Source organism: Lagenorhynchus albirostris, chromosome 14, assembly GCF_949774975.1.
Source record: "Lagenorhynchus albirostris chromosome 14, mLagAlb1.1, whole genome shotgun sequence".
NCBI classification, from domain to species: Eukaryota; Metazoa; Chordata; class Mammalia; order Artiodactyla; family Delphinidae; genus Lagenorhynchus; species Lagenorhynchus albirostris.
In genome coordinates this window covers 42,358,513-42,430,601 of record NC_083108.1, presented here as the reverse complement: position 1 = coordinate 42,430,601, position 72,089 = coordinate 42,358,513, and the positions used below count along the sequence as shown (strand labels likewise).

At 36.9% G+C, this 72,089-nt stretch overlaps 1 protein-coding gene across 1 annotated transcript; it reads left to right on the top strand.

The window, feature by feature from the left end:
• The first annotated feature begins 29,144 nt into the window (after positions 1–29,144).
• Positions 29,145–68,951, top strand: DSG1 (desmoglein 1). The gene is made up of 15 exons (XM_060121451.1): positions 29,145–29,341; positions 38,771–38,806; positions 39,071–39,202; positions 40,358–40,513; positions 42,121–42,265; positions 47,733–47,899; positions 52,838–52,972; positions 53,280–53,465; positions 55,623–55,882; positions 57,305–57,444; positions 59,768–60,046; positions 61,265–61,398; positions 61,634–61,706; positions 63,523–63,728; positions 65,804–68,951. The coding sequence occupies exons 1-15, from the start codon at positions 29,294–29,296 to the stop codon at positions 66,842–66,844; spliced, it is 3,138 nt and encodes a 1,045-aa protein (XP_059977434.1). The 5' UTR covers positions 29,145–29,293; the 3' UTR covers positions 66,845–68,951.
• The last annotated feature ends 3,138 nt before the right edge of the window (positions 68,952–72,089 follow it).

The window sequence follows — 72,089 nt, the reverse complement described above, 5'->3', positions numbered from 1 at the left end:
CCAGTTTTGGACTTTATGAATGCAGCAGCAGTGTTTTGTTCTTATATACTGCCTCCGGTACAATTTAGTCCCATTAGCTCTTAATTGGCTTACAAGCAGTGCCTAAAACACATCACCTTGAGTCATAAGGATTCTAGCGACAGGATTCTTAACTCAACTGACTCCAACCTTTCCTTATCTCTTCCCTCAACTCCTTTCACCACTTCACCCCTCTCACAACTACCCCTCTATCATCTCCCAGAAAGTGTGCAAGACTGCCAGCCTCTCAGAACCACATCTCACGCCATGCAAGCGTTAGCTTACTTAAAAGTTTCTTTTCTCCCTTCTCTCAACCTGCCTCCTTTCAAGAACCGAACATGCTTAATCTCAGCAGAGCCTCTCCACCCTTCCTACAGCCCAACCCAGAGTCTGAGCACAAGTTGCTGCACGCTCTGGGCTTCCCGTCCTCCACCCAGTTGTACCTCTCCACCCACCGCCTCTGTCCCCCGCCCAGTCTACACCTGGATGCGATCCCTGCTCTCCCAAGCTACTTACACCATTATCTTCACCACTCCCCATCCCAAGAGCCAATCTTACTGCTCGTTGTTCACTAGATGGGAAAAAAACCTTAGACAGCACCCAAGTAACTTTTAGCAGTTGAGGAGGAATTCAGATGCTCTAGACAGCCACTTTCAATCCTTCAAGCATAACCCATCACAAACAATATTTTATATACTGATCCAGTACATACACACATATACTGAAGAATATATAAATTAATACAATACACCAGAGGAAATAACAGGGTATACCAAGTCTATCATCACACACAGAATTAACTTACATCAATTCAATCACACCTTTTAAAAAACTGGAAACTTACATGGCAGGTGTGTACTCTTTATTATATTCTGTACATTTCTGTGTTATAATGATGATAACTGACACTTATTCAGTACTTACTCTGTGCTTGGCATGTATATTAAATCATGAAATTCTTCTAACGCTATGAGGTAGACCCTGGTATTAGCCCTACTTTACCAATAAGGAAACTGAGACACAGAGAAGTGAACTAACTTTCCCAGGGTCACAGGGATTGGAAATGACCAGACTAGGATTTGAAACCAGTCTGCCATACTCTGGGACAAGTGCCCTGCCCTCCTACCTTAGACATGTGTAACTTTAAGTCACTACGTAGGGTTATGCTCACAAAACAAAGTATATTGTTGTTGATGGATAATTTAAAGGTTTTTATAGGTTAACATCAGTGTGATTCTGGTTCCATCCACTTACTTTACAATAATCTTACTCCCTGCAGGGTGAAATTCATAATGCAATAAATTGATGTTAATAATTAATATAATGTTTCTAGTTAAATATAAAGCACTTTTAATAAATTCCATTTCTAGATCTCGGGACTGATTGATATTATGAATAGAATGCAAAAGACTTGAAACAGTAATTTACTAGTGCATCTTTCTATTCTTTTAAACAAAAAGGGGAAAACACTTACGTTAATGCCACCATTGTCAATTGAAAAACAACTAAAAAACCCCACCTCTACAAAGCCGTAACTATGTGCTAGTGTCCAGGCAATCTTAAAATTATAAGCCTTGGAAAACTTGACAAAGACCAACTTCTTTCACTCAACAGAAAAAAACCAATAACAAAGTTTTATTGTTATTTTATCAATAACAATTTTATCAATTATTAGCTAAATTTTTCATTCTTTTTATAATTGTGAGGATAATATAACTCTTTTGGTTCCTTTAATTCTAGGAATGCCTGAGTAGTATCTTTATCCATCATCCTGATGGTCAGGATAGGTTGTAATAGTTTCAATCTTATATCTCAGTGGTATTTTTTTCTGTCTTAATAAAAATGGTTAAATTTATGAAATCTTACATTGAGAGTCTACGCCAGTGTAGAAAGAAAAGCACTAAAGGCGTCAAAGACATGAGCTGACCTCGGACAAGTCTGTTTTGCCATCTCAGGTCCTTGCGTGTCTTTTGTGAACTGAAGTGGTAGACCAGGCAATAATTATGGTTGTTTGCAAAAATTTGATTATTCCAAAAATATATTGAGTTCAAAAAAATATATATATATTGAGTTCATATTGTATGCTAAGCACTCGGGTATAAAAAAGTAATAATTTATAATCACATAAGACAGAAAAGTTTACCACACAAAAAATCATCAGAATTATGCATTATGATGAGAATTAACCTTGCAGCTTCACCTAATGCAATTCTAAGGTCCCCTTTCTCTTAAATTTACAAGAAAATGTAATTATAAAAATACTTATTTCCTAGAATCACAAACTGTTAGAACTAGAAGGAGTCTCATTTTGTTTAATGTAACATAACATTTCCACTTCGTGGAAAAGAACTCTGCCACCCAGAAATATGTCACCCTTGCTCAAGGTATGACTTACTTAAAAATGAGTGGTAGGAGGGCTTAAAAAATAACCACAATTTTCCTCAAATATTGCCAAGGAAAACTCATGTTTAATATCACAAAATTTTAAATAGGACTTTTAAAATTCAGTTTGTCTTCTGTATGTTTCCATGCCTTTGAAGTATTTGAAATACTTTGTCTTCAAAACTAAGTTCTATGTGAGTAATTTAAGTTGGTACCGAGAATAACGAGTATGTCTGTGAAGTTATACTAGTTGGTCACACCCAACAGAAAAAAAAGTTTAACATGTTCTTGCTGAGAACATATATTTATTAGACTTATTAATTTAGCAAAGTATTAATACAAAGCACCTGTGGCAGGTGGTAAGCTAAAAGACAGCAATGGACATGGGATAATGGTCAAATCCACAAGTGTGATTCAAGTTCAACATGTGCATCTACACGGGCTGAGTGTGAGATCACATTTACGGTTATGGTCAGAGCTGGGAGGTATCTCTGAAGGGCCAAAATGGAGTTAGGCAGTAAAAGAAAGTCCATTCAGGTTCTAGTAGTGTCTCTAATTTCAAAATCATTTTGAAATCAAAGTACTATTTAAATCAAATATTCACCCCAACTTAGAGAATTCTATGACCATACATCACCACTTTGTCCCAATACTACTTTCAGGTGGGGGTCTGGGAAACTCTAGTGTGTATCAACCTTACAATTTATCAACTGTCAAAGTACAGGAAGGTCATTACCTGGCTAGATCCTGCAAATACCGTCTTGATGTATTAATAGCCCCTAGTAAGCAACAGGCTCTTAATTCAGTATCTACAGTTAGGTTGAAAAGATGGATAAACTGTCACAATCTACTCATTTGTTCATTGCTATCAAGTATTGGCTGGTTGTAGACATAATCTAGACTACTGAAGCATCCACTTATCTTTCAGCAAGTTTTGATAATCTTTAATTTTAAGTGCCACAACATCCTGAAATTCAAAGACAATTAAATAAACTAAAAAAAACTCCCAAACAAAAAAAAACTTGTATACAACTATTCATAGAAGCATTATTCATAATAGTCAAAAAAGTTGAAGCAACCCACTGTTCATCAACTGATGAATAGATAAATACAATGTGGTATACCATATAATGGAATATTATTCAGCAATAAAAATGAATGAGGGATGTTAACTAAACTTACTGTGGTGATCACTTCTTGATATATACAAATATTGAATCATGTTGTACACCTGAAACTAACATAATATTATATGTCAATTATACCTCAATAAAAATAGATAAATAAAGGAATGAAGTATAAATAATAAAATAAAGCACAAAGACAGTTAAATAAACTATATATAAGATCCCTAAAAAGAAAGATGTCTTAAAAGATGGTGAATGATTCATTTCATAATGCGTGCAAAAGTAGTGAATGTTTCATTTAAAATACACTTTAAATTTAGGAGTTAAGGAGGTTTCCAAGTACTTTCATTAACTTTGAAAGTCTTTTGGTCTGCTACCTCTATTGCAGTAAAATACATATGGCAGATAATCACACTACCAGAATTTGTTTTATATTCAGTTTTTATTTTCAGTGCTTATATTCTATTACTAATTGTAAATATAAAACAATATTTTTTTTTTCTCTTGGCTGCATTGGGTCTTCGTTGCTATGCACAGGCTTTCTCTGGTTGTGGTGAGTGGGGCTACTCTTCCTTGCAGTGCGCGGCCTTCTCATTGCTGTGGCTTCTCTTGCTGCAGAGCATGGGCTCTAGGCACACGGGCTCAGTAGTTGTGGCTCGCAGGCTCAGTAGTTGTGGTGCGTGGGCTTAGTTGCTCCTCAGCATGTGGGATCTTCCTGGACCAGGGCTTGAACCCGTGTCCCCTGCATTGGCAGGAGGATTCTTAACCACTGCACCACCAGAGAAGTCTTAAAACAATATTACTAGTGATTATTTCAATAAATTTATTAATCTTTGAACTTTGGAAAATTTAAAACTATTTAACATTTTTGCATCAAACATGTGGTTTAAGAGGGTAATTCAAGTATCAGGTCAAAGAGCAACTTCGAGGAAATCTAAGCATCTTTCCAGTTTTGCAATAAAGAAAAAATTTTTGCTGCATCCATTTTTTCCTGCATTCATACTTGAAGACCATATTATTTATCAGGGTCAATAACATTTTATTTGAAACATTAACAACTTTATGTAAATTAATGAGAAAAGTAAACTCATTGCAAAAAAGTAATTTATCAGTATATCTTCCTAAATGGTTAATCGCCCCAATATTTGTCAGGGTTTTATGCAAAATTCTGTGCTAGATACAATATTGAGTACCTGGTTGTAGGCACTCAATAAATACTAGTGGAATAAATGAAAGAATAATATTAAATTCTCAAAGACTCTTGGAAAATTCCTTGCAGGTGAAAAAAAGAATATTAAGGAATTACTCATTATTTGTTTTAAAATAAACATGGCTTAGGCTCATGTTAACAGTTTAGTGGTCAGTGGTTCTTAGCAGTTTCTGTTTTTAAGGTATACAGCTCTCCTTTTAAATATTTGTATAGTTTGCATTTATATAAAAGCTTTTTACTGGATAGTAATACCATTAATTAAATCTGTCAAGAAAATACTCAATTACTATAGTTATAGTTAATTAATTTTATTTGTATTTTATTAATTTTACAAATAGGATAATTTTCATAAATATATGAACTATTTGATAAATATTTGAAAATTCAAACTAATTTTTGGAATTATCATTGTTTAAATAATAAATGGATAATATATAAATTTGGATCTATCTATTTAGTCTACAGACAATGATGGGAAACTGTAAGATATCAGAGGCTCCTTGCAATAATTTCAGCCTGCCAAGTTCCTGGCTTACAGATTGGGCTACACTGACCTAAGGAAAATAGATAATATAAATATATTAATAAAGCAATACTGTCATTTTCTCCACAAGGGCATAATGCTCTTTGAACTGTGACCTTCTTATGAATATGTTGGATCTCCAACACCTAGCATAGCATCTGATACATAATCAAAACACAATCCCAGTTTATTGCATGAATAAATTATTGAATTTCATTAATTGGTGTCTATAAATTCATTATCCATCACTTTCCCAAAATATTCCACTGACAGAAATTTTTTTTTGTTTTAATAGTTGATGGGTGTTTTGTTTTGTTTTGTTTTGTTTTTTGCGGTACGTGGGCCTCTCACTGTTGTGGCCTCTCCCGTTGTGGAGCACAGGCTCCGGACACGCAGGCTCAGCAGCCATGGCTCACAGGCCCAGCCGCTCCGCGGAATGTGGGATCTTCCTGGACCGGGGCACGAACCCGTGTCCCCTGCCTCGGCAGGCGGACTCTCAACCACTGCGCCACCAGGGAAGCCCGATGGGTGTTCATATACCAAGTATGAGTTAGGACCTGAGCATAGGTGGAAGAGGGGCATTTTGAGGAGCAGGTGGAATGCCTGCTGGCTCATGGACCACACCACGCTGGGGATGTGGTCCTATTTGTACCCCCTGCCTCACAAAAAAGAAGGCCTCTGAGAAATGCTCTCTTTAAAGAAGAACTAACTGCTGAAGTCAAACTGCTTTTTATGAAACATCCTGTCATGGAGGAACCCCGGCCCTAGCAGGCTTTAAAAGTAAGGTCATATTCAGTGCCCCAAAGCCCCTGCTTCTAGAATTAGGAAGAAAAGCCTGTGGAGATTTCACAATGTAATATCTAGCCCCATGAGACTTTTTCTAACTCTAAAAGTCTTGACAATAAACAAAAGACAATGAGAGAAGGAGAATCTTTAGTATAGTGTGAGGAGTTTACAGCAAAGACATACACACCAACACACACGTACACACACACACAGAGACTGAGATCATCCATCCTCCAGAAGGAAGATACAAAACAGATAAACAACAGTAATAAATTGTTAAACAAATATTTGAAGAGGAATATCCAGTATTTAAGAGAGTTGTTTTAGATTCTGGTTGTATAAATAAAATGGGCATGAAACTTTCCCATCCAGAGTCTCATCCTCAACTTGTGTTGAGGAGAAGCAACTTATCACAGGGCATCTTAAGATGCTTCACAGATTAGTAACTTAAACCAACTGTTGAACAAACACCAGAAGAGTAGTGCTTGGCCTTCAGAAAAATAATTCTGATGTGGGCTGATGTGAACAAGTGAGTGATGGCTGCAAAGACACCTGCCATGGTGTGTCCCGATGAGGCAATGGTTGAGGGAAGGCCACGCCTGTGGGGACCTTTGCAACCCACTCTATAGCAGAAAAAGGAAGTTCACCCTTGTTTCCACTTCGAGTAAAACAAAGCACAGCCAGTTAAAGTAGAGCTAACCCAAAGACCAAAGACCAATTACTTGCCAAATTCTGTCTCTTTCAACTCTCCAGGCTTTGGCTCACTGACTTTAGCACAATCTACTCCCTGTAGGATGCTGCACTTCCCCCATCCCTCTCCATCTATAGACATCCTCCACATCCCATCAGGATTCATCTCAAATGCTGACTCCTTTATTAAGACCCTTCTCACTCTTTAAAGCAGATTAGTGTTTGCTCTTTACTCTTCTCCTAGAGAATCTTGTACAAACCTCTATTATAGAAGTTGTCATGTGACATTGTAATTCATTTTTACCTGCATATATTCTCCCATTAGACTGTGTTAGTTAACAGCACACAGGCCTCACTTATCTTCGTATCCTCAGATCCTTGCCCAGTGTGTGCTCCGTGAATACTTGTTGATGCTTCGGTGCCAGTGAGTATGACTCTCCCTGATCCCTGGCAGCCTCCACTGAGACTGCTCAGGTTATCACCAGCAACCCCTCCTGCTGGCGGCAAGGTTAGCACTACCTCTTTTCCCCCCGGTGTTCTCAAGGATTCTTGAAGCCGTGTCCTTATCACCTTCTTCAGAATTTTTAGATAGTTGAGGTTTGGGTGAAATGGGGCCGAGATTATTCAAGGAGAGGGAAGAACTACCTGGGTATCATTAACAAAATAAAGACCAGGAAGCAACGTTCTGGAATTTGGAAAACTATCCGTCGTCAGGCTCAGATGACTTCTTACAAGACCATTCATCACCTGGCTTCTGCTTATATTTCTGGTTTTATCCCTCACCAAGTCCCTTCACAGACTTTGTTTCACCTCTATGGAATTGCCTAATTCACCATGATTTCTCATGCCCTCATTTAATTCCCATAAACTCTTGCCTATTATACAGACATCATTATCTCCATTTTTCAAATGAGAAAACTGAGACTCTTGGAAAGTGATTGATTTGGCCAAAGTCACGCAGTGGAAGATCCAGGATTTGATCTCAACTTGTCTGACTCCAAAGTTTGTCTTCTTTGCCTCTATGTCAAGCAATTTCCCCTCATTAACAGAAACACTCAGATTGTTCTCCATTGCTGAAAATGTCAGAAACTGGCAATAACAACTTAAATCATAGAATACCCCCAGGATCATTGTGTCTGTACTCATTTGTGTAACAGTTGTGATATATGCACCAAGACAGTTTAGGAATAAAATCTTGTTAGCTAAGCTTCTATGTCAGAGGTTCTTGGACTTTAAGGTACATCCAGTCCACTTTGGACACTAACTAAAAATATAACTGTCTGGCTCCCACTCTCTAGAAATATGGATTTAGTAAATATAAAATAAGGCCTGAGAATCAACATTTTAAGAACATTTTGAGACACAGTTTTCTATATACTCTTTATTTAATTTGCAAGGAATCAAACTTAACACCTCTGAATGGAAGTAAATATGTTTGATGGTAAAAACTTTCATAAGATCTTGTAGTTACTCCTTGATGTGATTAGTCCAAGAAAAGAGTTGGTGATATAATACTGACACATGATTTCTGATAGAACTGGGCATTTCTCTTATTCTTAGTTCACAATCAATGCAGATTTTTCTGGGTGTTCTTCTCACTGACTCTAAGTCCACAGTTCTGTGACTCATACTAGTTTGACTGCTTGGATGTGCAGTTCAGGGGTTGGTCATCAGCATTTCATACTAACTAGTGGATTATATAATGGAATTTTGATGATGTTTGCAGTTGCTTGAGTTGAAAAACCCTCCCAAGAACCAGACACATGTTTTAAAAACCGGTTCCCATGTTTCTTCTTGTTAATTTTGTTATAATTGCCAAAAAATATGCACTGCTCACTGACTGCAACAGCAAATTTATTTTGGAACTCCCCAATGGCATGAAAATGAAAAAAAAAATCACTGCTTGAGATCAAGTGATGAGAAAATGGTTACAACAGATACTAATTTCTTTTCAAGATGTTGTGATGGAAGTAACTGTGGGATGAGTTTAGAAAAATGCTGTAAGAACTTAGGGTGGCAGAATTTCTTTAAAATAGGGCTTTAATTCAATTTAACTTAAAATGTTTATTGAGTATTTATGGGACCCCAGGCAACACTAAGGAAGCAGAGGGAAGAAGATATGCTCCCCAACTTTAAGGAGATTTTAATTTCTTAAGAAACATGTACATAGTATCTAGAATACAATTCATATCATCATAAACACCAGTTCTTACGCATGCCACACGCTAAGCCTTGTGAAATTGTTCCACTTCTAACATTTAAATTCTAGGAAAGTTTTAGGACCACAACTTATTATTCTTCCATGAATCTCATTCATTTGCTTCTAATACATATGTCTTTGATCTCATGAGACCTCCATACCCTTATACCCTGCATTTCTCCAAAATTAATCACTCATGTGATCTGTTCCTCATTCCCTTCTTCCCTTTCCAGAACATACTCCATAGTCTTTTTGGATTCTCTTGTCAATACCTGCCTTCACCTCTGGAATTCACCAATAATCATCTATTTTCAAATTTGCCGGCTGCTTCTTAGAATTTACCATTATCCTCGTAGATCTTTCAACAAAGTTTGAAACACACATTGTTTCTTCTTGGAAGTACCTTTTGCTTTCATTCATGTATTTATTAATTCAAAAATATTTGAGGGGCTTCTCTGGTGGCGCAGTGGTTGAGAGTCTGCCTGCCGATAAAGGGGACACGGGTTCGTGCCCCGGTCCGGGAGGATCCCACGTGCCGCGGAGCGGCTGGGCCCGTGAGCCATGGCCACTGAGCCTGCGCGTTCAGAGCCTGTGCTCTGCAACGGGAGAGGCCACAACAGTGAGAGGCCCGCGTAGCGCAAAAAAAAAAAAATTTGAGTACTTTTATGCGCTAGGTTCCAGGAATACAATTTTGACCAAAAAAAAAAGGTTCCTAGTGGTGAGGACAGAGAATAACAATCACACAAATACATGTAAACTTGCAACTATGAGACCTGTAAGGGAGAAGCTGAATAAGAGCCCTGCAAACTCCTTATGAATAGAATGTGGTAAAAGGTGAAACTGAAAAGTGGACAAGTGTCAGATAATCCAGGACCTTCTAGCCTAAACTAAAAAGTTGTGTTCCCTTTTATGCTAAAAGCCATTGAATGGTTTAAAAACATATTTATAGGCTTGGATTTTTGCTCTTGAAAATGTCTTTTCCAGCACTCATGTATCAGTAGTAAACAGATTGGAGGCTGGCCGGAATGGATGCAGATCTGTTAGGAAGTTGCAACAATAATAATCCAGGTGAGGGACCGTAATAACTTGCCTAAGAAAGACAGTGATGGTCAAGATGGAGAGAAGGGAATGAATTTGAGAGATGTAAAATCAAAAGAATTTGGTGACAGATTGGAAATGGAAGGTTAAAAAGAAACAGGTGTCGGGCTTCCCTGGTGGTGCAGTGGTTGAGAGTCCGCCTGCCGATGCAGGGGACACGGGTTCGTGCCCCGGTCCGGGAAGATCCCACATGCCGCGGAGCGGCTGGGCCCGTGGGCCATGGCCGCTGAGCCTGCGCGTCCGGAGCCTGTGCTCCACAGTGGGAGAGGCCACAACAGTGAGAGGTCCGCGTACCGCAAAAAAAAAAAAAAAAAAAAAAAAGAAAAAGAAAAAGGTGTCAATAACATCTCTTGGGCTTCAGTCTTGAACAACTAGATAGAGATAGATGGTGGTCTTATTGCCTGGGAAGTGGACACTGGTCAATGTGAGAAAGAGAACACGAGTTTTCAACATGATGTGTTTGAGCTGCATCTGAAATTTCCAAGAGGAGACGTTAAGTAGGCTTTTGGATGTATAGGTCTGGAGTTCAGAGTAGAACAGGCCTGGACTCTGTAGATCTACCTGTAGGTTTTTATTGCATGAGACCAATCTAGAGACTCCAGATAGGGAAAAGGAACGTAGGACCAAGACTCACAAAATAATGCATTGAATGGGCTGAATTCAGAGAATAGAAATTGTTGCATCAAGGTGAATGTATATTTAAATTTTTGTTAGCTATGGTCAAATCACCTTCCCAAAACATTTTACCAACTGGAACTTCCACTTTCAGTCAAGGAGATGATTTCCCATTTTCCTACTTCCTCCCCAGCAACAGGTATTATCTAATGTTTTTGTTATCAAATGTTTAATCTGATTGGTGACATATTTTTACTTGTTTTTGTTGTTGTTGCTATTATTTATATATCTAATAATGACTAAGATTAAGCAACTTCTGCCTATGAATCATTTTATGTCCTTTTAAGTGAAAGATCTACTTATGTCCTTTGCTGGTTTTTCTTTTGGGTTGTCAACTTTTTCTTACAGATTTGCAAGAGCTCACTACTTATTATGGGAGCTGAACTTTGTTACACATGTAAACAAATTTTTTCCAGCTTATCCCTCTTTTTTCTTTGCTTATTTGCTATATTCATGTTTTAATTTTTATGTTGCTAAAATTCATCAATCCTTAACTCTATGGGATTTAGATCAATATCCCCTACTTCAAGGTATTTAAATTTTTACTCAGTTCTTTTTTTCTATGACTGGCTTCCTTTACATTTAAATCTTTTCTCCATCTGGAATTTTTTCTGGTATAAGGAGTAGGTTAATTTTGTTCTAAGTGGCTGGCCACCTGCCTCAATACCATCTTTTGAATTATGTACATTTTCTTAGTGGTCTAAGACGCCATCTGTATTTCAGACCAGAGATCTTTCTTTAATTATACATTAAATCTATACCTGAAATTCTTAATCTATTTCATTGATCTTTTTATTCATTTTCCAGTTCCAAAATGTGTTAATTACTGTAGCATCATATTTAATACTTTGTAAGGCTTGACTTCTCTCATTACTATACTTTTCATATACTAGAATTTAAATTTCTATTCTTAATTATTTGTTACTTGATATGAATTGAAATTATTTTGTCAAATTCCACAAAAAAGAATTTTGGGGGGTCTTTCTGTCATATTGCTTTTCTGCACAAAAACAAGTATGTCTTTCTATTGGTTCATGTCCTCTCTATGTCCCTCAGGAAAACTTTAACGTTTTAATCATACAGATTCTACACATTTCTTCTCTGCTTCATTATGAGGTAGTGCATTTATAGTTGCTACTATAAACTAGTGTATTTCTAAATAATTGTTTAGATTATTGAATTTTGTTATTAATTAGGTAATCAGCCACCTTAATAAATTTTCATATTGTTTGCATTAACTTTTAATCGATTCTCTTGGAATTCCCATGTAGAAAAATGTATGTTTTATGAATAACCATAATTTTAACTCCCTTCCAATATTTATATTTGGCTATTACTTCCAGAAAATATTATATAATAGTGGGATCATTTTCCTGATTAAAAAAAATGTGTTTACCATTTAACACTAAGCATAATGGCAGATTTTTGTATGATACATCATTTTTATAAGGTTAATGATCATTCCATTTCTTTATATTTCATTCTTTCATTTAAAAACAGCTGATGAATTACATCAAGCTTTTTAAAGCACCTATGGAAGTTATTTTTTTGAGTTGTTACGATGGTTAAATATTGTAATAGATGCTTCTAACTTACAATCACCTTACTGTACTAGATAGAATTTCAATTGGTTGTGACTTATTCTTTTAATGTGCTCCCCAAATTCATATGTCAATATATTATTTCAAACTTCAGCAACTTTATCAGTGAATAATATTGTTCCATTTGGTTTTGTTGTTGGGTTGCTTTTTGTTTTTGCTGTCTTTGTCTAACTTATTTTCATAATCTGTCAGTGACTAAAGATATAAATTAAAATCTCTTAGTTCTATCTCTTTCCTTTGCATTTTTTCCTTTGAGCATGTTATGCTATTTTATTTGATGCAAAAATATTCATGATAAAGACATCTTCACCAATTTAATTATTGTCTCCTTTAAAAATGTCTTTATTTAAATTTTATCAATAATATATAATGCTACTCCTGCTTTCTGTCTTGTGTATATTGGTGCTAAAAATATTTAGAAAACTGGACAGTAAAAACATGATATTTTCTAGACTTTAAATGCCACAATTCAAATTTTTTTCATTGGTCTCATAAATGCCCTTTATTGCTATTCTTCATTGCCATTGGATATTCTATGATCCAATTAAGAATCGAATACTGTGTGCAGTTTTGATGTCCCTTTAGTCTCCTTTAATCTAGCACAATCTCCTACTATATTTTGTATATCATAACATTGACATTTTTGAAAAATTCAGGTCATTTTATTATAGAACATTCCAAAATTGAGATTTTTTTCTGATTGTTTTCTCATTTGAGGATTCAGGTTAAACACTCTGGGCAAGAATATTACATTGGTGACATTATATAATTTTGATTTCATCATGCAAGGAGGTGCATGTTTTCAGCTTGTCCCATTTGGGGCAATGCTTAGTTTTACCCATTGGTGAGATGATGTGATATATGGAGACCATGTAAATACCTGGTTTCCCAACAAAGCTTCACTCAATAATATTAATACCCATTGATGATCTTTACCTGAATCACTTATTACATTGCTGGGTGCAACATTAAAATTTTCTAATCTACTATTTTTTCTATATTTATTAGCTGACAGCCTTCTCTAAAGAAGAGCTTGCTTTTCATCACCACCATCCCTTCTGAGGAACACTGTGAACTCATGTATTCTTTTTTATTCAATGTGTCATAGCTCATTAATATCATTATTCTTTTTGATGCTTTTTGCATCAAGGACACTGAAACTGATTATACAGCAGAAGTCTTTGTTATTAGGAGATATATACTGTAGAAATGAAGTGTCATGATATATGCAACTTTAAAATTAATGAAAATATTCAAATACACAAATTATACAAAATATACCAAAAAAGTGTATTTGTACATATAGAGAGAGTTAATGTGGCAAAATATTAACAAATTTTAAGTCTGGATAAAGGTTTGAATCTTTTTAAGCAGAAAAGGAAAAAAAAAAACAGAACACAAACAAAATGTTAAAAACTGATCAGTTCTTACACTAAACCTCAGGTAGATTCCTGTTTCTTCCATTGCACCCAATTTCAAAAGGAGGGAAGTGTTCCCCTCCAGTCCCCAATACCTTATTCGTCCACCTCCATTAAGTCTATCATTCGGTACTGTCCATTTTACCTCCATCATATATCTCTTTTTCCCTTCCCACTGAAACCACACTATTTCAGGTTCATTACCTAAACCATTATGGTGGCCTCCAAGTTTATCGTTGTCTCTAGTGTCTCTTCTCTATCCATTAACTACAAAGCTTCCAAGACAAATTCCTTAAGCACAGCTTTGACTAGGTAAATATCTGTTCAAAAGCTTACAGTGGGGGGACGAGGGGAAGATGGCAGAAGAGTAAGACGCGGAGATCACCTTCCTCCCCACAGATACACCAGAAATACATCTACACGTGGAACAGCTCCTACAGAACACCTACTGAACTCTGGCAGAAGATTTCAGACCTCCCAAGAAGCAAGAAAGTCCCCACGTACCTGGGTAGGGCAAAAGAAAAAACAGAGACAAAAGGATAGGGACGGGACCTGCACCAGTAGGAGGGAGCTGTGAAGTAGGTAAGGTTTCCACACACTAGGAAGCCCCTTCGCTGGCGGAGACTGCGGGTGGCAGAGGGGGAAAGCTTCGGAGCCGCGGAGGAGAGCATAGCAACAGGGGTGCGGAGGGCAATGCGGAGAGATTCCCATACAGAGGATCAGGGCCGACCCGGCACTCACCAGTCCGAGAGGCTTGTCTGCTCACCCGCCGGGGCGGGCGGGGCTGGGAGCTGAGGCTTGGGCTTCGGTCGGAGCACAGGGAGAGGACTGGGGTTGGCGTGGTGAACACAGCCTGCAGGGGGTTAGTGCACCACGGCTAGCCGGGAGGGAGTCCGGGGAAAAGTCTGGACCTGCCGAAGAGGCAAGAGACTTTTTCTTCCCTCTTTGTTTCCTGGTGCGCGAGGAGAGGGGATTAAGAGTGCTGCTTAAAGGAACTCCAGAGACGGGCGCGAGCCGCGGCTAAAAGCGCGGACCCCAGAGACGGGCGGGAGACGCTAAGGCTGCTGCTGCTGACACCAAGAAGCCTGTGTGCGAGCACAGGTCACTATCCACACCACCCTTCCGGGGAGCCTGTGCAGCCCGCCACTGCCAGGGTCCCGGGATCCAGGGACAATTTCCCCGGGAGAACGCACGGCGCGCCTCAGGCTGGTGCAGCGTCACGCCGGCCTCCGCCGCTGCAGGCTCACCCCGCATCCGTATGCCTCCCTCCCCACGGCCTGAGTGAGCCAGAGCCCCCGAATCAGCGGGTCCTTTAACCCCATCCTGTCTGAGCGAAGAACAGACGCCCTCCGGCGACCTACATGCAGAGGCGGGGCCAAATCCAAAGCTGAGCCCCTGGGAGCTGTGAGAACAAAGAAGAGAAAGGGAAATCTCTCCCAGCAGCCTCAGAAGCAGCGGATTAAAGCTCCACAATCAACTTGATGGACCCTGCATCTGTGGGATACATGAATAGACAACGAATCATCCCAAATTGAGGAGGTGGACTTTGAGAGCAAGATTTATGATTTTTTCCCCTTTTCTTCTTTTTGTGAGTGTGTATGTGTATGCTTCTCTGTGAGATTTTGTCTGTATAGCTTTGCTTCCACCATCTGTCCTAGGGTTCTATCCGTCCGTTTTTTTGGTTTTTTTTTAAAATTTTTTTCGTAATAATTATTTTTATTTTAATAACTTTATTATATTTTATCTTACTTTATTTTACTTTATCTTCTTTCTTTCTTTCTTTTTTCCTTCCTTCCCTCCTTCCTTCCTTCATTCCTCCCTCCCTCCCTCCCTCCTTTCTTTCTTTTTTCTACTTCTACTAATTCTTTCTTTTTACTTTTTCTCCCTTTTATTCTGAGCTGTGTGGATGAAAGGCTCTTGGTGCTGCAGCCAGGAGTCAGTGCTGTGCCTCTGAGGTGGGAGAGCCAACTTCAGAACACTGGACCACAAGAGACCTCCCAGCTCCACATAATATCAAACAGCAAAAATCTCCCAGAGATCTCCGTCTCAACACCAGCACCCAGCTTCAGTCAACGACCAGGAAGCTACAGTGCTGGACACCCTATGCCAAACAACTAGCAAGACAGGAACACAACCCCACCCATTAGCAGAGAGGCTGCCTAAAATCATAATAAGTCCACAGACACCCCAAAACACACCACCAGACATGGACCTGCCCACCAGAAAGACAAGATCCAGCCTCATCCACCAGAACACAGGCACTAGTCCCCTCCACCAGGAAACCTACGCAACCCACTGAAGCAACATCAGTCACTGGGGACAGACACCAAAAACAATGGGAACTACAAACCTGCAGCCTGCAAAAAGGAGACCCCAAACACAGCAAGATAAGCAAAATGAGAAAACAGAAAAACACACAGCAGATGAAGGAGCAAGATAAAAACCCACCAGACCTAACAAATGAAGAGGAAATAGGCAGTCTACCTGAAAAAGAATTCAGAATAATGATAGTAAAGATGATCCAAAATCTTGGAAATAGAATAGAGAAAATGCAAGAAACATTTAACACGGAACTAGAAGAACTAAACATGAAACAAACAACGATGAACAACACAATAAATGAAATTAAAAATATACTAGAAGGGATCAATAGCAGAATAGCTGAGGCAGAAGAACGGATAAGTGACCTGGAAGATAAAATAATGGAAATAACTACTGCAGAGCAGAATAAAGAAAAAAGAATGAAAAGAACTGAGGACAGTCTCAGAGACCTCTGGGACAACATTAAATGCACCAACATTCGAATTATAGGAGTCCCAGAAGAAGAAGAGAAAAAGAAAGGGACTGAGAAAATATTTGAAGAGAGTATAGTTGAAAACTTCCCTAATATGGGAAAGGAAATAGTTAATCAAGTCCAGGAAGCACAGAGAGTCCCATACAGGATAAATCCAAAGAGAAACACGCCAAGACACATATTAATCAAACTGTCAAAAATTAAATACAAAGAAAACATATTAAAAGCAGCAAGGGAAAAACAATAAATAACACACAAGGGAATCCCCATAAGGTTAACAGCTGATGTTTCAGCAGAAACTCTGCAAACCAGAAGGGACTGGCAGGACATATTTAAAGTGATGAAGGAGAACAACCTGCAACCAAGATTACTCTATCCAGCAAGGATCTCATTCAGATTTGTTGGAGAAATTAAAACCTTTACAGACAAGCAAAAGCTGAGAGAGTTCAGAACCACCAAGCCAGCTTTACAACAAATGCTAAAGGATCTTCTCTAGGCAAGAAACGCAAGAGAAGGAAAAGACCTACAATAACAGACCCAAACACATAAGAAAATGGGAATAGGAACATACATATCGATAATTACCTTAAATGTAAATGGACTAAATGCTCCCACCAAAAGACACAGATTGGCTGAATGGATACAAAAACAAGAACCATATATATACTGTCTACAAGAGACCCACTTCAGACCTAGAGACACATACAGACTGAAAGTAAGGGGATGGAAAAAGATATTCCATGCAAATGGAAACCAAAAGAAAGCTGGAGTAGCAATTCTCATTTCAGAAAAAAATAGACTTTAAAATAAAGACTATTAGAAGAGACAAAGAAGGACACTACATAATGATCAAGGGATCGATCCAAGAAGAAGATATAACAATTGTAAATATTTATGCACCCAACATAGGAGCACCTCAATACATAAGGCAAATACTAACAGCCATAAAAGGGGAAATCTACCATAACACATTCATAGTAGGGGACTTTAACACCCCACTTTCACCAATGGACAGATCATCCAAAATGAAAATAAATAAGGAAACACAACCTTTAAATGATACATTAAACAAGATGGACTTAATTGATATTTATAGGACATTCCATCCAAAAACAACAGAATACACATTTTTCTCAAGTGCTCATGGAATATTCTCCAGGATAGATCATATCTTGGGTCACAAATCAAGCCTTGGTAAATTTAAGAAAATTGAAATCATATCAAGTATCTTTTCCGATCACAACGCTATGAGACTAGATATCAATTACAGGAAAAGGTCTCTAAAAAATACAAACACATGGAGGCTAAACAATACACTACTTAATAATGAAGTGATCACTGAAGAAATCAAAGAGGAAATCAAAAAATACCTAGAAACAAATGACAGTGGAGACACGATGACCCATAATCTATGGGATGCAGCAAAAGCAGTTCTAAGAGGGAAGTTTATGGCAATACAATCCTACCTTAAGAAACAGGAAACATCTCGAATAAACAACCTAACCTTGCACCTAAAGCAATTAGAGAAAGAAGAACAAAAAACCCCCAAACTTACCAGAAGGAAAGAAATCATAAAAATCAGATCAGAAATAAATGAAAAAGAAATGAAGGAAACGGTAGCAAAGAACAATAAAACTAAAAGCTGGTTCTTTGAGAAGATAAACAAAATTGATAAACCATCAGCCAGACTCATCAAGAAAAAAAGGGAGAAGACTCAAATCAATAGAATTAGAAATGAAAAAGGAGAAGTAACAACTGACACTGCAGAAATACAAAAGATCATGAGAGATTACTACAAGCAACTCTATGCCAATAAAATGGACAACCTGGAAGAAATGGACAAATTCTTAGAAATGCACAACCTGCCAAGACTGAATCAGGAAAAAATAGATAATATGAACAGTCCAATCACAAGCACTGAAATTGAAACTGTGATTAAAAATCTTCCAACAAACAAAAGCCCAGGACCAGATGGCTTCACAGGCGAATTCTATCAAACATTTAGAGAAGAGCTAACACCTATCCTTCTCAAACTCTTCCAAAGTATAGCAGAGGGAGGAACACTCCCAAACTCTTTCTACGAGGCCACCATCACCTTGATACCAAAACCAGACAAGGATGTGACAAAGAAAGAAAACTACAGGCCAATAACACTGATGAACATAGATGCAAAAATCCTCAACAAAATACTAGCTAACAGAATCCAACAGCACATTAAAAGGATCATACACCATGATCAAGTGGGGTTTATTCCAGGAATGCATGGATTCTTCAATATACGCAAATCAATCAATGTGATAAACCATATTAACAAATTGAAGGAGAAAAACCACATGATCATCTCAATAGATGCAGAGAAAGCTTTTGACAAAATTCAACACCCTTTTATGATAAAATCCCTGCAGAAAGTAGGCATAGAGGAAACTTTCCTCAACATAATAAAGGCCCTATAAGACAAACCCACAGCCAACATCATTCTCAATGGTGAAAAACTGAAACCATTTCCACTAAGATCAGGAACAAGACAAGGTTGTCCACTCTCACCACTATTATTCAACATAGTTTTGGAAGTTTTAGCCACAGCAATCAGAGAAGAAAAGGAAATAAAAGGAATCCAAATCAGAAAAGAAGAAGTAAAGCTGTCACTGTTTGCAGATGACATGATATTATACATAGAGAATCCTAAAGATGCTACCAGAAAACTACTAGAGCTAATCAATAAATTTGGTAAAGTAGCAGGAAACAAAATTAATGCACAGAAATCTCTTGCATTCCTATACACTAATGATGAAAAATCTGAAAGTGAAATCAAGAAAACACTCCCATTTACCATTGCAACATAAAGAATAAAATATCTAGGAATAAACCTACCTAAAGAGAAAAAAGACCTGTATGCAGAAAATTATAAGACACTGATGAAAGAAATTAAAGATGATACAAATAGATGGAGAGATATACCATGTTCTTGGATTGGAAGAATCAACATGGTGAAAATGACTCTACTACCCAAAGCAATCTATAGATTCAATGCAATCCCTATCAAACTACCACTGGCATTTTTCACAGAACTAGGACAAAAAATTTCACAATTTGTATGGAAACACAAAAGACCCCAAATAGCCAAAGCAGTCTTGAGAATGAAAAACGGAGCTGGAGGAATCAGGCTCCCTGACATCAGACTATACCACAAAGCTACAGTAATCAAGACAGTATGGTACTGGCACAAAAACAGAGAAATAGATCAATGGAACAAGATAGAAAGCCCACAGATAAACCCACGCACATATGGTCACCTTATCTTTGATAAAGGAGGCAGGAATGTACAGTGGAGAAAGACAGCCTCTTCAATAAGTGGTGCTGGGAAAACTGGACAGGTACATGTAAAAATATGAGATTAGATCACTCCCTAACACCATACACAAAAATAAACTCAAAATGGATTAAAGACCTAAATATAAGGCCAGAAACTATCAAATTCTTAGAGGAAAACATAGGCAGAACACTCTATGACATAAATCACAGCAAAATCCTTTTTGACCCACCTCCTGGAGAAACAGAAATAAAAACAGAAATAAACAATGGGACCTAATGAAACCTCAAAGCTTTTGCACAGCAAAGGAAACCGTAAACAAGACCAAAAGACAACCCTCAGAATGGGAGAAAATATTTGCAAATGAAGCAACTGACAAAGGATTAATCTCCAAAATTTATAAGCAGCTCATGCAGCTCAATAACAAAAAAACAAACAACTCAATCCAAAAATGGGCAGAAGACCTAAATAGACATTTCTCCAAAGAAGATATACAGACTGCCAACAAACACATGAAAGAATGCTCAACATCATTAGTCATTAGAGAAACGCAAATCAAAACTATAATGAGATATCATCTCACACCATTCAGAATGGCCATCATCAAAAAATCTAGAAATAAATGCTGGAGAGGGTGTGGAGAAAAGGGAACACTCTTGCACTGCTGGTGGGAATGTGAATTGGTACAGCCACTATGGAGAACAGTATGGAGGTTCCTTAAAAACTACAAATAGAACTACCATATGACCCAGCAATCCCACTACTGGGCATATACCCTGAGAAAACCATAATTCAAAAAGAGTCATGTACCAAAATGTTCATTGCAGCTCTATTTACAATAGCCTGGAGATGGAAACAACCTAAGTGTCCATCATTGGATGAATGGATAAAGAAGATGTGGCACATATATACAATGGAATATTACTCAGCCATAAAAAAGAAACAAAATTGAGCTATTTGTAATGAGGTGGATAGACGTAGTATCTGTCATACAGAGTGAAGTAAGTCAGAAAGAGAAAGACAAATATCGTATGCTAACACATATATATGTAATTTAAGAAAAAAATGTCATGAAGAACCTAGGGGTAAGACAGAAATAAAGACACAGACCTACTAGAGAATGGACTTGAGGATATGGGGAGGGGGAATGGTATGCTGTGACAAAGTGAGAGAGAGGCATGGACATATATACACTACCAAACATAAGGTAGATAGCTAGTGGGAAGCAGCCGCATAGCACAGGGAGATGAGCTGGGTGCTTTGTGACCGCCTGGAGGGGTGGGATAGGGAGTGTGGGAGGGAGGGAGACGCAAGAGGGAAGAGATATGGGAACATATGTATATGTATAACTGATTCACTTTGTTATAAAGCTGAAACTAACACACCGTTATAAAGCAATTATACTCTAATAAAGATGTAAAAAAAAAAAAAAAAGCCCACAGTTCTTTGTCTGTCATATAATACCATGCATATTCCTCAGCATGGCATTCAAAGTCCTCCACATTCTGCCAACTCATCAGCCCTGCTACCTTCAACAACGTAAAAAATATACTTAGGTCCAACTGACTCCTTTTTGCCCTGAAAAATACATATCCCTTTCTGCCTTCATTCCCATCTATATCTCCATTTGTTGAGAATGTAGTTATCCCAAAAATTTCAAAAGCTACCTCTTCCATGAAGTGTTCTCCAATTCCCTTAATGTGGAAATTATTTCCCTTTTGTAGGACTCAGAACACTCACTGTATGCATTTCCTATCACACATACATCAATGTGCCTTGTAATAGAGACAAAACTCGTCACCCCTTTGAGAGCCAGTCAAGATTATAGCCTTCTTAAAGACAGGACCCTCCTTTTTTCTTTTTCAGTATTTCAGCTTTGCTTTATTTATTTTTTATAATTGGGGTATAGTTGTTTTACAATGTTGTGTTAGTTTCTACTGTATAGTGAAGTGGAGTTCCCTGTGCTATATAGCAGGTTCTCATTAGTTGTCTATTTTATACATATTAGTGTATATATGTCAATCCCAATCTCCCAATGTATCCCAGTCCCCTTCCCTCGCTTGGTGTCCATACGTTTGTTCTCTATATCTGTGTCTCTATTTCTGCCTTGCAAACCAGTTCATCAAGACAGAAACTTCTATTACCCTTTTTTTTTTTTACATTTTTATTGGGGTATAATTGCTTTACAATGGTGTGTTAGTTTCTGCTTTATAACAAAATGAATCAGTTATACATATACATATGTTCTCATATCTCTTCTCTCTTGCGTCTCCCTCCCTCCCACACTCCCTATCCCACCCCTCCAGGCGGTCACAAAGCACACAGCTGATCTCCCTGTGCTATGCGGCTGCTTCCCACTAGCTATCTACCTTATGTTTGGTAGTGTATATATGTCCATGCCTCTCTCTCGCTTTGTCACAGCTCATCCTTCCCCCTCCCCATATCCTCAAGTCCGTTCTCTAGTAGGTCTGTGTCTTTATTCCTGTCTTACCCCTAAGTTCTTCATATTACCCATTTTTACCTCTCCTAAAAACTAGTACAGTCCCTAGTAGGGCTCAAGAATGTTGGTGGAGGGGTTTCCCTGGTGGCGCAGAGGTTGAGAGTCCGCCTGAGGATGCAGGGGTCGCGGGTTCGTTCCCCAGTCCAGGAGGATCCCACATGCCACGGAGCGGCTGGGCCCGTGAGCCATGGCCGCTGAGCCTGCGTGTCCAGAGCCTGTGCTCCCGAAAAAAGAATGTTGGTGGAACTGAATTTTTTAAACTGTAGTCAAATAACACTTTCTGAAAATGATGAAGTAAATTTTTATCATCTCATAGGCTATATGGTCACCCCTAAATGGAAAATATTCTAGACAGCTATCAATGAATATATTACCCTGAAACATGACAGTATCATCATCATCAAAAGCAGAGTCTTCAAAAATGAAAGGCAATGGTGGAAAATCTTGAAATGTTAGAGGGTGATTGCATTTTGTTTGCACCAGATACAGTAAATAAGTTGTAGACATAAATTTGCCTCTGAGAGGTTGCAATATTAAGACGTTTTGATTTGGGAGGAAATATGATTACTGTAGTTACCCAAGAAGAGGCATGACATAAGGAAAGCAATGTTTCAGAAACAATATTCTGGAAGAGGAATACAAAACTAAAGAGAAGAACGCAGAGGCGCAATTAGAGGTGTGGCCCGGCAATGTCAGCTGAAGAGGGCCAGGAGGGGATCTATGACAGCAAAAATGAAGACAGAAAGGCACAGATACAAATTTAAAGTATATCAGGAGTTGAGTTAGGTAAGCTACAAAGAAAAGAAGAAATCAAGCATTTTAGGGATCAATTCTATTGTATCATAAATGTGTAGGATTCCCAAAGCACCTTGTGCATGTTTCTATTTAGCAAGTTGGGAAAAAGTGTGTTCTCTTTCTCATACCAACTAGCTTAGAGCCACTTAAGGGCAAGGACTATGTTGCATCCATCTTTGCAACTCCCGTGCCTAGTATAGGCACAGAGAAGGCCACAGAAAAAAATATTGTAGAACTGAATTGATGACAATTTATTATAGGTAAAAGGGAGGACTGAACTTGCACACGAAATTCAAAGAGTACCCTGGGGTGGTAGCTGATACACATATGTGTGTGAATCGGACAGTCTTCCAGAAAGGAGTAGTAATACTTTTGTTTCAGGATGTTTGCAACTATGGTGTAACCTTTTTAAGAATAGGGTTCAAAATTATTTTGAACATTACATAGCACCAAGCATAGTACTGAGCATGCAGTGGATGTTCAATTAGAAATATTTTTAAATATATTTTTTTAAAAACCGACAATAAAAATCATCTTCATTTAATCATAAAATATTTAAGTAAAGTCCAGTGTTTTCAAAATCACATGAGATTTTCCCCGCTAATGAATATTCTTTCTATATAGAGAAAAACACATAAGATGTGAAGATGTTGGACTCTCATTCTAGAACTGACTAGAGAAAAATGGAAAAGTTTTCCTTATATCCGATTTAAAGGAAAGGAAGAAGAGTTAGACTATAGATTATTCTAGTCAATTAAATAAAGTCTTTCTGAAAATATAAAACTAAAAATATAATTTGATTATCAAGATGTATCTTTTCTTCAATAATTAATTGCTTCCTGATCTCTGTGCACACTCTCTAGATCAATCTTCTGAATTCTCCTAAAATCAACTAATGTACTAATGAATCATATTTTGTATTACAAACTATTCGTTTGATGCAGGAGTTAGCAAACTTTTTCTGTAAAGGGCAAGATAAGTAATTATTTTAGGCTTGGCAGGCTACTTGGTCTCTGTCATAACTACTCAGCTCTGCTGTTGTAAAGGGAAAGTAGCCATAGACAATACATAAGCCAGTGAGTATGGTTGTGTTCCAATAAAATAACAAAGAAGGCAATGAGCCAGATTTGGCCCATGGCTATAATTTGCCAACACCTACTTTAGTCCATTATTTTTAAATTCATTATGAAAATTCTCAAATATACAGAAAACAAAGAGAAAACCATATGCTATCATTTAGCTTTAACAGTTAACGTTTTGCCATATTTACTTCAGCTATTTTATTGCTCAATTACCATTAAAAATATTTCTGTCATCATGAGATTTTGTTCCTACATAATTTAGCATGTATCTTTAAAAATAAAGACATATCAATAAATATATTAATAAATAGAAATAGAATTATAATTAGCCAATCATAACCAATTGTATAATTTTATAATTATAATAAATAAATATAAATATAAATTAATTGATACAATAAATGATATTAATAAATCATTAATAAATAAATAGGACACAGTACTAATAAAATTTATAATAATTCCCCAACAGTCTATATTTAAATGTTCTCAAATACCCCCAAAGTTATTTCTATAGGTGTTTTGTTCAAGTCAGGTTAGTACTAATAAAAGTTATAATAATTCCCCAACAGTCTATATTTAAAATTTCCCAAAGAGCCCCAAAGTTATTTCTTTCTCTTTTTTTTAACATCTTTATTGGAGTATAATTGCTTTACAATGGTGTGTTAGTTTCTGCTTTATAACAAAGTGAATCAGCTATACATATACATATATCCCCATATCTCTTCCCTCTTTTGTCTCCCTCCCTCCCACCCTCCCTATCCCACCCCTCTAGGTGGTCACAAAACACCGAGCTGATCTCCCTGTGCTATGTGGCTTCTTCCCACTAGCTATCTATTTTACATTTGGTAGTGTATATATGTATATGCCACTCTCTCACTTCACCCCAGCTTACCCTTGCCCCTCCCCACATCCTCAAGTCCATTCTCTGCGTTTGCGTCTTTATTCCTATCCTGCCCCTAGGTTCTTCAGAACTTTTTTTTTTTTTTTTTAGATTCCATATGTGTGTGTTAGCATACAGTATTTGATTTTCTCTTTCTGACTTACTTCACTCTGTGTGACAGACTCTAGGTCCATCCACCTCACTATAAATAATTCAATTTCATTTCTTTTTATGGCTGAGTAATATTCCATTGTATATATGTACCACATCTTCTTTATCCATTCATCTGTTGATGGACACTTAGGTTGCTTCCATGTCCTGGCAATTGTAAATAGTGCTGCAATGAACATTGTGGTACATGTCTCTTTTTGAGTTATGGTTTTCTCAGGGTATATGCCCAGTAGTGGGATTGCTGGGTCATATGGTAGTTCTATTTTTAGTTCCCAAAGTTATTTCTGTAGCTGTTTTGTTCAAACCAGGAATCCCATTAAGTATCAGCCATTGCATTTGATTGTTATACACAAAGTCTCAGTTAATCTAAAGCAGCCTCCATCCCCCAGACTTTTTTGTGACTCATTGAGGAATAGTCTGACTTTAAACAATGTAAGCAAGACCTAGAATCAAGGGACTTCCCTGGTGGCACAGTGGTTAAGAATCTACCTGCCAGTGCAGGGGACGTGGGTTCGAGCCCTGGTCCAGGAAGATCCCACATACTGCGGAGCAACTAAGCCCGTGCGCCACAATTACTGAGCCTGTGCTCTAGAGCCCACGAGCCACAACTACTGAGTCCACATGCCACAACTACTGAAGCCCGCGCGCCTACAGCCCGCGCTCAGCAAAAAGAGAAGCCACCGCAATGAGAAGCCCACACACCGCAAAGAAGAGTAGCCCCTGCTCACCACAAGAGAAAGCCCACGTGCAGCAACAAAGACCAAACACAGCCAAAATAAAAATAAACAAAATAAATAAATTTATTTTTAAAAAAAGACCTGGAATCAATACATCTCATAGGAACATTAATATAGAGGGAAATACAAACGTTTCTGTTCCTATTATCCTTAACATTTATCTCAATTCTCCACTTTTAACATTTAAAAAAAATCTTTCACTTATTTTTTAAACAATTTCTAGAGCTGATTAAGGTAATTTAGATACATATACGACACCAGAGGCTCACATATAACATAAAAACATATTCCAAAGTTTTTCTCTGGAATATATGAGTCCATGCTATGGGTGCTGTGTAAATGAAGGGAGATAGAATAGTCACTTTAATAAGGCTTAAGAAATTCTAGATCAGTAGAATCCATCACCTCCTGTGAAAGATGCTGATTATTTTGTCTTTCAAGAGGGTATTACAGTATCCCAAGCTGTGAAAAAACTATAGAAATGTAGACACTTGGGTTGACATTCTAGGGTGTGCTGTGCCTTGTGAGAGAGCAAAATTATCTCCCAGAAGAATTTTGATCCTTGTGAGAAAATCTGTCAGCTTACCAGAAAACACCAGAAAAAAAAAAAACAAACAGAAAAATCACCCCAAATTTCATAAAATTCCCATAAAGTGAGAACTGTTGGTATGTAAGTGGAGGTGCACATAATGAACATTGTTCATAGTAGAAATAGGGTACAGTGAGACCAGAGAGAAGAAGCAACCTTATACAGCACTTATGCCACAGTGGGGTGTGAGGTTACAGAAAAGGGGCCTGGAAGAAATACCTGAGAAAACATGACCATAGAAATGAGAGAGGTGTGTGCTGTTGCCTACCTATGTTTTAAAGTTTGGCATTAAGCAATAGGATCAGCAAGGAATCAAAAATAAGGGACTTGGCAACTGAGATAACAGAAATGCATAAAGGAAAAGGAATCAAATGTGCTGACTGGAAAAGTAGAAGGCTAGAGTTCCCACAACTGAGCAAAAGAATAGGGTAGATTTAATTAGAAGGAGCTGACTTTATAAAGAACAGGAATTAAGGCTTAGAATAAGATGGAAGATAATAAAAGCAGTGATGCTCTAACCTCTCTGCACTGGGCAATATGGTAACCACTGGCCACATGTGGCTATTTAAATTTAACTTAAAAATTCAGTTCCTTAGTCCTATTAGTTACATTTCCAATGTTCAATAGCCACATATGGTTAGTGGCTACCATAGTGGATGCACAGATAGAGAATGTTTCCACATTTCAGGAAGTTGTCTATTGAACGATACTGTTCTAAGGACATTAAGATGAGTAGGAAAGAAAAAGGCAGAGAAAGAGATGAAGGAGGAGGGATGGTGGTTCATAAACTCCCTTCCCCATTTCTTGCTTAATGTCACTAGTTCTCATGTGACAATTAACATAGCCACTGTTCTGCAGCATCGGAGTTCTGCCACACCTCCTCTCCAGAAAGCTGCTGGAGACTTTGCTGCCTTAGGATGCTCTAGTTGGTTGGTACCGTGGAACAAGGCCTTGAGTTAGGGGTGGAGTCAGAAATGGGTGTGGGGAAGAGTCATTCCATGGATGAAGAGGCCCTGTGTACATCTTAGCACCACGCCCAGAATTCAAGGTGGATAAAACATTCACTGGCCGGTGGAAAGCTTGCAGGAGCAAGTCCTTTCGCCTCCAGTGCCCAGTGAGTCTTCAGTCATTCATGGTCAGACGGTCCTACTACTAATACATTACTCAGACTAAGTCATAGGTCGATACTTATGTTCTATCTTACTTGATGAATAAGAAATTTGGCCTGATCATCTCCTTTTATTTTATTAATTCACATCAATCAATCCCTATCATAAGCATTCTTATGCACTTCAAGTAAATACAGGGAGCCTACCTCCTTCCCTCTAAACTCCATGATGAATAGCATGAAATTTCAAGTCAGTGTGGAGGAACCTTCTTTGCCACATACCTGCAGTGAAATGACAGCATTCTAGAGAACCTCTGACCCTCAGAGATATCCTTCCTTTCTGGGACAATTTTTAACACCTTTTGACCATAATCAACATCTTATCAGATAGATCTCTTTTTCCAGACTGCCATTTCAATCTCCATAGACTTCCTGCCACTCACAATATTTATATGAGACATTGCCAGGTGAACAGGAGGTTACCCCCAGAACACTTCCAAAGGCTTCCCTGTGAGAGTCATTATTTATTTTCACAGACTTCAGGGCTGCATTCAGTTTCCTGTTTGCATGTGTGGGCAGCCTTTTCTCCAGTGTATTCCCTGTGCTCTAATTGGTTCACTATATAGATTCTTGGCTCTGGGCTCGGGAATCGTCATTGACTTTTAACCCACCTCACCTGAAGAACAGCTTTCTGTGTTTCCATTTTTAAAATTATCAACAGGACTTTAATTGGTGGATTTGATTGTTTACTTTTAAGCTGGTTTAGTGATATTTTAAATTTTGTTTTACTGCATTTGAAGAGGACAGAAACTTAAAGAGAGAAAAATAATTGGGGAAGGAAGATATTCATTTAGAGAGAACACAGAGACTTCCCTGGACTTAGGCTGGTCACTTAAAATGGATTGTGATTTATGCAAGGAACATTATAAGTATCACAGTTTTGCTTGTATGAACTAATGCTTTAAAAAATAATCCTCACTTTTACATTAGCAAATTTTCTGTCTCTTAAAAAATAGCTTAGAAAATGACTGTTTCCTAAAGACCACTGAAATGGAAAGTTTATAATGTTCTACTGTGATCTGAAGATCTGGCAAGGAGCATGGGACAGATAATCCTCTTTGAATAATATAAACTTCCAGACTCCACTTGCCTTTTTAGCATGGGAAGAAGCTAAACAACCTGTAAATAAAGCATAGGGTGAAAAGCCCCTATCAGTTGTACAACTCTCCACACTTCTGATCATTTTAAATGCCTACCACTGGAAACCTTCAATAAAGGAATGAATCTTCCATGCCTCACAAAGACCTGCCTTTCAGCTAGAAGAGGGTGTGTCCCCAAGCTTTTACCCGAGAGCAATGATGATCTTGTTAAGCGCTGCAATGAGACCAGCCCAAGTTTTTAGGGTGGGGATCTAGACAGGTTATACGCACATTCAGACCTGCTCCCAGAGAAGAAAGAAACACCTCAAAGCCTGCACATAAGAACATCTACTGAGAAATTATTTTAAGCAGACACCAGCTGAGTGGGGGGAGGAAAAAGAACAGAGAAGAACAAACAAAACTCCCTTGGTCTTGGATGTAAGAGAACCCAGCAGCAATGAACTGGCCCTTCTTCAGAACAGCTGCAGTGCTGTTCATTTTCCTGGTAAGTGGATCCTGTTAAAAACTTTCCATCATCATTTCACTGTAAACAAGTGAGGACTTTAAATGTTTTTTTATGTTACTTCCAACCTAAACCCGTTAAAGGTTTATGTTAATGATAAGGTGATTTTATGAATTAGATTTTTAAATAGTGTTTCTCTCCTTAATTGAAGACTCAAGATCATATTAACGCATCAGTGTTAACTCATCATATCACATCTCTGACATCGAAGTCATTGCTAAGTCATGCCAGGAAAACACTGAATTTGGGAAAGTCATATCACTACTTAATAGCATTTTGTTGTTCAAATTCTCTTTTGCAGGTAGGCTTTGAAAACCAATCTCACAGGTGTATCTTGATTTTTAACCTAGACATTTTCCCATACTTTTGGTATCTTTGCTAGTAGATTCACTCTAACTTTTAAAACATAAAATTAGGATCCATACAAATTAAAATCATAGCTGTTTGTGACTGGCTTCACCATCCAAACAATCTCAACGGTTCCATATGTGGTTGGGGGTCCATATCACTAATATCAGAAGCCCCACAGTGATAAACTATAACTTCATTTAAAACAACATTTTTTAATTTCAAAAAGAATGGCAGTACAGGAGATTTATAAATGACATAGTAGGTGAAGGAATGGCTATAATAAAGGAGTAAGTATAATTATTATGATACTGGTTCTTACTACTGGAAGGTCAGTAATGACTGTGACATAAAAGTTGTACATTTTATGATCAGAGAAATGTAACAGAATGCTTTATCATTGCCCCCCTACATGTTACTAGTCTTCTCTTTAGAGATAATTCTAAGGGAAACACCAGTGTGTTGCCTCAATTTCACTTATGTTGAAAAATTGAAAATCGTAGTCTTTATCACAATAAGGTTAATATAATCCAAAGAGATGAGTGTCAGGTAAATTGTCCTACATTTTGGCAAGATGTAGTGCTGTGGTGCATATGTGTCTCTACTTGCTTAATTTTTGAACTGGATTGTTGGGTTTCTATAATAACAAGTTAGATCTTTGATTCAACATATGCTGGTTAACTTGAATTCACTTTTAATTGAGAGGCCATAGCCAGTGAATTTAGTTATAAATGAGCATCAGTAAGCTGTAGCTGTAGTTCCAAACTGCCCTTCAAACATTAGCCTTATTCCATGGACGTGATCCTGAGGATGAGACGATATCATAATTTGGGACACAGCAGGGATTAATGAGCACCACAGAGTACATCATTTGAACATAGGAGTGCTTGTTAATTATGCAATAATAAAATACTTTTATTTTTAATTTCATATAAACTTGATCCAATTAAGGCCTATTACAGCGTCAGTTGATTAAAGTTTATTCAGATGCTTATATACTTTCATTGAATCTATAAGATGCCTTCTTTTACTATTTTTATGATTATTTCTAACTAATTACATCCTATAAAATTCCTTTAAACAGCCAATTGTAACTAGTCGTTCTTCAGTACAATATATCATTTTATCAGAATCATGTATCCTCATTGAACTTTCTTTGTAGAGAGATTTCTGGGCATTTGTACTTTATTTTCTTTCTTTTTAAAAAAATTATTTATTTATTTTTGGCTGCATTGGGTCTTTGTTGCTGCACGTGGGCTTTCTTTAGTTGCGGCGAGCAGGGGCTACTCTTCCTTGCCGCTTGTGGGCTTCTCATTGCGGTGGCTTCTCCTGCTGTGGAGCACGGACTCTAGGCATATGGGCTTCAGTAGCTGTGGCTCGCGGGCTCTTAGAGCGCAGGCTCAGTAGTTGTAGTGCACAGGGCTTAGTTGCTCCGCAGCATGTGGGATCTTCCCGGGCCAGGGCTCGAACCCGTGTCCCCTGCATTGGCAGGCGGATTCTTAACCACTGCACCACCAGGGAAGCCCTGTACTTTATTTTCTGAGTCTGGATAGTTTTTGTTTGTTTATATGTAGGTTTTTTGTTTGTTACCATATTTTGCTTTGGAATCAATCATAAGTTTCGCATACACCTTACGAAAATTATTTCTCAAAGAATTTATAAAGAATTGAGATGTTTCATTTCATGTTATCGTAACATTTTTTGTAAAACATTTCACTTTCTGAGGTTTAGAAAATCACAATTAATTTTTACTACTGATTTTACTACTGATTTTACTACCAGATGATTTGGATAAATGTCCTTTGGAGCTATCCAATATATTTTTGCTTTAAAATACTTTTTTTCTGAAAATTAACCATCACTATAGCAAACTCTTCCTCTTACTTTTCTGCTTGCCTTATTCTGAATGTTTGCTTTTACCAATTAAAAAAAAAGAAAGAAATCTATGTAAAGTCTTTATATTCTTCTCTGCTCAAAGTTGGTAAGTGAAAATCTACATTAGGGAGCATATTTGGACAATTTTGAAGACCTTTAAGACATTTAAGCTGGTAGTATCTTTAATGCAAACCCACTGAGAGCTGGGCAACCATGTATTTACAAGTATGTTGTGTAGTCTGCTCAATGTACCTTTAAGTTTTAGACCTTGTTCAAATTAATGGGTTAGATCAGGCAGAATAAAGCTGAAGAACCTGCTCTTATAGAGACCAAGATTGTCACAGGACTATTCCATTATTTAGACAAGTTGGCTGGACAGACAATAGTTTGCAGCTGTTATAACACTGCAAGCCAAATAAATGATGTTGATGCTACATTTATTTTTCTTTCTTTATCGTTTCCATGAGATTAGTGTGTGTGGCTGGCAGGGGGCTGATGGGTGGTTTGAATGAATTCTAGACCAGAAAACAATGTTACCTTTGCATCAAATATAAGAAATCTCTGTGAATGGCTGTAACAGTGGTATAAGATATGGCATGGTGACTGTGGGAAAGCAAAGTAGAACCAGTAGAATTTTTATAGTTCTATTGATTTCTAAAACTTACTTGTGACTTTATGTGGTCCCATCAGTCACCTCAAATCAATACAAATCTCAAGGTGTCTTTTTCTATAAAAGCCAACTTCTGCAGCTTACACTCAAAGAACAAATAAACCTATCTTATCTATTACCAGGATTGATCAGTTTTTCAGTTCATCTTACCAGCCTAGCTTCTCTTCTTTCCATGGTTAATACTTCCTTTAAAAAAAAACCCTTCTGACCACCTGATAAGCTAACTCCACAATTTGAACTTAGCTGAAATTATTAAGGATAAAGCAGGTGTTTTTAGAGTATTTCTCAGGACCAGGGCTAAAATACACAGAATGTAATATATACTTTATTACATAATTCATCAACTTAATGTGAACCAGTCATCTTAAATTTCCATAATTCTGTTCATTGATGCCTAAAGCAAGAGAAGGACTAACAAACTAGTACAGACCAAACAGAAGAGAAGCAAAAGAGAGGATTCTTTATGCTTTCTTGTGCACATATTACAGTGATACATATTATAGACATTAGAACTTCAGTAAAATATTTTTTTAAATTTTATTTATTTATTTATTTATTTTTGGCTGTGTTGGGTCTTCGTTTCTGTGCAAGGGCTTTCTCTAGTTGCGGCGAGCGGGGGCCACTCTTCATCGCGGTGCGCGGGCCTCTCACTACCGCAGCCTCTCTAGTTGCGGAGCACAGGCTCCAGACGCGCAGGCTCAGTAGTTGTGGCTCACGGGCCCAGTTGCTCCACGGCATGTGGGATCTTCCCAGACCAGGGCTCGAACCTGTGTCCCCTGCATTGGCAGGCAGATTCTCAACCACTGTGCCACCAGGGAAGCCCCAAGTAAAATATTTTATAGAAAATGGAAGCAGCATTTCAGTTCACCTGTTAAGTTTATAAATTGTATTTAAGCAAAATGATGATGCTCTTAAAAGCTTTGGAATTTCACAGCAGATTTAGGATCACCATGTTCTTTCACTTTTATGAAAATAGGGAGTACAAATTTGTCATCGTTTAATTGGTTTGAGTTGCCACAGAGTAAAACATTTTGCTGTGTCTGATTTAGGTAATAAAAAACCTAAAGAACTAGGAAATGCTAACTGGATAAATCTGAAGGCATGGCCCCTAAAGGACAAGATTTACCTACTTAACAAGGCTCTGTCTATACCCAGAGCACTTAATTTCTGATAACTCTTTTCTCCACTACACATTCTTCAAGGACACTGTTGCTGAGGTTCCCTGTGTCCTAACAGGCATTGCCTAACACAGAAGCAGGGTGCATGCTCACTACTGCAGTTAGACTCACTATGCTTCCCTCAGTGAGGGAACACCCTTACAGAACACTGGGTCATGTCACCCTTGCTGGCTATGCTTGGCATGCAAGGTCCTTTAATGGACTTAGGCAAGTCAAAGTGGTTTAAATGCCACTGGCTGCTCATCCATACTCTCAGTTGGTCTATGAGCACAGGGCACAACCTTGTCTAATGAAAAACCACATCTTCAGAAATTAATGGCTGTCTGCTGCTCATAAAACGACTTGACTGTAAGTTATTGGAGGGCAGGTTCTGTTCTGATTCACATTGGTATCCTTCACAGTGTCTTGCACCAGTGCAAGGTTGCTCAGTAGATGTCTAATTCACAAAGTAGAGGCATCAAAAGGGAATTTGGGGATAGTTTATCTTTTTCTCCCCCCACACACTCCAAAAAATCATCAGGGCATTAAACATGAAAATAATCACGCTGAATTTCCCTAACATGTATTTTTACGATGCACTATTACATTTACATTTAATCTAAGGCTTACCATAATAGTTTTAGGGCTTAAGCCCTTTCAAAGTCTTAATCCAGTCTTGGGTCCACACCCAAGTATGGATATACATTTGATACGTATTTGTCAAATAAATAAATAAACCAATAAACAAATATGAGGAATGAGCTATCAAGGTGTTGTCAACTCCAGACTGATAGCTATTGTCCAAGTAATACAAAGGAAAGACAAAACAGGAGGTTTTTTTAAAAGAAGCAAATTATTATATTTTAACTTTATCTCAGATTCATCCTTGTGATGTATATAACAGTTAAACACATCAGAATTTGATGCTTAAAAAACTGTCAAGAGACTGTGGAAGACTACCTTACAATTATTAAATGCAAGAGGTTTTCCTTATAAAAATCACTTACTACTTTCAAGACCATTTTTATTATATGCAAAGAAATGTAAACCTCAATATCAAAAGAAATAACTAAAAATGAGTATAGAGAGTCATTGAAATTAGCATGCAATTTTGTGTCTTGTGGCTTTTTAAAAAAGTACGTGGATTGGCTCCTAAAATAATGATTCAGGGAGGACTCATTGAGGATGCGCTGTAAGTGAATTATGCACTGCTTTCTTAGAATGTCTTAATTGGAAAGGGCTTTAGTCTCATATACAGTTGAGGAAACTGAGGCACCGAATGGCTAAGCGACTCACCACAACACCCATAGGCAGAGGTCAAGAGAGTTGAGATGTACTCAGCTTGACAACGCTGTCTTCATCTCTAAGTGATTCTCTGTCACAGTCTCCACAGAACATATTCCCAACTCATTTCAGAATCGAAACTAGTCCCCTAATTGCCCCCAAATAACCTTATCTTTGTTCTAGGGACAAGGTCTAGATCATTCAGGATAGTGTCCTTCAATTTCTCTCTCCAATCAAGTGATTTTCATCTCCATCCTCCTCTCTTCCCTACTCTCTGTCTTCAAAGTCCTTTCTTTCTGCCTATTCCCTCCCATTCTCCCCATCATGACATCTCCAAGGACTTTCATTCTGAACCTCTCCGCTTTCAAATCAAAATTTCTTTCTCTCCTCTTTCTCCTCCTTCAAAAACCCATCTCCCTCTCCCAAAATATTTCCTTGGACACTACGTCTAATTCTACCATCACATATTTTTGTTGGGTTTTTTTTAATCACCAAACTTCTTAGAAAAGTGACTATCTTTATGCCCTCAGGAATTCCCTGACTGTCCAGTGGCTAGGACTCCATGATTCCACTGCAGGGGGCACGGGTTCGATCCCTAGTCAGGGAACTAAGATCCCACATGCCTCGCAGCACAGGCAAAAGAAAATAAAATGGTTTATGTCCTTTTCCCCTCCATCTTATTCCCCAGTTTCTTTCAGTCAGAAAGGGCCTGTTCCATCCAACTGAAAGCATCTAGTTCAAGGTCACAGAAAATCTCAGATTTCCTCAGGATTCACTCTGCTCAACTATTTCATATCTGATACAGTTCACACCCATCTGTCTTTCACTTTTCCCTTCCTTTGACATCCTTGACATCCAATGATATTTTCTTCCTATTTTTTTTCAGCCACTTCTTCTTTTTTCTCTTTTTGTTTCTCATTTCTTGTCATTGTTCCCAGTTATATAAATGTAGGGAATCCCCTAGTTCCATTCTCACCCACAGGCTGTTTCTTTGCTGTATTCTTGAGGGATTTCAAATTCTCCCATGATTTCAACTAACCTACCTGCGAAGATATTCCTCCATATATCAGTCTTGGACCACCATTGATTGTTCATGGTGCCAAGTCATATTTCAAACTGCTAAGCATCTTTGCCCAGGCCTTTCTCTAGCATCTCAAACTTGATGTGTTCTAACCAGCTAAATTCTGCTATGGCCTTGCTCCTGATCTGCCTATTTAAAACTGCCACCACCTGAGTTTCTTCCCTCTCTTGACTCCCACATCCCATTGGTTCTCAAGCCCTGTCAATTTCAACCATGCAGTATCTCCCCCTTGATCTTGCCCTGTCTGTTCCCATGGCCACTGCTCCTGTTCAACTTCTCATCTCTGGCCTGATTTCATGCAAAACACTCAGCTGCTGGTGGCCTGTAATCACTGACTCTTCCCACCACTCCCACCAATTGTTGGCAGAGTAATCTTTTAAACCCACAATTTTATCATGCCTTTACTGTGATCAAAAAACTTCCATATTTTCCTACTGCACACAGGGATTTGATGTCAGAATTGAAAAGGTAACTGTATATAATTTAGTCTACCCCCACCATTTCACAAATGAGAAAACTAAAGCTCAGAGAATCGAGGAAGTACACTGAGAGTTTTCTGACTCTACCAAGTCCTCCTTTTATCTCATGGTTTTGCCTTTGAAAGTCCAAGAGTGACTTTGTTTCAGAGTTTTTTCTGGACTCAGAGCAAATCACAATAAAGTTATGTCAACAAAACACATTTTTAAGCAGACGCGGCAGTTTTTTAATTACTAATCCAGTTGAGAGCCTGACACTGTGGTGAAACCTGTTTGGTCTTCTGCCTAAGTTGCTACTCATGGGAAAAAGAATGACCCAGCTCCATAAAGTTGCAAGGTTTCTTAGTCATCTGGCATAGTTCTCCAAAACAAACAGCAGGCACTGACACTTCAGTGTGGTAACGGAAGTACAAGACAGGTAACAGATGCATACACAACTCCGTAGCTATGAAGAAATGGCTTCCAAACAGACAAATTAGATACACCCACACCCCAGTCGTCCCACTCCTACAAACAAGAGCAAAAAGTGTTCAAGAGTTCAGAGGTAGCAAGAAATACACATTTGCATTAACATCACTTCAATTCTGTGCCCAAGAAGGACTCTACAATAACATTTCAGTTACTTGTCCAAAGTAACTTGGATGATTTGGGCCATTTATTTTTCTACCCCCTCCCCTACCCCATAGTATTACTATTATTGTTGTTGTTATTATTTTATATAAGCCTTCCTAATTCACAAGGGTATTATGAGATTAGATTAAAATCAGAATTATTTTGAATTCTCAAAGTTGTAATAATGTCAATTCTTTGTAGTATATTTTACTTAGTAATTTACTTGGAATGGGCTCTTATACTTTATTGTAAAACCCACACCTCAAGAACAAATTTAGGCTGAATTGTTCTGGATTGTATTTAGCCCTAAATTAATATCCAAACCTCAATTTCTTCATCTGTAAAATGGAGACAATTATAGTATTGACCACATGTACTAATGAAGATTGAATGCACGGATTTCTCTAAACACATTGCCTAGTACTTAGTTATCATTCAGTGAACTGTAATGGTGATTAATGGTAATGATTAACATTAAATAGATACCAGGAGTGTATAATTCCTATAATAAAAACATTATCTCTTTACACGCTCATATTAACCATAAACACATATTTTCCTGAATTATCAATTATGGCAATTTTTAAAAATATGTACTTGGAGACTAAAATTTTATTTTTCTTTAATGGTGAAATTGAAACTAACGGTAAAAAGTAATTTACTATATTTTGAAATTACTATTATTCGTATTTTTTAAAATGCAAACTATAATTTCTTTTATCAACAGTCCAGATAAAATCTAACTGTGATAACAGTTTTCATAATTAGCAATTCTGAAAAAAAAACAGATAAAGTTCAAAACTTCTTATTTAGGGAAAAATAAAAGCTAAGAATTTACACTATCTTTAATGATTCTAAATTAAATTTAATAAATATAGACAAACCCTTCAAATCCACACCTAATTTTTAGATAGATATTTTACAAAGTCCTAAGCATATTGATATATTAGACTTAATATATAAGTGTGTGTGTTTTTAGAAATGCCTTTGTTTCTAGAGAAAAATAATTTAAATTATATGTATGATTTTCACTAGAAATCATATGTAAAGATCAAGGCCAGAGTTGAAACTAGGCAGAGCTCTGTTTGACTAGCTCACTTGTTTGACCGGGAAATTGTTTAATGCAGGAGAAAAGACTAATGAAAGTTGCTTATACAGCAATTTGTCCCTACAGTCTTGTAATTAATTTATTTTCATTGCTATGGAAGGATGCATTTATATCATCTGTTTTGTTTAGTGCCAACAATAAAATATCAAATATGAACTCATTTTTACACAAAGAAAATTGTTTTTATTTTAGAACTTTTTATTCTCATATTTCAAAGCAAATTAAAGATTTATCACCTTAAGATTTTCAAGAATACTAGAAAATCTTCCATCTAGAATTGGACAGTGAAAAAGCAAATATTCCAAAGCTTTCCTGATATTTTCTCCTTTATATCCTTTCTTTACTCCAAATTTTGTTTTCTGTTTCCATCCTTGGCTAGTCAGATCCCAAAACTATCATCAAATATTTTAGTATCATAACATGCTGTTGAATCACTAAATAGCATCCGAGTATCTCCAGCTCTTCAGGCACAAGATTTACTAAGAGGTCCTGAGTTCCCAACTCTCATTCTCCCTGGGTTCTAGCTTCAAATGTCCTAGCTCATATGATTACAAGTATCTGCATAGGCTAAGAATGAAAAAGAGATTAACAATAAAAGTAATGAAAAGAAGAGTAAAATTGAAAGGTAAAAACCAAACATAAAGGAATCCTTAGCATAGTCATCAGAACTTGAGAGATAAAACTAGATTCACCTGCTAATGACTCACAAGACTATTGCTTAATTTTTTTTAAGCAGTGAGATAGCATGAATTACAAAGCATTCAGTTAAAAATTAATTATGGTTATCTTATTTTTTATAGGTGGTGCTGGAAGTTAACAGTGAATTTCAAATCCAGGTAACATATAGCAAATTAATTTTTTCCAAATTAAAAATAAGAAAAATGGTTTGGGAGAAGCAACATATTTTCCAAAGACAATTCATCCTTATAAGTAAAGTTAATGTGATGCTAAAATTAATAGATTATCAAAATTACCAATTTTCCCAATGAAACATCCTCTCTTTCTGACATTATAATTACCCCATCCTCCAAAAGCTCCAGTGGAATGTGAATTATGAATAAAAGTTAATAGATACTATTACTTTATCCTGCCCACCCAAGGTCAGAGATTATAACAGTAAAAATGGCACCATCAAGTGGCGTTCCATCAGGAGGCAAAAACGTGAGTGGATCAAGTTCGCTGCAGCCTGCCGTGAAGGTGAGGACAACTCAAAGAGGAACCCAATCGCCAAAGTAAGTATCAACCCCAAAGCATAAAATCGAAAATCAGAATGGATGGAGTTAAATTTTCAAAAGAACCTATCTTTTAAATATTTTATGAACACATCTCACTGAGAAATTATGATACAGAACAAAACTATAGCCATTCAGATTATGAAAATTGAAGCCATTAAAAGTATAAATTAAGAAATTTAGGCACTCGGGTAAACAGTTAAACATTGACTCACCACACTGGTGAAATTAATATACATGATCATATGTCACCCCAAACTCTAGATGAAAAAAATATAGTGATTTATACAATGAATTTAATGCTCAGCACATTCACAGGAACTATTTCAATGTGTGCTACTTCTGCCTCCTAATTTCTTAGAATTGAATTCCTACTTTTGGCTTTGTTATGGACATTCACAATGTATCCTGTTTCATATGCTCTTTTCCTTTTATTTTCCCTTTTCTTCCTTTTGCACACACGTGCTCACACGCATGTGCGCACACACACACACACGGAAACATATCCCCACACACAGATTCACACATACAAACATATATACACAAATTTACACAGAGATTTCCCCATAAGATTGCTTACAGTCATACAATTTTTTATTTCCAAGAGAGCCCTGGTTTCACATCCTCGTCATTTTCAAAATTAAAATCTTCTACACAGTCAGATAAGTCTTGTCGCCTACATAAATCTACTTTAAACTTTCTTCTAAAACTTTACATTAAAAATTTTTTTAATCAAAAAATCAAAGTTATGTAATAATATTGGTAAACTCCTTAAGACTGCAAGGAGCTCTCTACTCTAGCCTCAACGTTAGCACAGAGACTAAAAATAATACGATCCATTGTAAATGTTGAATGAATGAATGCATGAAAGATGACTGCATAGATTTAGATTTATTAGGGTGATATTTTACTTTTTTCTAATTTGATAGAAACAGAAATTGAATTTCTTTTATTACGTGGTCATTTACCATTGAAAATATAAAGCTGTTATTATTCCTCTTATCTAGGAAAATAATTCTCTATTTCCAGCATTTCTCAAAAGATAACAGATACTCACATTCAACAATTCTCAAGATAGTTGAGAATTGCACTCTTGACATAGCACTCTTGATTTGCTCCCTGTAATGTATGTTTTCACCTGTGCTCTTTCTGCAGATTCACTCAGATTGTGCTGCAAACCAGCAAGTTACATACCGCATCTCCGGAGTAGGAATTGATCAACCACCTTACGGAATCTTTGTTATTAATCAAAAAACTGGTGAAATTAATATAACATCCATAGTTGATCGAGAGGTCACCCCTTTTTTCATCGTAAGTGGGTGAATATGTATGTTCAGGCCTATATTATTTTTGGACTATCTTAAGCTCAGATCATACTTGATTTGATTTCAAGAGTCTCAATATTAGGCATTTTTGGTTGTCCCTTATTTCATGAGCATCTTATGACCCAAAAGAAACAAAAGATTAAGAGAGAAAGGAGTGTTTGCTTAAGTGCCTTAGCAAAAATGCTAACCTCTGGTCAGTCCCCGGTGTCAAGCTAAAGTGTTTGTTTGGAATGGCAAGCACCTAACTTCTTTTACTTTAATTCAGTTGAGAATATCGGTTCCTCCTAACTCCAGTGCCAAATGATGATTCTGGAGCTCCTGATGGAGTCTTTCCTGAGTGAACATACTTTATGATAAAATCACATTGCTCAATGTGAACTTGAACTCAGGATGTGCCTTGGAGATACTTTAATTCACCCTTAACGAATCTCACTCTATTCTTTACAGTTGCTGTGACAAAACTTCAAACCCTCCGCCTCATTTCCACTTTATGAAGCTGACATGTGACCAACTTCATTAAAAAGTCTGAGGCCCTTCATCACAAACTCCCACAATTAATTCTCTCTCCTCCAGTTCAGAAATGTTCTGAATTAAATCCAAAAATGGGATCGATTTTCTTCTTTCTCTCAGCTGCTTATCCCAAAAGCTATCTATTTTCCCATAATTACCTGTCCAAGAACCTTAATCAATCAACTTTGTTTTTTCATCTTTCTTCTGCTTGCTCCATTGGCTGCTAATCCATTTCCATCTATCATTAGGGTCAACACTTGTTAATACTTGAAAAATAAAACTAAAGACATTTTTAAAACTTTCTTTGATCTTGTAACCTCTTCTATTCAAACCCCATAATTTTCCAAAATGCCTCCAAATAGTAATCTATGCTTGCAGGCTTTCACTCATACTGCTTTTCCGTATGCCTCAAACTACTTTAATTCCTTAGTCTTCTGTTCCAAGTCTGTATTCCTGCCTTGTCTCCCACAATGTTTCCCTGAAAACTCTAAATCAACATGCCAGCCTATTAGCTTTTCCTGATGCACAATGCATTTTATATGAAGTATATCACATAGGCAAAATAGTATACATTACACTTACATACACCAAATAATAATATAAACACCCACATAGCCACACCTATCCCATGAATGCTATATTTCTCTGAAGCCCCCGTGTGACTCTCCTTTGTCACATTCTCAAGTCCCATAACCCCTATTCCTAATTCCAACAACCAGTTTTCACCATTCCGTTTCCTTCCTCACGTAAATCCCTTTGCTTGAAACACCCTGCCAATTCCCTGCTCCACCTGTTGTAATTTTCTTGGAAGATCTCTCAATCATTACATCCTCCTATGAAGTCACAGTAATTTTGTTCTTCCTTCGTGTAACTTATCATGTTACCTTTTCTCAAATGGGATTTTGAGTTAGTGTTTGCCTCCCCTTATTGATTATAAGTACTACTTGTATCTACCTTCAAGTAGGAAATAATATGTCTTACTGTTCTTTTAGTTTCCCACAATGCCTAGCATAATGCTCAGAGAAAGCAAGAACTTAATAAATACGTGTTGCACCATGTAATTATTCCTCTTTTCTCTCCTAGATCTATTGTCGGGCTGTGGATTCACTGGGTCAAGATTTAGAGAGAGTTCTCGAGCTCAGAGTCAGGGTTTTGGATATAAATGACAACCCTCCGGTATTTTCTATGTCTACGTTTCTAGGACAAATAGAAGAAAATTCTAATGCCAGTAAGTAGTCTACTTTATTAAGTAAACAAGACTATTTTAGCTTCCAGATCATTCTTAACAGCCAGACAACTAGAGGCTAAACTCTGTCAAGGTACTACATCATGAATGTAAAAGATAAGGGTGGAAAAGCATGTAGAACAGGAAGGCATGAGGAAATCTCCATAATGGCTTTACCCTCAACTGTGGAAGCAGCTCCAACTGTCATACACAAGGAGCAACTCTAAAGTAATAGGAAGCATTTTCTCACACACCAGCTCTGTAGTAGATTCCTAAGGAAAAAATCCAAAAGTACTTTGCACAATGGTGACAGAGGCACTGGGAGAATTTAGCCTCCCAACCTGACTACTTTGAAGGGGAATCTCATCCATTTCTATTTATACTGCCTTTTTTTTTTTTTTTAATTTTAACGACTCTAAAGTCACTCATAGAAATCACTTCCAGACTAGCTATTTGGTAGCCATAATCTTAAAGAGCTTTTCTTTGACAACAAATAAATGCAAAACAAGCATTGTTGCCCCTTCTTATATATGATTTAATAAATATGGGTTTTGTTTGTTTTTACTCAAGTCACTGATAGTATGTATTGGAAATGTATTACAAACCTAATCCTCTTTGGTCCTCCATGTACAATATATTTAAAGCTGACCATCTCAAGGAATGATAGTACAGGGGCACCAGAAAATCTAGAAACTAGAACCAGTATTTACACAAGGGCTTTAAAATTCTAAACGTGCAATTGCTTCCTTATGGATTACTGTAAAAGGAAATATTTTAACTGCCAAATATTCAGTCACTTGGGTGGGATAGTATATTAACTGCTTAGTGTACCATTGAAGATTGTCCTAGATATATTTAAAAAAACAGCAGAGATAATGTCTCATTTGAATTCAAAACTTCAACATACCATAGTTACTTTTAACTGTTAAGTGGTATAACTTCTTGTAAGTTCATATAATTCTTACATTTTAATTCTATTCGTTAAAATACTATACCTACAGTTTAAACTTTAAAAAATGCTGCTACAAGAATGATAAACCATTAGCCAGACTCATCAAGAAAAAAAGGGAGAAGACTCAAATCATCAGAATTAGAAATGAAAAGGGAGAAGTAACAACTGACACTGCAGAAATACAAAGGATCATGAGAGATTACTACAAGCAACTATAGGCCAATAAAACGGACAACCTGGAAGAAATGGACAAATCTTTAGAAAAGCACAACCTTCCGAGACTGAACCAGGAAGAAATAGAAAATATGAACAGTCCAATCACAAGCACTGAAATTGAAACTGTGATTAAAAATCTTCCAGGGCTTCCCTGGTGGCGCAGTGGTTGAGAGTCTGCCTGCCGATGCAGGGGACAAGGGTTTGTGCCCCAGTCCGGGAAGATCCCACATGCCGTGGAGTGGCTGGGCCCGTGAGCCATGGCCGCTGAGCCTGTGCATCCGGAGCCTGTGCATCCGGAGCCTGTTCTCCGCAACGGGAGAGGCCACAACAGTGAGAGGCCCGCGTACCGCAAAAAAAAAAAAAAAAAAAAAAAAAAACTTCCAACAAACAAAAACCCAGGACCAGATGGCTTCAGAGGCGAATTCTATCAAACATTTAGAGAAGAGCTAACACCTATCCTTCTCAAACTCTTCCAAAATATAGCAGAGAGAGGAACACTCCCAAACTCATTCTATGAGGCCACCATCACCGTGATACCAAAACCAGACAAAGATGTCACAAAGAAAGAAAACTACAGGCCAATATCACTGATGAACATAGATGCAAAAATCCTCAGCAAAATAACGAGCAAACAGAATCCAACAATACATTAAAAGGATCATACACCGTGATCAAGTGGGATTTGTCCCAGTGATGCAAGGATTTTTCAATATCCGCAAATCAATCAGTGTGATACACCATATTAACAAATTGAAAGAGAAAAACAATATGATCATCTCAATAGATGCAGAGAAAGCTTTTGACAAAATTCAACACCCATTTATGATAAAAGCTCTCTAGAAAGTAGGCATAGAGGGAACCTACCTCAACATAATTAAGGCCATATATGACAAACCCATAGTCAGCATCGTTCTCAATGGTGAAAAACTGAAACCATTTCCCCTAAGATCAGGAACAAGACAAGGTTGCCCAATCTCACCACAGTTATTCAACATAGTTTTGGAAGTTTTAGCCACAGCAATCAGAGAAGAAAAAGAAATAAAAGGAATCCAAATCGGAAAAGAAGTAAAACTGTTACTGTTTGCAGATGACATGATACTATACATAGAGAATCCTAAAGATGCTACCAGAAAACTACTAGAGCTAATCAATGAATTTGGTAAAGTAGCAGGATACAAAATTAATGCACAGAAATCTCTTGCATTCCTATACACTAACAATGGAAGATCAGAAAGAGAAATTAAGGAAACAATCCCATTTACCATTTCAACAAAAAGAATAAAATACCTAGGAATAAACTTACCTAAGGAGGCAAAAGACCTGTATTCAGAAAACTATAAAACAGTGATGAAAGAAATCAAAGATAAAATAAACAGATGGAGCGATATACCATGCTTCTGGATTGGAAGAATCACTATTGTGAAAATGACTATACAACCCAAAGCAATCTACAGATTCAATGCAATCCCTATCAAACTACCAATGGCATTTTTCACAGAACTAGAACAAAAAATTGCACAGTTTGTATGCAAACACAAAAGACCCCGAATAGCCAAAACAATCTTGAAAGAGAATACTGGAGCTGGAGGAATCAAGCTCCCAGACTTCAGACTATACTACGAAGCTATAGTAATCAAGACAGTATGGTACTGGCACAAAAACAGAAATATAGATCAATGGAACAGGATAGAAAACCCAGAGATAATCCCACACACATATGATCACCTTATCTTTGATAAAGGAGGCAAGGATATGCAATGGAGAAAAGACAGCCTCTTCAATAAATGGTGCTGGGAAAACTGGACAGCTACATGGAAAAGAATGAAATTAGAGCACTCCATTACACCATACACAATAATAAACTCGAAATGGATTAAAGACCTAAATGTAAATCCAGACACTATAATACTCTTAGAGGAAAACATAGGCAGAATACTCTATGACATAAATCACCGCAAGATCCTTTTTGACCCACCTCCTAGAGAAATGGAAATAAAAACAAAAATAAACAAATGGGACCTAATGAAACTTCAAAGCTTTTGCACAGCAAAGGAAACCATAAACAAGACAAAAAGACAACCCTCAGAATGGGAGAAAATATTTGCAAATGAAGCAACTGATAAAGGGTTAATCTCCAAAATATACAAGCAGCTCATGCAGCTCAATATCAAAAAAACAAACAACCTAACCCAAAAATGGGCAGAAGACCTAAGTAGACATTTCTCCAAAGAAGGTATACAGATTGCCAACAAACACATGAAAAGATATTCAACCTCACTAATCACAGAGAATTGCAAATCAAAACTACAATGAGGTATCACCTCACACCAGTCAGAATGGCCATTATAAAAAATCTACAAATAATAAATGCTGAGAGTGTGTGGAGAAAAGGGAACCCTCTTGCATTGTTGGTGGGAATGTAAACTGATATAGCCACTATGGAGAACAGTATGGAGGTTCCTTAAAAAACTAAAAATAGAACTACCATATGACCCAGCAATCCCACTACTGGGAATATACCCTGAGAAAACCATAATTCAAAAAGTGTCATGTACCACAATGTTCATTGCAGCACTATTTACAACAGCCAGGACATGGAAGCAACCTAAGTGTTCATCAAGAGATGAATGAATAAAGAAGATGTGGCACATGTATACAATGGAATATTACTCAACCATAAAAAGAAACAAAACTGAGTTATTTGTAGTGAGGTGGATGGACCTAGAGTCTGTCATACAGAGTGAAGTAAGAAAGAGAAAATCAAATACTGTATGCTAACACATATATATAGAATCTTAAAAAAAAAAAAAGGTTCTGATTAACCTAGGGGAAGAACAGGAATGAAGACACAGACATAGAGAATGAGGACACGGGCGGGGGAAGGGTAAGCTGGGACGAAGTGAGAGAGTAGCATTGATAATATATACACTACCAAATGTAAAATAGATAGCTAGTGGGAAGCAGCTGCATGGCACAGGGAGATCATCTCAGTGCTTTGCAACCACCTACAGGGATGGGATAAGGGAAATGGGAGAGAGACACAAGAGGGAGGGGATATGGGGATATACATATGCCTATAGCTGATTCACTTTGTTATACAGCAGAAACTAACACAACACTGTAAAGCAATTATACTCCGATAAAGATGTTTAGAAAAAAAAAGAATGTTTGTTGTAAAAATTCACAAAATATGAGTAAAAACACAATAGAAATGCGTTCTTTGCTCTCCCTAGCACCGTTTTTCAGGGGCAAGTACCATCACTAGTTACTTAGGTACATACTTTCTATAATCATGTAAATATATATAAACGTGTTTCCAAAGAAGAAACAAATGTGACCATATTTTACATACTTATCCACAATGTGAGTTTTTATCGAAATATATTTTGAACATATTTCCATATTAGGAAATACATGTTTCTTCATTCCTTTTAACAATTTCATGAGATTTCATTGTATGAACGCACCATAATTAATGAATTAAATGCCTCTGAAAACATTTAAAAAATGATGCTGAAATGAATACACACACAGAGATTGAGGGAGAGAGAAATGGGAGCTGGTAGTTGGTGTCTACAGACAGGCCAATTGTGCTTGGAACAGAGTTGATTGTAGAGAAGTCTAGTTTATGAATGCTGGAAGCTTTTCACATTCTCCAGTGTTCTTCACCAAAACTGCTAATAAGATTACTGGAAAAAGTGAGGGATAGGACAAAGTATGTAATTAAACAAACATTTTTTTAAACCTACTAGTTACTTAGCATTTTACTAGAGACCACGCAAAATACAACAATAATATATATTTATTGAATGTGCACTATTCAATAGGAACTTCACATAATTTTCTTCATATAGATGTTTAATTCTTTCATGAACTCAATGAGGACGGTACTATTATCATCCCTGTTTATAGATGTGGAAACTGAGGCCAAGATCACATAGCTAGAAAGTGCTATAGTTGGGAATGAGTTGGTCTGGCCTTATATCATTTTGTTTCACCATAGCAGCCTTTTTAAAAAAGAATTATACTAGAATAAGAAATGAAAAGGCAGAAGAAAATATTTCTTTGTTTTCTAGCTATCAGTAATGTCTAAGGTCCCTGGTAAAATGTGATCTTTTCATCAAGACAAAGGTATAGAAAGGAGCTAAGATATTGGTATGTCGAAGCAGTAGAAAGGGAAAATGATAGAGTGCCCATTATATGGACCAACTAACCCTAACACCTTGTGGGAAAAACAATATATATTATACTACAACAAAAATTCAAACTGTCCATTTGCAATCAATTTCTCCTAATTTCTAGATACACTGGTGATGATGCTCAATGCTACTGATGCAGATGAACCAAATAATTTGAACTCAAAAATAGCCTTCAAGATCGTAAGACAAGAACCTTCTGATTCACCAATGTTTATTATCAACAGATACACTGCAGAAATTCGAACAATGAATACTTTTCTGGACAGAGAGGTAATTCTTTTTTCTTTGAGTGAGCTGTAGTCTCAAAGGAACTGATTCTAAAAGAAAGAGTTCTAAGAAAAAAAAAAGAAAACAGTACTTTAAAATTTTAATTACATAACCTTTTCACATAATGGTAATGACATAAATATCTGTGAGGTGAAAAAAATAGGAATCCCTCAAATAGATTTTATACTCATTTTTCATTTAATCTTACTTAGCGTTTGTCTCAATGTAAGAAAACTACATTCTGAGAGTACATAAAAATACACACAAGGTAGAGGCAAAAGCTCCTTTTTTTTTTCTTTTAAAGTATGTCCTATAATGAAATAAATTTAAGAAACAATTGCTATTATGTCTCCCATCTTGGTGAGTCGCAATGAGTGTGAACACGGTAGAAGCTCCAAGAATTTTTACAGGCTAAGTAACTTGTTTATCTTTCCTTTTTGTTTTGTTTATTTGTTTGTTTATCTTTCTTTGAGCCAGCATATCCTAGGCGCATTTAAGAGAACCCTTTTTTTTTTTCTCTTCCTATATCTCACCTACTGACAGCCCACTGAGTACTTTGGGAAATGAATCACAGAATCAGAATGATGGATAGGAATTAAGTAACATCCAGGCCAGTCTTTTCATTTACAAACAAAAACATAATTACTGATTGTTACCAAATTAGAACCAGCATTGCATGGTTTCTATAATGTCATGTGGTCCCTTGTTTTAATTTTAAAATATCAACTTTTTCCATTACGTTTTTTAATGTGGATAGAATATAACTGATGTGCATATATTTTAGAGTTATAAATGAGGAAGTTTTATTTTCTATTTGATATTTAATTAAATTTCATTTTAAGTATTATAGTTATTTTAAAATGACATCTCCCTGCTAATGATTCCTAGATTTAGGATAAATCAGATTATTTTAACACTCTTTATTGATCCAAATGCCATCAGTTTCTAGGTTACCATTATGTCCTTTTTTACTTGTTTGAAAATTACCATAAGAAGAAATTGACTATTTAGGTATTTCTCTCTCAAACTTTCTTAAAGGGCCCAGTGGGTTTCCTTTAACATGAAAAGAGTTGTAATGGTGAAGAGCTCTAAAAAGTAAAGGAACTCTGCAATCACTGGCAAGCCACCAGAGCAGATATTTTATTCTTTCTAATTTTTTTTTTTTTTGGATTATAGTTGATTAACAATGTTATGTTAGTTTCAGGTGTGCAGCAAAGTGATTCAGTTATACGTATAAATGTATCTATTCTTTTTCAAATTCTTTTCCCATTTAGGTTATTACAGAATATTGAGCAGTGTTTCCTGTGCTATACAGTATGTTCTTGTTGGTTAACTATTTTATTTTTTAAACTTTTTATTGGAGTATAGTTATTAATAGTGTTGTGATAGCTTCAGGTATATAGCAAGGTGATTCAGTTATACATATACATGTATCTATTCTTTTTCAAATTACTTTCCCATTTAGGTTGTTACATAATATTGAGCAGAGTTCCCTGTGCTATACAGTAGGTCCTTGTTGGTTATCTATTTTCAACATAGCAGTGTGTACATGTCAGTCCCAAGCTCACAATCTATCCGTCCCCCCACCCTTCCCCCACTGGTAACCGTAAGTTCATTCTCTAAGTTTGTGAGTCTGTTTCCACTTTGTAAGTAAGTCCATTTGTATCTTTTTTTTTTTAGATTCTGTATATAAGTGATATCATATGATATTGTCTTTCTCTGTCTGACTTACTTCACTTAGTATGATAATCTTCAGGTACATCCATGTTCTTGCAACTGGCAGTATTTCACTCTTTTTAATGGCTAATATCCATTGTATGTATGTAACACATCTTCTTTATCCATTCATCTGTCGATGGACATTTAGGTTGCTTTCATCTATTGTAAACAGTACTGCAATGAACATTGGGGTGCATGTATGCTTTCGAACCATGTTTTTCTCCAGATATATGCCCAGAAGTAGGATTGCTGATCATATGGTAGCTCTATTTTTAGTTTCTAAAGGAACCTCCATACTTTTCTCCAGAGTGGCTGTACCAATTTACATTCCCACCAACAGTGTAAGAGGGTTCCCTTTACTCCACACCCTCTCCAGCATTTACTGTTTGTAGATTTTTGATGATGGCCATTCTGGCTGGTGTGAGGTGATATCTCACTGTAGTTTTGATTTGCCTTTCTCTAATAATTAGCGATGTTGAGCATCTTTTCATGTGCCTTTCGGAAATCTGTATATCTTCTTTGGAGAAATGTCTATTTAGGTCTTCTGCCCATTTTTGGATTGGATTGTTTGTTTTTTTGATATTGAGCTGCATGAGTTGCTTGTATGTTTTGGAGATTAATCCTTTGTCAGTTGCTTCATTTGCAAATATTTTCTCCCATTCTGAAGGTTGTCTTTTCGTCTTATTTATGGTTTCCTTTGCTGTGCAAAAGCTTTGAGGTTTCATTAGGTCTCATTTGTTTATTTTTGTTTTTATTTCCATTTCTCTAGGATGTGGGTCAAAAGGATTTTGCTGTGATATATGTCATAGAGTGTTCTGCCTATGTTCTCTAAGAGTTTGATGGTGTCGGGCCTTACATTTAGGTCTTTAATCCATTTTGAGTTTATTTTTGTGTATGGTATTAGGGAGTATTCTAATTTCATTCTTTTACATGTGGCTGTCCAGTTTTCCCAGCATCGCTTATTAAAGAGGCTGTTTTTTCTCCATTGTATATTCTTGCCTCCTTTATCAAAGATAAGGTAACCATATGCATGTGGGTTTATCTCTGAGCTTTCTATCCTGTTCCATTGATCTATATTTCTGTTTTTGTGCCAGTACCATACTGTCTTGATTACTGTAGCTTTGTAGTATAGTCTGAAGTCAGGGAGTCTGATTCCTCCAGCTCTGTTTTTCTTTCTCAAGATTGCTTTGGCTATTCGGGGTCTTTTGTGTTTCCATACACATTGTGAAATTTTTTGTTCTAGTTCTGTGAAAAATGCCAGTGGTAGTTTGATAGGGATTGCATTGAATCTGTAGATTGCTTTGGGTAGTATAGTCATTTTCACAATGCTGATTCTTCCAATCCAAGAACATGGTATATCTCTCCATCTATTTTAATTTCTTTCATCAGTGTCTTTTAATTTTCTGCATACAGGTCTTTTGTCTCCTTAGGTAGGTTTATTCCTATATATTTTATTCCTAGATATTTGCAATGGTAAATGGGAGTGTTTTCTTAATTTCACTTTCAGATTTTTCATCATTAGTGTATAGGAATGCAAGAGATTTCTGTGCATTAATTTTGTATCCTGCTACTCTACCAAATTTATTGATTAGCTCTAGTAGTTTTCTGGTAGCATCTTTAGGATTCTCTATGTATAGTATCATGTCATCTGCAAACAGTGACAGCTTTACTTCTTCTTTTCCAATTTGGATTCCTTTTATATCTTTTTCTTCTCTGATTGCTGTGGCTAAAACTTCCAAAACTATGTTGAATAACCGTGGTGAGATTGGGCAACCTTGTCTTGTTCCTCATCTTAGTGGAAATGGTTTCAGTTTTTCACCATTGAGAACGATGTTGGCTGTGAGTTTGTTATATATGGCCTTTATTATGTTGAGGTTGGTTCCGTCTATGCTCACTTTCTGGGGAGTTTTTATCATATATGGATGTTGAATTTTGTCAAAAGCTTTTTCTGCATCTATTAAGATGATCATATGGTTTTTATTCTTCAGTTTGTTGATGTGGTGTATCACAATGATTGATTTGCGGATATTGAAAAATCCTTGCATCACTGGGACAAATCCCACTTGATCACGGTGTATGATCCTTTTAATGTATTGTTGGATTCTGTTTGCTAGTATTTTGTTGAGGATTTTTGCATCTATTTTCATCAGTGATATCGGCCTGTAGTTTTCTTTTTTTGTGGAAATTGTGTCTGATTTTGGTATCAGGGTGATGGTGGCCTCATAGAGTGAGTTTGGGAGTATTCCTTCCTCTGCAATTTTTTGGAATAGTTTCAGAAGAAGAAATCCATGTTAACTCTTCTCTAAATGTTTGATAGAACTTGCCTGCAAAGGCATCTGGTCCTAGACTTTTGTTCGTTGGGAGTTTTTTAATCACAGTTTCAATTTTAGTACTTGTGATTGGTCTGTTCATATTTTCTATTTCTTCCTGGTTCAGTCTTGGGAGATTGTACCTTTCTAAGAATTTGTCCATTTCTTCCAGGTTGTCCATTTTATTGGCATACTGTTGCTTGTAGTTTTCTCTAATGATCCTTTGTATTTCTGTGGTGTCCTTTGTAGCTTCTCCTTTTTCATTTCCAATCTTATTGATTTGAGCCCTCTCCCTTTTTCTCAGAGCAGATAGTCTTAACCTGGCATTTGTGGAGAACCCTCAAGACGTCTCTAACTATGAATCCTCTAAAATTATATCCACAACTTTGAGTGAGGATGCATATATGCATGTGTCTGGGAAAGGCTTCATGGCTTTTACCAGCTTCTAAAAATTTAAGTACCTTTGTGTAGAATCAAGAAAACAGATCATCAATAACTGTACTGCCACCCCCCAAAAAATGCAAACCATTTGCTATCTCTTTATTCGTCAGGGGTTGATAATTTGGGGTACAGAATTTTAATTCCATAAATTCTTAGTAAATCTTAATCTCTCCCCTCCTGATCATTTTGTTCTGCTTCACCCTTTATGAACTTTTTCAACATATAATAAGGAATGATGTCTTTTAAAATTTTTGCTTCTTTTAAATGATGCTGAATAAGAATTTTTGGGAATAGAAGTGGCAACTTCATATTGATTCATGTGAGATTTTCGAATTTTCAATATTCTGTGTTACCTCTATCTTCATCATAGATTTATGTAAATGTTGATCCAACATTTTAAAAGATCCTTGTATGAGACAAAATAAAAACTGTCTACATCAACTGTGGTATTGTTTGTTGTGTGTATTTTTAGCAATATGGCCAGTACTCTCTAGTTGTAAGAGGCTCAGACCGCGATGGTGGGGCAGATGGTATGGCAGCAGAGTGTGAATGCAGCATTAAAATCCTCGATGTCAATGATAACTTCCCATACATGGAACAGTCATCAGTAAGTATTAGTCCTTGAATTTAACAACAACTTTAGGTTCATTACCTTCTAAAATTTGTTCAAACAATTCTATTTATATACGTACATGTTATCTTTAGTCACACACAACCCAAATGTACACAAATATTTCATCTCATGTTTGTCTACGTAATACATATGAAAAAACCCCTATGTGAACAATGAAAAGTGAGACCACAAACATAGATCTCTTTCCTATATCATGAATAACTATAAACATTCTATATAAAACTAATATAGTTCTATTTCTCACATAGTTTGTGCTAAAATTTTTTACTTCTTGTTTCAGTATTCCATAAGTATTGAAGAAAATGTTCTAAATTCAAATTTGCTCCAGATTAGAATAATTGATTTGGATGAGGAGTTCTCAGCTAACTGGATGGCAGTCATTTTCTTTATCTCTGGAAATGAGGGAAATTGGTTTGAAATAGAAATGAATGAAAGAACAAATGTGGGAACGTTAAAGGTTATTAAGGTATGGAATAATTATCCTAAATATTTTGTTTTCTTGGTTTTTTTCAAAGTGTTAATCTTAAAATGATGTTAACATTTCACAAACTTGAGTGGGTGAAAGAATAAAAATTACTGTGTTTTAGAATTATACATGATATAGAGCTTTTTTATAGAGAGTTTTTCTGCTTATATAATTTCATAAAGACAGGCATTGAACTTTTACTTGAAACTCTTTTCTAGCAATACAATATTCCCTCACAGATCATACATTTTTAAACACAAATCTTATTTTATGCCTACAACAAAGTACGATTAATCCTTAAGGTTTTGTTTTACACATTTGAAGAATATTTTTTGAAGCAGATTAAATATTGCCTCAAAAAAAGTGTCCCTGTCAACACTGTACATCAATTATTATTCATTAACATTCATCACATAAATTAAAAGTTGTTAGTTCATCCAGTGTGTTTTCACAGAATTAAAATTAAATTACTGTAATTGTAGGATTATCACATTCTCATCTCACTTCTGCAGCTGACCCAGGCTTACTACAGACATAAGTATACTAGAGACTTGGTCCAAGTCATAGAGATTTGGCCCAAGTCAACACAGTTCTCCTGTGTCCCCTCTACATTACCGATCCACCACATTTACCTGCAGTAGAATTTTCTCTGAGATTCGAGGGGAAAAAATGTCTGACTCCTAGGGAGCTGATAGTGAAGATTTCACCCTGTGCTACAAGACTTGTCAGTCTATTTTTTAAAATCTGCAATAGCTGTGCATGGATTGTACGTGATGCATGCAATATGTATTCCTCATGGTAAAATGTAATCTCTTTTTAACTGTTTTCTTCCTTCAGAATTGCTCTGGGAAATAAACTCCTAAGGAATTCTGTCCCCATAGGAATGTGTGATCATTTGTCTCATATGTCTTCATAAAGTGTCACCATGCCTACAGCTTCCATTCACTGAGGCAGTGTGCGGATGATTTAGTTTATTCTCTACAGCATCCCTGTAATATAGGTTATATGCCCACGTTATAAATAAATACACTGAGGTTCAGAGAGAGTTTGTAACCTGCTCTGTTCTCATCACTAGTAAGTGGGACAGCTGACATTCAAACCTAGGCTTCTCTAGCTATTAAGTTCACATTCTTTCCACTACACTATCTAGGTTTCCCTGCTGGGGAAACTGAGTCCTAATCTATTTCACCCCAAACTATGATATTACTTTAGAAAATTAATTGATCTATCTGGCCTCAATATCTCTGTCTGTAAAATGGGAATAATGTTCATTTTTCTCCCAGACATGACATCATATATTAATTCTTTTGTTAGGATTATATATATATATGTAATATGTGTGTGTGATGTATATGTATACATAATTTTATAGCCATTCTTGGAGTTGCAAATAAAGCTAATATTAGAGCAAACACTGAACTTTTTAGCTAAGTAGAGAGCTCAGTGTGTGAATCGATGGTCATCTAAACTACTGTTATATGAAAATTTAAAAAAATATAGTTGGTATTTATAGGCATAATGCATAGTTGTGGATTTTATGAGTAGTGGATTTTGACACCGTCTTTCATAATGAAAATGACTACTTGATAATTTTATAATATAAAGTGAATTTTTCCAGGATATGTTGAATAAAATATGGATTTCTTTTTATTATTTATATACATTCTATTATTTGATTTATTGAAAGAAGTCACATATACATTGTAAAATTTCTTGTACATAGTTCTTTATGGATAAAATCAGTCAAATGATTGAATCTATGATATACTTGGCCCATTCTTCCTAATAAATAGAGCTATTTTCTGAGAAACCTGAAATGATAGCATCTAACATAAACTCTCTTTGTTTGCATTACAAAATGCATGGATTTGACCACCTGTATTATTTTAAGTTTTTTAGTTTGGTGGACAATTAGAACTCATACATTTTCAACTTTTTCAACAAAAGATCCAAGACAATTGGACTTTTTCTTACTGTATTTTCATGTGTTTGTATTGAATTGAATATAAAGTAAGAATAGAGTGTGTATTTATATGTATTTATATTTAATTAAAGAAAAAGATGTAAGAATTTTTTTGCCTATTATCAAAGAATATCTCTTTCCTGTAGAATGTTTTTTCCCCTTATAGTAAAACTATTTCAATATGTATTTTCTAGGCCCTAGATTATGAAGCTACGAAGAATCTTCAACTTAGTCTTGGTGTTAGAAATAAAGTTGAATTTCATCAATCAATTAAGTCTCAATATAAACTCACAGCAACTGCAGTCTCTGTGACTGTGTTAAACGTAGTTGAAGGCTCAGTGTTCCGTCCAGGTTCAAAGACATTTGTAGTAACTAGTGAGATGGGACAAAACTATCAATTGGGAGACTTTATAGCTACTGATCTGGACACAGGTCTACCTTCAACCACTGTTAGGTAAGACTGACATTTTCCAACTAATTTTCACCACATATTGAACTTAAGTAAATATGTTCTTTTTAGAAAGTATCTGAATTAAAATATTTGTCACTATTTTTGAAATTCAATCATAAAACGTACTAATTGGGGAATTGTTACCTAATTTAGACTGTTTAACTTAAGAAAATATAAAAATTTGCACAAAATGTAAGATGGAAAAATGTGAAGGTTTAAAATGTGAAAATATTTTATCTGGAAAGTTTGATGCTCCTGTGTTTATATATTTTATTGACCAGTTAGCTGATTACTACATATCATGGTTATTCCCCTTGGAAAATTTGATGGATTGATTTTACCATTGCAAATTTGCCCAGATTGAAATCAATTAGATTTAGTTAACGCATTTCAGATACTTTCTCTCTTTAATCAGCACGTAATATTGGTCAACGATAACCTTGATATGAAAAATTGGTTACATTGAGGAAAAATTAAGCTGTGTAGTTTTTTTTTTTAACTCTACGTATCCTAGTGTTTCTACTTGATCAATAAAAATCTGTGTGTATATGTGCACATGTATTTTGCAAATGTGCTTGTGATCAGGAATAATGGTGGAGTGGAAAGACCTCACAAATGAGTTTTAAAAGTTCTTTCTGTGTGTTCCTCTCACTCCATGTGAGTATTTCAGTTATAGCTCTTATCACACTGCACCACCATTACTGATAAGCTCTCTTGTACTCCACAGATGTGAGTTCACTGAGGGAAGACCACACCCCTATCTGACTGCTTTCCAAGTTCTATTTCCTGAGTTTAGCACAATGCCTGACACAGAGAGCTATCTAACCAATGTTTGTCTAACGAACATATAAATGAGAAGGAAAACTTCAAAGTCAAAGATGAGAAGAGAAAGAGAATAGAGAATAGGATAGAGGCATGAGACAAGGACAGAGTTTGGAATCCACAAGAAGTCCTGTATATTCACTGTGTATGTGGAGAGGGGAGTGGAAATAGGGAAGGGATGAAAGCCAAGCTGCTGAAGAAGTAACTTCTTTGGTAAGAGAATAGTTTAGAATTAGCAGCAGCCCAGGAAGTTGCAGCATCTGGGCTGTCCAGGACAGTTCTGATGCTACCAAAATCAAATGAAAATGAGACTGCAGGCATCAGAGGGTTATTCGTACATCTAAGTGGGCTAGATGTAATAGACATTCCATCACAAGTGGCTGCTCAGTAATTCTTTTTTCTTAAATTTAAATCTTCATCCATTTCTGAATGGATGGGGGCTGAAACTGCCCCCCCCCAAAATAAAGTCTCCAATAATTGAAAATTATATCCAGGAGTTACAATTACTGGCTGGAAACATGGTTTAAAATCAAAATCTCTCTTTCTCTACCCCCTGACTTTAGATAGCTAACATTAATTTGTACCATTGTCTTTCAAATACAGATATGAAATGGGAAGTAATCCAGCCGGCCTAATCGCTATTGGCTCAAAAACGGGCATCATTATTTTGAGAAATAAAGTTACTGTTCAACAATATGAAATACTTGGGGGGAAATATGAAGGAACAATTCTATCTATAGATGGTAAGAAATCAATTTAATTTTTTCCCGTCTACTGGAAGTTATATATACATTCAGAAACTAAAATTTTAATTACTGTCTTTTGAAGTAACCCTTTTCCAACAAAAGTTATCATATTGGGTATTATACAATCAAATCCTGAATGATACAAGAGGCATTATAATTTAGGGTTAAGACCGTGAGCTCTGGAGTTAGACTGGATTGGTATCTCGTACCATCACTTACTAGCTCTAAGATTTTAGAGAAGTTATTTAACCCATCTATCCCTCAGTTTTCTCTTCCATAAAATGGGCCAATAACATTATGGATTTAGAAGTACTTAAGGAGTTACTACATATAAAGCACTAGACGAGTGCTGACATTCAATAAACGTTAGTTGGGCTTCCCTGGTGGCGCAGTGGTTGAGAGTCCTCCTGCCGATGTAGGGGACACGAGTTCGTGCCCCGGTCCGGGAAGATCCCACATGCCGCGGAGCAGCTAGACCCATGAGCCATGGCCGCTGAGCCTGCGCATCCGGAGCCTGTGCTCCGCAACGGGAGAGGCCACAACAGTGAGAGGCCCACGTACCGCAAAAAAAAAAAAAAAAAATATATATATATATATATATATATAAAATAAATGTTAGTTCGTATTAATGTCAGTAATAGAAATTTTTTAATTTTACTGTAAAATTATTTTCAAACAGACCCAAAGCCAAGTTAACTTAACTTTACATGATCCTTGGAAAGTTGATGTACAATTTTGTGTAAACAATTTGGAATTAGCATGCTTATATTACTTTTCAAAACCAACAAAATTAAATTAGGCTAATCACTAGGAGGGAAGTTCCTCGAGGCTAATTCTAAGCAATATTTGCTACTTCAGTTTCTCTTCCTCCCTTCTTCCTCCTTCTCTCCCTTTCTTCCTCTTTTTCTTTCAATTGTCCTAAGAAGGGATTGACAATTTCCACTTGCTTCACAAGTTTAAAAGAAATAAAAGAGCATTTCTTTAAAGTCATTCAACAATTCAGAATTTTTACCAAATTATGCTGGTCTTCTCCACAATCAGTCAAAATAAATGTAGTTTTTAAAATGTTTATTACAAATCGAAATGTTTATTCCATCTACATATAAAGTTTATTTCAGTGCTGAAATTGTCTTAAGCAATTGCTAGTTTCCTCCTTTTCTTACATCCAACATCAAGCTTAATTGGACACATGAAAGAGAAATTGGAACTTTAATTTACTAAACTGTAGGCTGATGGCAAATAGGGAGCATTCCCTTTGTCATTAAAAAATACCACCTTCTGGGGATAAACATTAGATCTGATGATAATAATAAAAATAACAAAAACAGTAACAGTACAATAGAATTGTTGTATTCCAACAAAACAGTAACAATAGAATCAGCATAGCTGGGCTGAAAGGGCTTGGGCTTTGATATCAGATAGACTGTATGTAAAGCTATCTCTGTTATGTACTTCCAGGGATATCTTTATTCATTTATCCAGAAACTAAGTATCGAATTCTAACCAAACGTCAGCCATTGTGCCGCATTCTAGAGTGACATCAATGGACAAAGTCTAACAACAGCGCTTACATCTATATAGTAGAAATAATAACAACAATAATAGTAACTTGCTGAAGCCAACAGCAATTGTGGAACCATTAAGTTGAAACAAATCACAGATGTCTCTCCTCCTGTGTTTCGTCAACAAACACAATAATTTACTGAAACTTTGAAGGATAAGAAAAAAGCAAATTTGGAGTATCTGCTTGTGAAACAAAAGTGCTTCATTTTATTGATATGAAGATTCCCCTCCCCCAACAGTGCCAAATTCCCTCTCCTATGAGTTGTTTGAACTGTTGGTTGTGAGTTTGAGGATATGCTACTTTATCAGTAGGAGATTTTTATACAAATGACTGACCAATCTGCCCAAAGTCTGTTGGTTTTGTCAGCCCATCAAAGGAAAAAAGACAAGAACTGAAGATGAAAGACAGTAAAACAGCAAGCAAAATCTAGTCTAATACATGGAAAGGTGTGCAACACATGGTCTAGAAATGTCTCCACAGTGGCTTATGACACACTGCTGACCAATACATAATGTGGTGCTTACTGTGTATGTTTCTCAACACATAGGACAGTTTTTCTCAAGCACTAATATTTATTCATAATGGTTTGATTTAAAAACTGAGTCACAGACAAGAGACAATATGCGGAGTTACTGGATTGGTGGGAATAAACACATTGAAATAAGTACTGATGCAAAGAGAAAATAGTTTTGTATTGTCCAACAATTATTACGCTAAATGTATAAAATATTTCTTTCATTTTAAACCTTGTTACAGATGCTCTTCAAAAAACTTCTACTGGTACAATTATTATTAAACTTGAAAGTGATTCCAGGGAAGATGATGCACCATCTAATGATAATAATACCAGTACTAGCACAAATGGCCTTACTTCCTCAGATGTTACCATTGATACCAACAAAAACGTTGGCACTGTTAGCGCAAATACTTTTGGTGTAGGTCGCACCACTGCTTTTCATCCAATAAAAGAGGATAATGTATATTTTGGTCCTGCTGGCATTGGACTACTCATCATGGGATTCTTGATCCTAGGATGTAAGTACTTTAACAGTCCTGTTTTTATGTGCCCCCTAAAAAATTGTGGAGAGGAAACAAGTTTTCTGATCCTTTGATGACATATATTTTACAAATCCTTATTTTGTGCAATTATCAAGAAATTTCTATGTTTGGTGTTGGGTTTATGACATGAAAAAAAACATCAAACAACTTGACCCCTTAGAGTGCAGTGGAGGATAAAAACTTTTTTGCTTTGAATCTCAATGTAATAGGAAAGTACCATAACAGACAGGTTCAAATTGCTATTTGAGTGAAGAAGACAGTCAGAAATAACTGACTGAAACAATCAGAAAAGGCTACATAGAGAAAGTAAACTCTGAGTTGGGTTTTAACAGATGAATAGGAGGTAGCCTAGTGGACAAGAAAAGGGGAACAAAATATAAGAAGAAAAAAAATCCATGTGCAAAATCCCAAAAGAATGAGAGTGCAAGTAACTGAAATAAAGGACTCCAGCATAGAAGAAATAAAGGATGTACTTGAGAGCATGGTGAGAGTCGAGTCTAGAAAGATAGACAGGGGCTAGACCTTGAAGGGATTTCATGCTGTGCCAAAGCTGCACAGCCTAAGGAAAGGAGAGCAAAATAGATGAAAAATTAAACTCCAGCTTCTAAATTCAATTGTCTGAGTCCTTCAAAGTTTACCCAAGTTTTCTGAGCCTTGCTTTGGCCAACTGTGAAATAATAAAACTTACTTCACAACAATACTTAGATAATGAAAAGGAAGTACCATGCATGGAAGCATTTAGAGATAGACCACATTGTATGGTCACTAGAGTGGACCTAGTCAAGGATCTAGACATGAGGGTATAATATCCAATGGATTCTTCAGGTGGTCTTTAACATTGCCTTGGATGATGATAGAAATTAGAGTGGCGGTGAGCCAGATGCTACAGTCTCTGAGGAATATTTTTCCTTTAATATTTTCCTAAGTAATGACAGGGAAAAGACTCATCTGCTTTAATAGTATAATATGATCTGTAATCTGAATACTATATCACAAGTAAAAATTGATTGCGGTCTGAGGCTCACATTGATTTTGGAATCTCACCATTATTCAGCTTGTTTTCTGAAACTTTCATAATAATGTTAGAATCAAATGGAGTTATATTAGGGGTTCAAATTTAATCATAAAAGCAGGTTGTTTTGTTTTAATATGGTCCCACTGCAAATTGCAATATTCCTATCTTTTCACCATCAGTGGTCCCACTTTTGTTGATGTTTTGTGACTGTGGAGGTGTCCCTGGTTATAGGGCCAGCTTTAAGCCTGTTCCCGAATGTACGGATGGAGCAATGCATTCATGGGCGGTGGAAGGACCGCAGCCCAAACTTGTGGTAAGTGCTCACTAACAGTCTAGGTTGTTATTTGTTCTGGGATAGCCGATGGGGAAAACGAAGAGAAAGGTACATCAAAATTAGATGACAGTAACCGGGGAAGCCTTTCTAAATGAGGTTCAGATTACTTTCAGTATCCTTTTAGAAAATCTAAGGTAATTTGAGAACAAACCCAGTGTATAATTATTGAAAGAAAAGAATCATTACAAATGGGAAAATGTTTCCTGTCCTTTAGGATTTGACCAATATCCGTGCACCACAAATACCACCCAATAATGCAGATACTGTTGAGTGCATTGACAACTCAGGTAAGAAAAAATTTTTTTAAGTTTTCATAGTTCAAATGACTAGCGAGGAACTCTATTCTCTGTCTTTGCATACCTTACCATTTCTCAATTGTCTTATCTTTACAATTGTTCCCATCATTCTTTTTTAAATGACTAATTTGCAAATTAAATGACAAAGAAAAACCTACAATACTTATTATTCTTTTAGGTTGCATTTTTTTAAATCTTCTTCAATCATCAGAGAGTACACAAGAGATGACCTGATTAGGATTTCTATAAATAGGAGAGAAGTACTGAATTGTAACCAGAAGTCAATTTTGGCTGAGATTTTTTTGTCTAATAGAGCAATTTGAATTAAAGTACAGCCCTATTAAATAGACGTATGCTCATTTATTGAGGCTAGCATCTGCCTCCACAATTCACAAAATCAGTCTAAGAAAAAGAGGAATAAATTTTAAAAACTCATATCTTTGAAAATAATTGTACTGTCTTGCCTTATTTCAAGGTAAATAAATATTATTGATTCTCTTATTTTTCATTCAGTCTTTTTCAAACTTGTGATCATGACTTTTCCACTTTGAACTCTTCAAAATGTAAAAGACATAGGAATGTTTATGACTTATAGAACTGGACCACATTCAGAAGACTGGAGATGCTAGTCTGTAAACTTATTTCTCCCCCTGAGGTGTCCATTATTGTTAATAACCCCAACACCCTCCACCTAAAAAGCAGAAACTCATTTTTGACTCCCTTATCTCCCTATTCATTGACACTCAGTCAGTTCTCAAGACTTGTCAAATCCTCAAATCCACCAGGATTTATTTATGCATTTATTCTCTCATTAAGTCTACAAACCTTGAACAAAGCACAGTGAGAGGCACCAGAGCAAGAAGTATGAAACACTATACCTAAACTCAAGATCTTCAAAATATGAAAACCATAGGACACCTACCCCATTGTCAACACTTTCTCTGTCCATGGCACTTCCATAGTCTGGGCCATCCTTTTATCTCACCTGCCTGGAATTTTGTAACAGGCTTCTACTCACCCCTCACAATCAAGTGCAAATCCCAGAGTCTTCATGCAAACCCATCCCCTCACCATAGCCATGGCCTCTTCTCTGAATGCCCTGGAGGCCCTGTGCTTCTAATAATACATTGAGTATTCTTATACTGTTTTTTTTCTTAAGTTTTAGAATTTGGGTATTTTCCCCCAATTTGAAATCAAACTCTCTAAGGCATAGATAGGGTTTTATAACCTCTGTGGAGCCCCCGATCCCAGCACAACATATAGTAGTATCTCAAATAATTACTGAATTAACAAATTGATTAATAATATTATTTTGAACTCAATATCATATTTGCATCTCCTTTCTTTATGTATTACCTTCATTTTTATTTATTTATTTATTTTTGGCTGCATTGGGTCTTCGTTGCTGTGCGCGGGCTTTAGTTGTGGCGAGCAGGGGCTACTCTTTGTTGCGGTGCCCGGGCTTCTCATTTTGGTGGCTTCTCTTGTTGCAGAGCACAGGCTCTAGGCATGTGGGCTTCAGTAGTTGTGGAATGCGGGCTCAGTAGTTGTGGCGCACTGGCTTAGTTGCTCCTTCCTGGACCAGGGATCGAATCTGTGTCCCCTGCATTGGCAGGCAGATTCCTAAGCACTGTGCCACCAGGGAAGTCCTGTATTACCTTCATTTTATTTCTTTGCTCACTCACAACTGTGTACTTAAATGGAGAAACTATACATTACAGTAAGTTACTAATTTTTAGTTTACAATACGCTAGAGAAAAAACAGTTTACAGGAGAAAGTAAAATTTAATTTGATCAACACTTTTAGGGGTTTACACAAATGAGTATCATGGCAGAAAAATGCAAGATCTTGGAGGAGGAGAAAGAACGACAGCATTGGAACTGGTGGATGGAGTTAAAACATCAGGACAACCTAAGATATGTCAAGAATATTCTGGAACATTAAGAAGTTCTGTGAGGGACTGTAGAGAAGGAGGGCTGAATATGAACTTCATGGAAAGTTACTTCTGCCAGGTAAGCTCTCTATCCCCATGCCTTCCTTTCCATCCTGCACCCAGATCTCTACCCCAGGCCCCCACTATTTCCCAACAGGGCTTTGGTGCGTGTTTCCTAACTAGGTTCCCAGCCTCTGGTCTTTACACCTGACAATCTATATTCCTGCTGAATAGTATTTCTCAAACTCTGACTTGAGCACTTTACTCCCCCACTTTAAAACAACCAGTGGCTCCCAGCTCTGTTTTGTCTGTGGCGTGAAGTCCATCTCCTTCACACAGCAATTAACCAATTGACCTCTTCCCTCACACCCTGACATCTCCAATTATTCCTTACCAGCCACCCTGCTTGCCAAGCCCCTTTGCCTTGTTCACACTGGTCTACTGCCCTCCATGTCTTTGCTTATGCTGTGCTCATACTGGAATGCTTTTACCTGATCTTCTCTCTCACAAACCCACACTCATCTTTCTATCCGGTTCAAACACCCCTGCCTTTCTGAAGTTTTTACTGTGAATCCTCTCATCCAAAATAGTGTTGATGTTTCTTTACATGTATCTCTGTAGTACTTTGTTTGTACATTTTATAGAACATACCATTGCTAAAATCTGTTGGTTACATGTCCACCACCGTTTTTAGTGCCTCGTCTGCATGGGCTCTACATTATGTTGCCAGTACCTGGCTCAGTTCCAAGCACAGAGTAAACATGCAATAAGGGTGGGTCCAAGAGCCGTAGTACATTTCCAGGACATGCTAAGAACCAGAGAGAATTAATTTTGCCATCTTCAGGTAGAGACAGAATTTCCCGTGGTTCTACCCCATGTGATACTTAAACCTTCAGATATTTCCTACCTCTGATACTGTCTCTGATACATTTATGTCCTTCTACACACGGGCCTAAAATACAGTCATTAACTCTCCTAATGAGAGGGTGGCTGATATTTTGAACTGAACTAGTAGTAAAAGCCTTCCAAATAGCAGCAAATAATAAGGGGACAGTTGCTGAAATCCATAGGTATACTTCCTATCCATGTCCCTACAAATGAATATCATTTTCATGAAACGTTCCATTTCTGCCTCACAACTTTTGCACTTGTATCTCCTTCTGCCCAGAACACTCTCTCTGCTTTACTGTCCCCGTGACTTTAGTCTCTGAACAACCATCACTTTATGAGATGCTGTCCCTGAACTCTCTGTCTGAAAGAGCAACCCTATCCCTCTCTACTCCTTTACTCTGCACCTCCTAACAAATACGTTTATGTGTTGTCTGGCTCATCCTACTGAACTGTAAGCCCTGTGAGAGAGGGACTTTATCTGGTTTTGTTCATTACTTTATTGCCAACTTCCTAAGAGAGTGTCTGCCAAACAGTAAGGACTCAAAAACTATTTTTGAATTGAAATGGCACAATGAGTTGGTTTGCTAATAAAGGTATTTCTGCTTAACCTGAAAGTTTGCAATCCAACATTACAAACAAAAGAGATGCAATAAAAGTACACACGTCTGTGAGCTTTCACTTTGAATTGGAGGAGATTCTATTTTTAAGAACTGCCTTTGGTCACCTTCAATTCTGAATCCCAAAGTGGCACAGACCCAGAGTCAAATTTTCCTGTTATTTTGCTTAAAAAGCCACACTGAAATAAATCTTCATGGAACCACCATATTCACTTCATCTGAAGGAAGAAAAGCACAATTCTGAATGAACCCAAATCAACTATGAACTAGCTAATTTAAACAAATCCAAAAAAATACACAATTTTGGTATACTTTAAGTTCAATGTTTTTAAGTGTACCTCCTTCTAACTTGGTTGCAAAATCATTCACGTGATTCCTTTTGTGCTTTTGTGTCCCAAGTGCACTAAGATGAAGAAGTCCATCTAAATAAATATCAAAATGTATTATCCAAATTACAGTTAAAATAATTCCTAACCAAATTCTTTCAAGTAAGTATATAATAACTTCTAAAGAGTCTCTAGAAGATGTTAGAATTTTGTTTTATATGTTCTTTTTGGTAAAGCTCTGGAAAAAAAAATGATAAAGACCTCTATTACTGTTAAAAATGTATTCATCATTTCATTTTCTCTTTCTTCTACAAATTCAGAAAGCGTATGCTTATGCAGATGAAGACGAAGCACGCCCATCCAATGACTGTTTGCTCATATATGATATTGAAGGTGTAGGTTCCCCTGCGGGCTCTGTGGGTTGTTGTAGCTTCATTGGAGAAGACTTGGATGACAGCTTTTTGGATACACTGGGGCCTAAATTTAAGAAGTTGGCAGATATCAGCCTGGGAAAAGGAGTAGAACCATATCCAGACCCTGATCCCTCTTGGTCACCTGACAGCACTGAACCGATCTGCCCTCTGCAGGGAACAGAGCCCATTGGTAGTGGACACCCACACACCTCCCCACATTTCGGCACCACCACCATCATTTCTGAGAGTAACTACCCCTCGGGACCTGGGGTACAGCATCCTATTCCTGATCCTCTGGGCTATGGTAATGTCACTTTAACTGAGTCTTACACCACCTTGGGGACTCTGAAGCCCTCTGTCCACGTTCACGATAACCGACATGCATCAAACGTGGTGGTGACAGAGAGGGTGGTCGGCCCAATCTCTGGTGCCAATCTGCATGGGATGTTAGAGATGCCTGACTTCAGAGATGGGTCAAATGTTATAGTGACAGAAAGGGTAATAACACCTGGTTCAAGCCTGCCCTCCACTTTGACCATCCCTGATCCTAGAGAGTCTTCAAATGTAGTAGTGACAGAAAGAGTAATCCAGCCAACTTCCGGCCTAGTGGGCAATCTGAGTGTGCACCCCAATTTATCAAACACCCACAATGTGGTTATGACAGAGAAGGTAGTTTCAGGCTCCGGCATGACTGGCATTAGTGGCCCAGCTGGGCTAGGTGGAGGCAGTGGCATAGGCAGCAGTGGCCTGGTGGGCAGTGGTGCTGGCATTGGGCTGAGCAGCCTGGGAGGGGGCGGGGGCCTGAGTAGCAGCATCGGGGGCACATCCACCATTGGCCACTTGAGGGGCTCCTCTGAGCATCACTTTAGCAATACCCTAGGATCTGCCCCCCCTATCACAGCCCGAAGTCGAATCACAACGTACAGTACAGGACAATATACCAAGTAGCCAGGACCCCAGCACGCTTTTGCTCAGTGATTGTGATTTAGGTTTAATTCCCACCACCCAAAAACTAACAGTGTGATTTATGACGCACAGCCAGGTGCTAAGAAAATTGTGGAACAAGGTGAGACACCTCAGTGAGAAAAATACATGGAAATAGTGCTGTTGGGCAAGAGCTCTCCTGAGCATTTGTAGACTTTTTTCTTATAGTCATACTAACACAATCATGACCGTGAACTAAAACTTGAGACAGGGTCTTCTTTGTGCCTGGATGGCCTGTAGGGTCTTCTTGGTTTTTGTGTGGCCTGTAGTGTATCTCCAGCACATGGAATAAATAAAACTTGGTCACGTAAAAGCACTGGCCTTAAGATGGCAATTGGCATCGCTCTCCTTGCTCTGTTTTGAATTGCCATGTAGCTCAGGCGATATTTAAATAAAACTAAACATGCAATATGCGCTCAAGTATGTGGGAAGAATTTGAAATATGCCCCAAATGCCTTGTCAATTTTGCAGATAATATAAATAAAAATCCAATCACATATTTAGACCAGGGTTAACCATTAAAGAAAAAAAATGGCTACTCTGCCAAGTCCACAAGCCACCAAGCACTCCCACCTTAATAACTGCACTAGATGAAACAAACTTCAAATTAGGAAATGTTTCCTGGGAGGGAAATTCCGTAAGAGGGTGGCAACATAGTGAGATTGATTGGGAGTGAACTGGTCTAGATCTTGAGATGGGGCTTCAGCTATAATTCCTACGGAGTCAAGGACTTCTCTGATTCTAGTTTGTGTCTAGTGGTAGATGCAATATTGACGCATATTGCATACTGGTGAAGTTGCAGGATATCACACGCATTTTTCCCTTTACCACTGTGACTCTGACTTAATAAAGGAAAACCTGCCAAGTATACTTCTCAGGCTGAAGCAAGTAACACCTGACATGGTAAATTACCTTCCAAAGAAGTAGACGGGAATTGCATTGTATTTTCAGATTGTGTTTTTAGTAAGTGTTATTCATTTATATACAGCTCTTTATTACACATCTCCTAAGATAAAATAATTGACTTAGACTGAGCTGTGAAAAAAAGCCTGCAGTATAGTTACGCTTTGGGGAAATTTTTTAAGGGGATCTAAAAAAAAGTTTTTAGCACATGTAAAATATTTAATGGGGGAAGTTAGAATTGTTCACTAAATAATACCGTACTATTAGTTTCAATTGAGTTTACTATTAGTTTTAATTGAGTTTAGTACTTTTTAAAATAACCCTCTGCTGCTATTTTGAAGAGATCAGCTAGGAACTTTTAACAGAGTTTATGACATTGTGTTAATGGGAATGAAATTGTACTAGACAATCCAATTTCCTTACTCTATCCCACCTCCTAACCGAATTTTCTCATTAACCTAAATTTTACTTTTCTGATTTGATTTGTCAATAAGCTCTTGGATTATATATGCTCCAATTTATAGATAGTTTCTAAATTATATAGTATACTTTTCTAACTTCAAAATTTAATAATGTCCTATTTATGATGAGTCATTTCTATGAATTTGCTACATAGCGTTACCTGATTAAAATCTCTAAATAGAATCAAAGCATTCTTAGAGGTAAATTTACTATTGTATGGTAGAGGAATTTTTTTCTCTTTTCTAAATTCAATGTTAATATTTGCTCACTAATGTGAAACTGGATATGGCAAAAATATTTTAAGGATTAGTCCCCCCAGTTACTCAAATTTCCCAGAGTGTTACAAGATCAAAGAATAAGTTATTGGACTTCCAACACTTGTCAAAGGGGGATGGCGAGTGAATTATTTTACCCAGAGCTATTTCCCTCTATGTTATAGCAGATGATGTCAATATTTTCAAAGCCACAATACACATCTTATTTTAACTCTGTACACTATGTAAAATTTTGATAGTCTGTAGCATGCCAAAATGCAGAGGTGTAAATAGAATCATTCACAGGGAGTCTTTTTTTAATTTTTCTCCCATTTGGAGGTTCCGTTAATAATGGGTAATCTTTACAGAAATAAAGTCAAAAGCTACTTATTGAAATATATTTGAGTATGCCTGGGTCCAGGAGTTTGAAGAAATAAAAATAATAATAATTATTATTATTATTTTTTTTTGCGGTACGCGGCCCTCTCACTGTTGTGGCCTCTCCCGTTGCGGAGCACAGGCTCCGGACGCGCAGGCTCAGCGGCCAGGGCTAACGGGCCCAGCCGCTCCGCGGCATGTGGGATCCTCCTAGATCGGGGCGTGTACCCGTGTCCCCTGCATCGGAAGGCGGACTCTCAACCACTGCGCCACCAGGGAAGCCCAGAAATAATTATTAATTAATTGTTAGTATTTGTCACTTTGATATGACATATCATCAGAAGTGTTTTCTTAAGACTCCTGATATCTTCCAGAAATGTTTTTTAGATTGTCTGACAAATGCCAGAGCAACCATCCTTAATAACTATTGTTATTAAGATCCATTAGTTACATAAAACCATGGGAGATACAAGGAAAAAAAATGGCAGTGTTAGTCATCAGTCTTTCTAGGAAGATACTTTCAAATCAGACTCTTTTTTTCATGTTTACACATTGATGTTCTAACTCTTTATCCCTAAATTTTAAAATTACCTTTTTAAGAGAGCAACCATTCTAACAGTCATTTAAAGGCATGTAATTGTGTTTTTTTAATTTTTTTTTTTGCGGTACGCGGGCCTCTCACTGTTGTGGCCTCTCCCGTTGCGGAGCACAGGCTCCGGACGCGCAGGCTCAGCGGCCATGGCTCACGGGCCCAGCCGCTCTGCGGCATGTGGGATCTTCCCGGACCGGGGCACGAACCCGTGTCCCCTGCATCGGCAGGCAGACTCTCAACCACTGCGCCACCAGGGAAGCCCCATGTAATTGTTTTTAATGAACAACCTTTAGGAAGAATTTAATCCTTCTCTTTAGACGCTTTACTCTAACTCACATACTTTACGTCATTCCATAGACGTAAAGATATGAAAATTATTTTATAAGTGAATAGTTATAATTCAAACCCATAATGAAAGCTGAGTCTCAGATCAACTTGCTCCTAACAAAAGAGAAGGAAAAAAGAGTGATTTAATCGTTATGTGTATATAGTTTGAAAACAAAGCGTTTAATATTTATAAAACATCTCCCTTTCCAAAGAGGTAGTTCTTAGAGGCAAAAATTAGTGTATTATAAATACTTTATTATTTAATATCAACCAAAATACCATCTTGAGCTAATTTTGACATTGAATTCCAAATACATCTACTACATATTATTAGCCTCTCTGTATGTTGACTGATGTAAATGTATTTGCTCTGAAAAATTTACGGAAAAAGTATCTATTTCAGGTTATTTCTAGGGCTTCATCTGGACATCTGTTCTACATTTGTATATAAAGTTTTTAGCCTCATAATGTTCATTCAATGTATAATGTTCTGACAGAATTTTGATTATATAGCTTCAAAAATTACATATTCACTCTGACTGGATGTTTCTAGTTATAGACACAATTCATTTCTGAATTTATACCAACATTTGAATGTCAGCCAGTGTATAACACATATGACAGTCTTCGACTTTAGCAAGAGTTTAAAGGTGTTATAATCTCGGCTAAAATGGCCCTGGCTTTTTCAGAAAGACATTTGAAGCCCAAAACAAACTTTTGAAAGTATTGCCACATTTCCCCATGCCTATTTAATCAATTCCAACCTTTGAGGGGACTTCTGGTGTTTGTAAGACCTATTTCACATTGCACTAGAATACACCGGTCCATATAGATTATTAGTATCCATGAAACAGAATCTGTCTTCCAGTTCCAGATTATTCAATTCATGTTAGGACAAAAGCATAAATGGATCAACCTGTTCTCCATCAAATAATTTTAAAACAATGAATAATCTATTGTTTAGGTGTCTATATTCCTCCATCTAGTTATATTTGAATTACTAAACACTGTCATCAAGCTGTACTTAGTCTAACCTATTTTTCTTTTGCTATTTTACGAGTATTTTTAGACTTTAATATTCATCTTGGGTGATGTTTACAACAAGGTGCTTTCCTTCAAGTTTCAATTTAAAAACTCTTGGATTATTTGGGTGTTAGTTCCTTGCTTGGTCATCTGTTGGCTACTTTAAGTTGGTCTGTAATTTCTAAAGAGTTATGTTTACAGCAATAAAATGCTTAATATGCCTTCATTACCTTTTCTGAATTGCAAGGTGGGGATGGGTCTTAGAATATAAGGAATAATTAGAGATTATCAAATCTAGTTATTATTTTCAGTCCATAGAGATCATTATTTTATTTTCACACTGTTAAGGTTTTTCATTTTCTGTTTCCTAAATCGTTTTTTCTCATGTTTACTGGGGAGCCTGCTGTCCAGAGTACTGCTTAGTAAATGTCAGAACACAGCGTTAAGCAGCCTCATGCAATAAGTAAATGATCAATAACGTGCATTTTAAGCTTTTATTTGATACTTTTAGCATCTTTATGCTTTCATATATTTCTCTTCCATATTCTAATTTTTGTTTACACCAGCACTTTATTTCTTTTAAATGGCTTTTCTTCTTATTTGCTTTTAAAATCAAACACTTTCCTCTTTATTGGGGTGCATCTCCTTTGTGCTCTCCAATGCCACCTTCAGAACATTATCATCTTCGTCGTGCACAAAACCTTCCCCTTTTCAGACACATGCGATCTGCTTATATCCCCCTCCCCCTCTTCTCCTTGTGCCATTTCCTGACCTCTTAATAATGTCCCCACTTTTACTAAAGACTCTTGTATTCTGGCTCACAGTCTTCTGTGGCCTCTCCACCTCCATGGACGAGGCACTCAGCATCCCATATTCTCAGCTCTTACGCCTCCATTCCCCCAGCCACCTCAGTCACTTGCTTCTTTGTCATAACCCAGCATGGCAGGACCTTGGATGCCTCAGTTTCACTTCCTCCTATCCTTCCAGCTCACTTGCTTATGAATTCCGATTGTTGCAATTCCTCCACTTCATCAAAGCTTCCATTCTTTGGACTCCCACCGCTTTCTCAGTATCTGTCAGCTTCACCTCCCTCCTTGTCTAATCAAACTTCATGAGTCCAACTGTCACCTCTTGAAGCATACCTTCTACCTCCTTGCCCTGCTCCCCCTTTCATATCCCAAATCTTTTACCCCCGCATTTCTGTCTGCACACAAACAGCTAAACAAATGATTGAAGTGAGTTGACTTTTTTCATTTTAAATACTCGATTT

Excerpts from the sequence above, each read along its gene's own strand:
- DSG1 (XM_060121451.1), top strand. The coding sequence starts at position 29,294 with ATGAACTGGCCCTTCTTCAGAACAGCTGCAGTGCTGTTCATTTTCCTG. Across the intron at positions 29,342-38,770 it reads CAGTGCTGTTCATTTTCCTG|GTGGTGCTGGAAGTTAACAG; the intron begins GTAAGTGGATCC and ends TATTTTTTATAG. Across the intron at positions 40,514-42,120 it reads AGGTCACCCCTTTTTTCATC|ATCTATTGTCGGGCTGTGGA; the intron begins GTAAGTGGGTGA and ends TTTCTCTCCTAG.